The sequence below is a fragment of the Cryptomeria japonica genome, chromosome 1 (genome assembly GCF_030272615.1).
Source record: "Cryptomeria japonica chromosome 1, Sugi_1.0, whole genome shotgun sequence".
In the NCBI taxonomy this organism is placed as follows: Eukaryota; Viridiplantae; Streptophyta; class Pinopsida; order Cupressales; family Cupressaceae; genus Cryptomeria; species Cryptomeria japonica.
In genome coordinates, this window is record NC_081405.1 from 276,153,271 (window position 1) to 276,225,359 (window position 72,089).

The 72,089-nt window shown below is 34.6% G+C and overlaps 3 protein-coding genes across 3 annotated transcripts; 1 reads left to right on the top strand and 2 right to left on the bottom strand.

The window, feature by feature from the left end:
• Positions 1 to 38,409: 38,409 nt before the first annotated feature.
• On the bottom strand, positions 38,410 to 39,683 carry LOC131065368 (disease resistance protein TAO1-like). Its single transcript, XM_057999862.2, has 2 exons — positions 39,405 to 39,683; positions 38,410 to 38,664 (listed from the first exon to the last, which is right to left on the bottom strand). Exons 1-2 carry the CDS (start codon positions 39,681 to 39,683, stop codon positions 38,410 to 38,412), a joined length of 534 nt encoding a protein of 177 aa, XP_057855845.2.
• Positions 39,684 to 43,774: 4,091 nt separating this feature from the next.
• On the top strand, positions 43,775 to 48,994 carry LOC131065383 (disease resistance protein RPV1). The gene is made up of 2 exons (XM_057999880.2): positions 43,775 to 44,367; positions 46,274 to 48,994. The coding sequence occupies exons 1-2, from the start codon at positions 43,865 to 43,867 to the stop codon at positions 48,486 to 48,488; spliced, it is 2,718 nt and encodes a 905-aa protein (XP_057855863.2). The 5' UTR covers positions 43,775 to 43,864; the 3' UTR covers positions 48,489 to 48,994.
• A 6,622-nt stretch (positions 48,995 to 55,616) lies between these two features.
• LOC131065369 (uncharacterized) lies at positions 55,617 to 57,849 on the bottom strand. Its single transcript, XM_059209654.1, has 2 exons — positions 57,549 to 57,849; positions 55,617 to 56,518 (listed from the first exon to the last, which is right to left on the bottom strand). The coding sequence occupies exons 1-2, from the start codon at positions 57,847 to 57,849 to the stop codon at positions 55,617 to 55,619; spliced, it is 1,203 nt and encodes a 400-aa protein (XP_059065637.1).
• Positions 57,850 to 72,089: the final 14,240 nt, after the last annotated feature.

The window sequence follows — 72,089 nt, forward strand, 5'->3', positions numbered from 1 at the left end:
ACCCAAAACTTTGCATGAAGCTTTTAACACGGCTAGGGACATTGAAAATAATTTAAAATTTGGGATCTCAAAGAAATTTTTGTCTGTTGCTGCTTCTTGTCAAAACATCTTCAATGGTGAAAGTAAATGTGAAGCCAAGCAAAATATTATTTGTCAAAGTGTGTCAAGATTTGCTTTTCTAAATGGTTTTGCTGATATATGTGATTCAAAGTTAAATGAGGGTCAAGAATCTCTGTTGTCAATGTCGTTTATCTCTCACAGTAATGATGGAATGTTCAATGGGAAGTTTTGTGATAGTGTTGTTACAAAGATCGACATATATAAAGGATATGCACCATTTGATTTGTATGTCAGTTATGTTGATTATGTGGTTAGAAATGATGAAGTTAATCATGCATCTCCCAAGGATAATGATGATGAAAATAATGATGGTGATGACCATCGGTCTTTGCAGGTTGCTAATGTATTTGATGTTGAAATATCAAATACTGAAGGATCACCAAGCGTTGTTGATTATGTAAGCAAGGATTATAATGATACAATGTGTTCAAATAAAGAAGTTACTAATCAGCCCATGATTTTTTCACACAAGGATGTGCAATATGATGTAAATCAGGATTTGATTAAGTCTGATAAAACTGAAAATGAAATTGTGAATGATGTTAATGGTGTTTTCAATACAAGTATATCCAGTGATGAATGTGTTTCAGAATGGAGTGGTGTTGTTGATTATAAGGACACTGAGTTTTATTTTCAACACCTTGAAGGTATACGAATGAACAATGAAGATCAATTTCAGAACAAGAGTGATTTTGACACAAGTTATTTATTTTCTTATGATCAGCAAATGAATGCCAGTCATGCAGCTGAGGATGCCTATGAGAGTTCTTATTATTCATCTTGCGAAGATGATATAAGAGGAGACCAAGTTATATATCTCAGTCATGAATCTGAAAATGAAAGTATTTTTAAAGATAAAAACATATGTGATAGTGTGGATAATGTTTTATTTTTAGATTTAAATGAACCTATATTTGAATGCTTTCAAAGTTTAACATACCATGAAGAGGATGTGAATGTTGATGGTATGCTGGAAATGGATATGGAGTTCTTTTCCTTTGATACAAATGCTCATAGTGTTGACCTCATTGATGAAATGTTGAAGTTTCCCCTCGTATTGAACAAGTTTCTGATGCTGATGAAGTTCCAAACAACAGTAGCATGTGTTGTAAAAAATTACTTCGTGATGAAGATAAGAGGCACGGGTTATGTGATGATTATTTCAAGCCATAAATGTAAGTTTTTTCAGGTGGATGTAAGTTTGAATGAGAAAGGCTTAGATAAGGATTTTCTTCAGCCAGAGGTATGCATTCTTTTTCGTGATTGGGATATTGAGAATGCTGATGTATTGAGTTTGATGAATAAGGATAATATAAAGTGTGATCAGCATAATGAAGTATCACATCTGGACCAAAATGTTTATGTTCCTTGTTTGTATCAATCGGTTATTAATGTCCCTCATTCTATGAATTTAAATGATAACAAGGCATGTGTTGATAAGAATTACAATGGTGAAAATGATTTTTTTATTTTTGAAATTCAGCATGACGATGCCCTTGCAAAGGATAGAGTTGATTGGGATAGTGAAATGTATGGCAGCTTGTGGGAAGGCCTTTATAGTGATTTGTCTCATGATTTTACTTTTGTTGTAGTGTGTGGCTATAAAGTTCAAAATCAGGCAAAAGGTGTGCACACCAGTTGTTGTAGTAATGAGATGAAAGGGGTTGATTATAAGGATTATGCTCAGTTGTTGTTGAAAGGTGCCTTTGTTTGGATCATGACATCAGGTGATGAGAATTAGATTTTTGACAGAGGTAAATGCTAAGATTGTTCGAGGCAGTTTATAATCAGTTGTAAGTATGTTTGTACATCTTGTATAGTCACTTTGCTTTTAGTTGTGTGGTTTTCAATAAAGTGCCTTACTGCTTGGGTAGAATAAGGAACCCCTTGTTTTTGAGAAGAAGAGAAGTATTCTATTTTTAGGTGGTTTGCTCTACCATAGATTCTAAATTCTTGTGTTGATCTTGAAATCAACCATCCCCAGTTAGAGCCACTATTGGGACTCATAAAATTTGAGTATTTTGAGAGGCCCATTTTGAAATTTTGTTATTGCACTTTCAAATGACCACGTAATCTTATTCAGATGGCCTAGTTTGAAGAAAGGTAAAATGGAGCTAGTTGATTATCAAAGGGTAAGGCTTGGGAAATGTGTCCAGTAACTTTCATTTTTCCTATGAAGTGTTTTGCAACTTTCAGATTTCAGTTTGGATCAGTTTATCAGGTACAAATTTCAAGGGGTGAGCTGAAAGTCCATCATAGGTACAAATTTAGATTTTATTAAGTGCCCTACTTTAAGCACCTATAACTTTTGACTAGTAGATCGTCATGTTAAAATTAAAAATGCATTGATTTCTATGCATATAGGTGAATCCACATGCCAAGTTTCATGTCCTTATGAATCTGTTTGATCAGTTTTCCAAGATGATTTCTTGAGCCACTTTATTCAGTTTTTTGTGCTTTCATTGCTACATTTGTAAAAGTGGCTATTTTCATGAGCTCACCATTCGCACCCTATCATCTTCCTGGTTGAACAGAGCATTCCATAGTCTTCGTTATACTTCGAGGTACCTATGCCCTATATTCGGGGGTCTACGGAGATCATTTGATATTTTTAATAAGTGCACTTTGAGGTCCCTGCACATTGGTTTTATCAAGTTCATAGTGCTGACAGAGCCATTTGGTCATCTCTAACCATTAATTTTTCTTCACCTGAGATTCCTCTTGAGAAATGATTTGACAAGGTGAATGCCAGTATATCAGACAGTACGCCTATCAGTTTGTGAATTCCAGAAAGGTGTTCTAACTAGTTTTAAAATTGCATCTTTGGGTTTAAATGCAAAAATGCGACACAGTTGCCAATGAGTTGCAAAACTCAGTTCAGTGATCAGAAAATTGTGCCGATCATCTTCAAAGGCATGTTCAAGGTGCCTGAGGTATTTCAAAGGTCAGTTGCATGAAAACAAATTTTTTTTTAGCCGGACCCACTTTGGGGCCCGACTTGGCTCATGCCCATGCATTAATTTTATGGTAAAGTGTTCTTCATGCATGCTAATGCATATCACCACCAGCTCGGTCCACATTATGATACTTTATGTCTTGTTACGACATGTTAATAGATGACTATGTAGGGATTGAAGAAGGGCAGAGAGATGAAATTTGTTCCAAGGTCGATATAGTTGTCAACCTTGCAGCCACCACCAAGTTCTATGAGAGGTTAAGGGGTTGGAAATCCTCAAGCAATTGCCTTAAGCTGTGGTTTGTGGAGCATTAACAATGCAAGTAGCAGGTGTAAATCTTAATTCCACAACCTTTGAAGCTAATCCTCCCTGTTGTGGAGTGAAATGGTGAAGAAGCCTCAAAAAACTCTAAACAAATGCAAATTGGCAATTTTAATGCCAACATCCCTATGTGTGAAGTCTGGTGGTGAATAACATGGGTTTGAAAGGCATTTGAAACTCCAAGCAAATGCAATTTGTAGTTGCAGACCCAAATCCATGGCCTCTGCTAGCATCTCTCCCTGCGTGGTGTGGTAAGGGGCAAGGTTTTATAGACTTTCAACAAATGCAATGTGGCAATTTTAATGCCCATGTTCTCCCTATGTGGTCAAAGGCGTTGTTGGCAAATGCACACTCCAATGAGAAATTGTAGGTGATTGAAGGTATTATCATTGATGGCAACCTTACTGATGCTCTGCAAAAAGGATTAGAAAATCTGTTTGATGGCAACACACACAAGAGCACAAGAAACAAACGTTAGTGTTAGCAACAAAAGATTATCCTTAACAGGCATATCAAGAGAGATATTAAGCATGAAATAGAAAGCATATAAACATAGAATGAAATAGCTAATCAAGATGCTCATAGTTGCTCCTCCCTTGTTCCTCTCCTCTCCAAGTCCCAAATGAGTGTAGCTCTCAGCAGCTTTTTGCACTATGGATGCTTATGGAGGATTGAGATTTAATACTAAGCTTCAAATATGAAATGAAAAGCTAAATACTATGCTAGAGTAGATAGTGATGCTATGAAAAAGCTCTATGCTAATGCCAGTATAACAACAATACTCTAAAATGCTTCTCCTTTTGCTTGAGGAGAAGGGTTCTATTTATAGAAGAAATAGGGAAATGAAGGGTTAAGATTGAGCAATCTTAACAAGGGTTAGGATTGAAAGTTGGGGATCCATGTGCACAATTGGCACCAATAAAATGGTGACAAGTTTCAACATAGGATTGGGTTGAGAGAAGAGGTTGGAGGCATTAAAGGCCTGAGAAGACCTCATGGTTATCTAGAAGGTAAGGGTCAAGTCTAAATTAAGATTACCCACTGGATTAAGAGTTAATCCAAGGATAAACCTTTGTGCAAATGTTTAAGAGATAATCATGGTCAAAGCATTAAAGGCTTGATGAGACCTTTGGGTTGGGTAGAGGTTGAGTCAAAACAAATGTTTTAACCATGTGGGAGGGTTTGAGGTAACCATTAATGGTTATTGGAGACTTTGGGGATTAAGTGGTTGAGGGTTGAAAGCCTTCAAAGGTTATCCAAGACTTTGAGCCATTTAGTGGTTGAAGGTTGGAAGCTTTCAAAGGTTATCCAAGACTTTGAGGGTTAATTTGTTGAACACACAAAGCATTAATTGCTTTTCAAAGACTTTGGAGTCTTTGAGAAGTGACTCCAATTTGCTTAGGAATGTGACAATATTTAGGGGATGGATTAGGCTAATTAGGAAGGGTTTAGAAGAATTTAGAAGGGGTTTAGGCATGCAAGTGGATTTTGTAGGAAAATGCAAGTGGGAGAAATTTTGGTATTTTCAATTAAAATAAAATCATTTATTTCAATTAAATGGTGTAAGTTGAATTTGGATAAATATTTAAATAAATATTAATTTATTTAAATGAGAAAAAGAAGATAAAGCATTTAAAATGCTTGAAGACTTTGAGGGAAACCATTAAAGGCTTGAAGACTTTAAGGAAAACCATTAAAGTCTTAAGAAGACTATAGAAGGAAGCCATCAAGTTTGAAGACTTTAAAGCCATCAAGTTTGACTACTTTAAGGGAAACCATTAAAGGTTTCAAGTGGGTGAGGATAAATAGGATTTTAAATAAATAATTTATTTAAAATAGTTGTGCAACTTGCTTTTGTAGGAAAATACAAGTGGGTGGAGGATAAAGGTGATTTAAATAAATTATTTATTTAAAATAATTGTGCAACTTGCATTTGTAGGAAAATGCAAGTGGGTAGAGGATAAAGGTGATTTTAAATAAATGTTAATTTATTTAAATGTGAGAGGTGGGATTTTGGGGGATTTAAATAAATATTAATTTATTTAAATGTGAGAGAAGATTTAATTAAATAAATATGATTTATTTATTTAATTAATGGTCTGAATTTGGTTAAGTGAATTAAATCAAATAAATTGAATAATTTATTTAATTAATAGGAGAATAGGGTTAAGATGAATTAATTAAATATTAATTTAATTAATTATTAATTGATGGTTAAATAATCAAATAAATATTAAATATTCATTTAATTAAGTGGACAGATTTATGTGACTACATTTGCCCCTCTTTGAGACGGTGCAGTTTATCGCGTCGTTTCAAAGAAAGAAAAATAGGTGTGAAGAAATGCCCCATAAAATGTAAATTTAATGGGTGGTATGCCCCCTCGAGAGATGGGCCAAATTTTGTTTTGAAAAATCGGGCGATCTCTCGAAAAAGAATGCAAAGTGGAGGGGAGGTAGAATAGAAGAAATTAGAACTAATGATGAAAGAATGGGAGAAAATGGAGTGAATATGAAGAAACAACAAGCCAGCGAGTACCCTGAGGTCATGCAAGAGATACATAGCAGATGTAGTGTGGGGTTTTGATTGATGCTATACAATTGATCAAAATTGGTTGGACAATCTGGTGCAATCGGTTTAATTGCCCCGGTCAAGTCAAAGCGTGACAGTTGATGTCAGTTGGTCACTTGGACATGATAAAGTCTGAGTAAGTGAATCAAAGTGACCTGATGTGACTTAGACAATTGATGTAATTGCCCGATGAAGTCAAGGTATATGAAGCAAAATACTCGTTGAGACGTAGACAATTGATGTAATTGTCCGTTGGATTGTGTTTGATTGACTAATCAATTGATAGTATGTGCGTGTGATGGATGGTTGTGGGGAATCATGGTAGCCCCGTTGAGACTAGGTCATTATGATAAATGCCTGATGTAGTCTAGGATTACCATAATCGATTACCTATTGAGACCCGAAGATACTTGATCAGAGTATCTGTTGATAGTCTAGGTGTGTGGGAGTCGATGTATCTGTGTAGATAGAGTAACTGGCTTAATTTTGTGGATGAGTGAGGATGGGAAGTGATGAAGGGATTAGGATGATGTTGATGATCAAGATAGGGAGGGTGAGGGGGGATTTGATGTTAGATAGAAGATATGGAGGACTTATGACTCATTCCTATGGAAGAAGATGAGTAAAATAGAGTATGCATTATTATGACTAAGTATGCATGATATGCAGCTATTATGAATGTATGGATGGGTGGAATGCAACGAAATGCAATATATACAAATGAGATGGAATGACGATCCATGGTGCTTTATTTTTCATCATTGAGCTTTAAAATGTTGTAAGAAAATACAAGCAACTTGACATAAAGATTCAAGATGACCAGAGTATTTCTTACATGGATTTGATATAGCAAGTTAATACAAGCAACTTGATATAATGGATCAAGTTGACCTGAGTATTGCTTGCGGAACAGACAAGGATTATCTCCGTTCATGCATGACTTGGATCGTCCTCCTTGATCTTAGGCTGATCATATCCTGAGACAAGTGCATACCGTAATAAGAGATAAAACCTTTATCCAGTTTGGACGAGGTAGGAGGAACCAAAGGAAGAGCATTGTACCTGCAAACAAACAATATATACATAAAGAATAAAGAATATGGATCCTTGGTAATGGTTCATGCTCATATGGTCGAGATATACGCTGTAGTCAGCAAGCCGTAATGATCTATGACTGCATTTTGCATAAGATCATGTAGCTTGGTGAACTTCCCACGTAGACACCATTAGTACATGCCCCAGAACTTCATCGGAAATAATGCGCAAATGATACAAAACAATGCTGAAAGATCTCGATACAGATAAACAAACGATTGTACTCACAAATCAACCAAGTATTTGATAGCTTAACATAATTTTCTTGTCAAAGAAAACGTCATCTTGTCTTTGTTTTGGTAAGGAAGGATGCATCCTTGTTTTTAAAGACAGTTTCTGATTTGTTGGATGTGGATTGTGTGGTCGATTGATAAATGGTCATTGTGTGAGTACTGTGTTAATGTTGGTTTTGCATCTACTTGAATGAATATGTACAAGGTGTTGCCATGTTTTGGTGTGATTTTCGATGGGTTTTTCGATGTTTTTGGATTTTGTGTAATAGTTTTTGAATGTTTTTGGATTTTGTGAGTCATTTTTGAATGTTTTTGGATTTTTGATGATTGTTTGAATGAAGAACTTAATGAATCATAAGACAATGTAGAATCCACTTCCATCAATAGGTTAAAGGCATTGCCCCCAGTTTTAGACATGACTATGAAAAAGCGGGATGCAAGATGTATGGAGTACTATCATAATTGCAGATGAATAACAAGCCATGGCTTTGGATGGATGGATGTATGTATGAAGTAAATGTGATCGCAACAAGTCTGAAAAGATAATGGAGCCATAGCCCTTACGAGTGGCGCCTGTTTGCCAGGTTTTTACCATCGCACTTACCCAAGGTGCCACCGGAGTGGTTGTTCACCGTTTGGATGCATGATTTTTCTTTACTTTTGTTGAATGTTTTTGTATTTTCTTTAGGACATTTTCTGAATGTTTTTGATATTTTCTGATATGTAGGGGAGCCTGATGCTATGTATACCTTAGGTATAAAACCGTTTGAGGTGCATGCTATTGATTGGATCTGCGAGCGGTTCTCCGTCTGATGTAGCCAACTGATATGCCCCGGACCCGAATACAGTAGTGACAACATATGGGCCCAACCAGTTTGATTCAAACTTGCCTTGATGTTCTCTGTTTGGTTGGTTGCGAGGATTTTCTCGAAGAACAAGATCACCTACCTCAAATGTATGAGATCTAACTCGGTGATTGTAGCTTCTACTCATGCGCTGCTGATAGGCTTTGAGGTGATTGTATGCAGCTTGTCGCTTCTCATCTAGTAACTCTAAGTCCTGAAGACGAGATACTCTGTATGCTTCATCATCGATGAGATTGTGCAATGAAACTCGTAATGATGGTATCTCAACCTCAATAGGTAAGATAGCTTCAGCACCATAGACCAATGAATAAGGAGTTGCACCTGTAGGGGTCCGAATGCTAGTGCGATATGCCCATAATGCTAGATTCAATTGAACATGCCAATCACGACCGGCATCATTGACTGTCTTCTTTAGGATTCTCAATATGTTTTTATTGGATGCTTCGGCCTGACCATTGCCTTGTGGGTAATAGGGAGTGGAAAAGCGGTGTTGGATATGAAATTTCTCACAAAGCTCACGGACATCCTGATTTTTGAAAGGAAGACCATTATCTGTGACAATGGACATGGGTACACCATATCGGCAGATGATGTAATTGAGGATGAATGAGGCGATCTGCTTGCCGGTGACTTGGGTAAGTGGAACAGCTTCGATCCACTTGGTGAAATATTCGGTGGCGGTAATAATGAATTTATGGCCGTTGGATGAAGATGGACGAATCTTACCCACAAGGTCAAGGCCCCATTGACAGAAAGGCCACGGTGTTGTGATTGGTTGCAGTTCCTGTGCTGGTGCATGTATTAGGTCACCGTGAACTTGACATTTCTTGCATTTCCTGACAAAGTAGTAGGAATCCTTTTCCATAGATGGCCAATAGTATCCAGCTCGCATGATCTTCTTGGCTAGTGATGGACCACTTGAGTGAGTCCCGCAAATTCCTTCATGTACCTCTTCCAAAGCCTTTGTTATCTCATCTTGTTCCAGACATCGAAGGAGAGTACCATCAAGACTACGTCGGTATAGGGTTTCGGCAATAATGGTATATCGAGCAGTTTGGCGAATGAAGGTTTTTCGTTGGTTATTTGATTGGTTGGGAGGAAGGGTGTGATCGCGGAGATAGGTGTAGAACTCACCGTACCATGGGGATTCAGAACCAACAAGGCAACATATCATTTCAGATTCGGGGATATCATAAGCGGGGATCCAAAGTTGTTCTACCAAGAACTCGTAGCGTGTTGAATTCTGTGGAAGATCTAGTAGAGATGCGATGGTAGCCATGGCGTCAGCAGCTCGATTCTGATCTCTTGGTATCTGCTCAAAAGTGATAGTAGTAAATGATGTCTTTAGAGTGTCCACCATTTGCTTATATGGCATGAGTTTATCATCTTTGGTCTGATACTCATCTGTTGCTTGTCGAATGACTAGTTGGGAATCGCCATATACTTGCAGTTCTTGTAATTTCCATTGTACGGCTAACCTGAGTCCCGTGATCAAGGCCTCATACTCGGCTATGTTGTTTGTGCATGGAAATGTGAGCCTGTAAGACTTCGGGATGCTATCACCTTGAGGTGTGATAAATAGAATGCCTGCCCCCGAGCCGTGCCTAGTGTATGAACCATCAAAATATAGTTTCCATGGCTGTGCTATTGTGATCATGAATATCTCTTCATCTGGAAAATTGGAAATGAGAGGATGATCGCCTATGAGTGGTGCATCGGCCAACTGATCTGCAATAACTTGACCTTTGATAGCCTTACGGTCCACATACTCAATGTCAAATTCACTTAGAATCATCACCCATTTGGCCAAACGACCTGTCAATGCTGCTTTGCTGAGTAAATACTTGAGTGGATCAATTTTTGCAATGAGTTGTACCTTGTGTGTTAATAGATAGTGCCGCAATTTAGTGGCTGCCAAGATTACTGCTAGGCAAGCTCGCTCAATAGGTGTGTAATTGAGTTCATAGCCCACAAGTGTGCGAGAGATGTAGTAAATAGCACACTCTTTTCCTTCTGCATTATGTTGTGCCAGTAGTACACCCAATGCTGTACTTGTTGCTGAGATATAGAGCAATAATGGTCTACTTGGATCTGGTGGCATCAGCAATGGTGGATTCATGAGATAGTCTTTAAGCGCCTGAAATGCTTGCTGGCATCTGTCATCCCACTGAAAGCGGATGTTCTTGTGTAGCAAATGTGTAAATGGGTGACACTTATCAGCCAATTGTGCAATGAATCTTCGGATGGATTGAAGCCGTCCTTGTAGTGCCCTTAGCTGACTGATATTCTTTGGAGGTGGCATGTCCATGATTGCCTTAACCTTTGCTGGATCGACCTCAATACCTTTGCTTGAGACAATGTATCCTAGAAGCTTCCCGGAGGTCACTCCAAAGACACATTTCTTTGGGTTGAGTCGAACATGGTATTGTTCCAGTCTATCAAAGATTTGATCTAAGATGTGAAGATGTCCTTCTCTAGTAAGTGATTTTGCTAGTAAATCATCCACATAATCTTCCATTATAGTATGCATCATGTCATGGAAGATGGTGGTCATTGCTCTTTGATAGGTTGCTCCTGCATTCTTTAGACCGAAAGGCATTACATTCCAGCAGTATGTGCCCCAAGGACATGTGAAGGTTGTCTTATGTTGGTCCTCTGGTGCGATCTTTATTTGATTGTATCCTGAAAAGCCATCCATGAGTGAAAGCATGGCATGTCCCGCTGTCAAATCCACTATGATGTCGATATTTGGTAGAGGGAAGTCATCCTTAGGACATGCCTTATTCAGATCTCTGAAGTCTGTACAAATGCGGATGCCCCCTTTTGGTTTGCCAACTGGTACAATGTTGGAGATCCATTCTGCATAATCAATTGGTCTAATGAAACCAACATCCAGGAGTTTCTTGAGTTCTGTTTTGACTAGCACGGCAATCTGAGGATGCATCTTACGAAGCTTCTGCTTGACAGGTTTGGCTCCTTTTGCTACTGTGAGATGATGCATGACTAAATCTGGATCAAGCCCAGGCATGTCTGCATATGACCATGCAAAGTTGATCTGACGCTGTTGGAAGAACTCTATAAATTGAGGCTGTTCCTCTGGAGTGAGAAGAGATGCCAGATGTATGATATGAGGATTTTCAGGAGTCCCCACATTGTATTCTTTGGTTTCCTCGATAAGAATCGTTGATCGTTCCTGTTGTGTACTAGCAGGGAGGATGTCAAACCCTTCATCCTCAGGCGCCTCAGAGAGGTTTTCACCATTGGATACACTCTTTCTTTTTACTTTTGTCGGATCAAATAGTGCCACAGTGTGGTTTTCACTGGAAGATCCATGTTTTATTGTTATATTTTTGCAGCTGAAGGATTTGGCATCCGCCCCGAAGTATGCTTCGCTATTAAGTTCAATGGCGAATCCAGCTTTGTGATCCCCGCTTGGTAGATTATCCCTTAATTCCAAAAAGTCAATGATAGCCTCATCGTTCTGGAAGAGGTCAAGACATGGGGGATTTGGTTGGTTCCATTCAATGAGTTCAGGGTGGATAATGGGCATTACTTCATCGATTAAGTTAAGTGCGGGAGATGTATCAGTGAGGGTTAAGACGGTGTGGTGAAGCTCGTTGATGGTACTCTCCCTGTCAGAATCAGGTGTAGGATGAGACGTAGGGTCTGTGGAAGATGTTTCCAGCTCAGGTACCCAAGTGGTCTTTATCTGTGCTTCTCCGTAAACAGGGATGTCTTTGCGGGGTGGAGGTGGTGATGTGTCTTCCTCATCTGAAGTGTTAAGTTGCACTGAATCGAATTCCCACTCATGTGAGTCGGTCTTTGAATCACTCTCCAGCATCCGATTGCTATACCATACTGGGATGTCTTTGGAGTTAAACACGGCAGGTGTGATTGGTTTATGTATCCTTGTAGTGATCGGTGTTGCAGGAATTGTGATGGGGTTTAATGGATTTGTCACTGGAAGTATCGGTAATGGTGACTTAGTGGCTTCTGCTGGAATTACTGGTGCCATAGATGTTGCTGCGGGTTCCAATATAGTTGCTGCTACAAATGGTGTTGCTGATAGGATTACTGGTTCGTTTGATGGGATGAGTGACATTGGTGATGGTGGAGTTGTGAGCCTTGAGGGGGCAGTGGGGATAGTGCTTGATGGTGCTTTGATTATGAAAGGTATCCTCTTTGCAGTAGGTGGGCAAAATGGTTTGCTAGGTTTTCCTTTGAATCTGAGTTTAGGAAGAATCTCTTTTTCAAAACCTAGGCCTGTATTACCTTTGGGCTTGAATTCTGGTAGAAGCGGTTCGTGTCGTCCTTGTTTGCAGTATCCCAAAGCACTCTGACCATCATATCCCATTCTTTGCATAATAAGGAGGCCTTTGCCATATTTTTCCGTAGGAAGTGTAACTTGCGGTTTGTCAGTGGTGATGGGATCTTTATAGATCCAGTCCGCCAGGTCCTCATCTTGTGTCTCTTCCTCTTGACTCTTTCCAAGAATGAAAGGCGTTAAGGCACATGGAGGCGTGATTAGTGGTTGCTGGAGCAACTGCTGTGGTTTACCATGTGTTCTAGGAGAAGTGGGCATTTGTCCCACACAAAAGAGCTGACTCAAGTTGTATTCTCCAGGACCTTCCTCTGCGATTTTCATCTTAAGCTTTTCTTGCTTGGGTATAGGGGTGTTTGAACTAGCAAGAGAGGCGGGATTTACATATGATGTGGAGGAAATGGCTTCCCTATTATTAGGAACAGTAATTTCTGGTTGATGGCTGATATTATGGCAAAATGCAAAGGGATTTGCATCACCCAGGATTCTGATCTCTGCACCATTATGTGGGAACTTGATACATTGATGGTAGGTAGATGGAACGGCTTGCATGGCATGTATCCAAGGTCTCCCTAATAATAGATTATATGGCAGAGGAAGGTCCAGAACCTGGCAAATGATGTGTTTTACCACAGGGCCAACCCGGATTGGTAGTACTACAGCTCCTTTGGATGAACGCTCTGCATCATCATAGGCCTTGATGGTGATCTTCTTGCGAGGATCCACTGATTCTATTGCATATCCCAATGCTGTGACCAACTGTAGTGTACAGATATTTAGGCCTGCTCCATTATCAATCAAGACTCGCTTGATCCTGTGTTGGTTGACAAAGCCTTCAATGTGGAGTGAGGCGTTATGAGGTTGTTGGAATGAAGAGTTGTCACTTTCGGAAAAAGTGAGACAAGGTGATGACTTTAGATTTCCAACCATGGCTTGAAATTGGTCTATATTCAAGTTTGCAGGGACTGACGCCTCCTGGAGTGCTTGATCCAAGATTGTTTTATGAGATGGTGACAGACGCAAAAGCTCCAAAATGGATATAAGTGCAGGGGTTTTGTCTAATTGTTCCACAAGATTGTATTGCTTCGGGACAGAGGTGGTGCCCTGTGGAGCTGCCTTTATGGTAACTTTGCCGCGACGTGTAACAACATTGCAATTTGAGGTGGGATTTTTGAAGGTTATAGTTGCAATTTGTTCACTGGCATCATATAGGTGATTTACAGTGTAGTTATACGCAGCCTGCGTATAGTCAGTGGTATCGGTGCCTCGCCTGGAAGTGGAAGGACCCCTTTGATCTTGTGATGGAAGTGGATTCTTGAACATCAGGTGATCATTATTGGTTGTTTTTGGGTCATGCCCTTCAATTTCAATTTCTCCTCGGTCAATAAGATCCTGAATGAGATCTTTCAATCGGTGACAATTACTTGTCTTGTGTCCTCTTCCTTGATGGAACTCACAATGTTCAGTATCTCTCCACCATGCCGGTTTGACCTGAGGCTCATAATTTGATAACTTAGGTAGAGTGATCAAATTCTGAGAAATGAGTTGTCGCATCACTGTTTCAATGGGTTCCCCTAAGGGAGTGTATGTGCGTTTTTGTTTTTGTGGACGAGGTCTTGGTTCATCCTGAGATGTGATGCGACCTTGATTAGGAGGAACATTTGTGTTATTTTGAGGTGGAGGATTTTGTCCTGCAAACCGAACCACAGGTTGTGCATTTTGGACAGTCCGAGCATCCACAACTCCATCGTTAACGATATTCTTATTCTTGTTCCAGAAGTTCGGTTTATCGCTATTGAAGCGCGGGCGAGGACCATCTTTGGGTTCATTAAAGATTTTGATGAGTCCTTTTTTGATGAGTGCCCTTTCACATTTTATACCCTTGGTGATCATATCGTTAAAAGAGTCTGTGTCTTTGACATCTAGGTGAAATTCCATTTCTTCGTTTAAGTTGGAAATGAAAATTTCCACTAGTTCTTGTTCAGGTAACTGAAGAGAACGTCTGCTAGACATTTGGCGCCATCGTTGCAGGAATACTGAGAATAATTCACCTGGTTTTTGTTTGGTGTTGCATAGATCAGCCATGGTGATGTCGCGTTCAATATTATAAGAGTAATGAGATAGGAACTTCTGGATGAGTTCCTCAAATGTTCTAATGCCACCTGGAAGTCGGGAAAACCATGATGTGGTTGTTCCTCCCAAGCTTTGGGGAAAAAGGCGCATTAGGTATGTGTCCTCATAAGCTACTTCAAGACAAGCAGAATGAAATTCTCGGACATGATCACGGGGATCCCCCTTTCCTCTATATTTTTCAAATTTGGGTGTTTCAAACCCGCGTGGAAAGGGTGGCATATAAAGATTCCTATCAAACGGATAGGGACAGATGTCGTTAAGTGAAAATTGATTGGTCTTAACACCACTATGAAGTTGTTGGGCGAGATTCTCGACTTGTTGCCGCAACATCTCTATTTCATTTGGAGGAGGAGGTGGTGGGTTACCTCGAGGAATGTTATATCTGATGGGATCTCTACGCCTTTCCTCCTCATGGTGACTTTGTCTTTTTGATGCTTGTCTTAATTGGGCAAGATCAAAGTCTGAGGGGAGTTTGGCTCCTTCTTGAGCAAGTCTTAAGAAGTGAGCATCCGCATTGCTCCTTAGTATTTCATCAAATAATCTGTTAAAATGAGGGTTATGCTGAACCCTTTCGATTGTTGAAGGAGTGGGAGTACTTGGGTTTTCATCATTCCCATTTCCTCCAAGTGCCTCTTGAAATTCATTAAGGTTGTCCTCTTCTTCCTCAATTTCTATTTCTCGCTGCCTTGATCGCGATCGGGTTTGAGCCATTTTGTTTACAAGTTTGTTTTTGAAGTTGATTGAAGATGATGATGAGTTATTGATGAAAGATTGATGATTGGTGATTTGTATTGTATGGGGATCTCTAGCACTTTAAGGTAGATGTAACCAGAATTCTTTCTTTGAATTGCTTGTTTGTTTTGATGAGTTTGGATGTGATAAGGTGTAGAGAAATCTGAGATGTGTTACAGATTTTGACTACCTAGCAATGAGAGGATTCACTCATGAACTAGTTTTAACCTGCGTAGATGTGTCTCTTAGGATGAGCTTATCCTAGATGTAGAAACAATCTAAAAGTGATGTGATGTGTTTGATTTCAAGCAATATCTAAAAAAGGAATCTTGGGACAAGAACCTCTTAATGTTTTGAGAGTTGGGATGGATTGATGATGAAGTGATGATGTATGAGTGAGATGATGGATGTTTTTGTTTTGCAACTTCAATAAAAACTTTGGGTTATAAATGGGACAAACTCTACCTCTTCCCTTTCAGGTGTTGTAGGTATTTCTCGAGCTATGTTGTAGGTGATGTAGATGTTGGGGAAAAAGTGGGATTAATCTTTCCTCGATTTTTGTGATAACTCAGAGCTCTATATTGCATAAAAGCTCTACGATTCAATGATTCTGAATCAAACTCGTTTGTTTTACCTTGAAGGTATAGACGCATGCGATGTAGAAAGACTTTATGTGAGACAAAGATTTGTCTATTGAGATAGAAGAAGTTCCTCCTTTTGATCAAAGCCTTTGAGCTTAATGGCCTCCTTTTCAAGTTGATATTCTGATGACACTTCTTCTTTCGCAAGATGTGAAGAATGGTCATAAATTTTTGATTCTTTGTTTGTTTGTACCTTGTTTTTGATGTTTTTGGTTGTGTTGACAGATGTTGGATGAATACTTTGTTTTTGGGATTGATTTTCTGATTTTTCTTTGACAAGAAAACAAAGCAAGCACACAAACACAAGAATGTTGCCTCAAAAGGCACAAATGAGTATGGGTCTAGATCAACCCAATCCTTGGACTTGTTTTTGACCCTTCCTTTAGATTTATTTTAAGGTATAATTCCAAAGCCTGAAGTCGGCTCAATTTGCACTAGGTCTGTAAAATGAACACACTTCAAACACTCTTTATCCCTAAGGTCAAATGGCCAGTTGTGATAAATTTAGCCCACATCTTGATATTTCTTCGACTTTGGTACTACATACCTTATGAATCCCGCCGTGGCAGGTAAGGATGTGATATACTAAGTCTTGCACGAGCATAACAAATAGATGATCCCTATGATGGGGGAGTCACCACTTTTATCAAGCCACAAGTGACCTTTCAAAAAGCTATGTTTCTACTCAAGGAAATATGTATGGTGAGTATCTTGGGAGCAAAACCATCTATGCTCTTGCACTAAATTATACCTCAAATATCCTCAATCAATAGAACGGGTGGGCTACTACTTAAAGGTGTTTAGTCATGTTCGATGTTTTTGGACATAAGTTCATTCTGCAGTGACTCACTTAAGAGCCTTGTAACTGGTGGTGGGGCCCATTTGTCCTTTCGGCCAGTTACACTGTAGGAACAGCTATACCCAAGGCTACAGCTTTCGCTCACACCTGATTTCTATAGCGGCTCGAAGGATTTACCGCTCAAGGTCGTTCCCAAGAGTGATGTGTCTCTTGGCAGGCCTCTCTTAAAAAGATAAAATTTTGAGTGTTACTAACACTTTTCTCTTGCACCTAGGACCACGAAAGCCAAGGGAGAGGATAGTGTGTGTTAGAAGTAGGACCACTCGACCAACTCTTTGCACAAGTGTGCCAAGCACGAAAAACACTTGTTCTTTTTAATCTGTCATTGCAATGTGATCTAACTATTTGGAGATGTTGCTCCAACAATCATGGTGTTCTTTTTAATTTTCAAAGGCAATTGTTTGAGTAAACTAGAATTTGAAAATCCTGGTCAACTTAATGAAAAACACGTTTGCATGAAGTAAAATTGCTTTGAAAATGAGACAAGTTGATTGTGAATTTTATTTGCACCAAAAATGGAAGTGTGGATTGTGAGTTTTATCTTGATGCAAGAAATAAAATTTGCCTTGTTGATTTTAAGCACCAAAACGAAGTTTGTTTTCTAACTTGCAAAAAAAATAAAGTTGTTTTTGTATAAGTTTGTGGTTCTTTTTACCTTTGAACAATGAAATTCTTTTTAAGAGCCCCAAACAAATGTGTGATTCTTTTTTAAAAGCCCAAACTTGAAATGTGAAGTTAATTTTAAACCGAAATAAAAAGTGAATTCATTTTTAAAACCAACTTCAAAAACAAGTTAGTAAAAAATATAAATCTACTCTTTAATCTAATTTAAATCTGCACAAAAGAGAAAAATAGTTAGTAAAATCCGCCTATTTGGTGGGCTTCTACAAGCCTAAATTTTTTATTTTTTTTTTGGTTTTTTATTTTTTTTGGTTACAAAGTGATTTGTACAACGTTTTGTTACAATAGCGCTAGTCTGCGTTTGAACAGAGGCACTATTTAACACAAACGTATTAAAAGAAAGGGAAAGACAGAGAAGGGAAAAGCACTGAAACAGGGGGAATAGCGCCAAAATAATGCCAAACGCACCAAAACAGTGTCAAAATCGCAACCTGTGTGACATTTTCAACATTCAAACATGTTATTGGTTAAAAAAAAAAAAATTGATCTTTTTGGTGTTTAGATTCACGTCGGGTTCACCAAATGATGCTCTGCAAAAAGGATTAGAAAATCTGTTTGATGGCAACACACACAAGAGCACAAGAAACAAACGTTAGTGTTAGCAACAAAAGATTATCCTTAACAGGCATATCAAGAGAGATATTAAGCATGAAATAGAAAGCATATAAACATAGAATGAAATAGCTAATCAAGATGCTCATAGTTGCTCCTCCCTTGTTCCTCTCCTCTCCAAGTCCCAAATGAGTGTAGCTCTCAGCAGCTTTTTGCACTATGGATGCTTATGGAGGATTGAGATTTAATACTAAGCTTCAAATATGAAATGAAAAGCTAAATACTATGCTAGAGTAGATAGTGATGCTATGAAAAAGCTCTATGCTAATGCCAGTATAACAACAATACTCTAAAATGCTTCTCCTTTTGCTTGAGGAGAAGGGTTCTATTTATAGAAGAAATAGGGAAATGAAGGGTTAAGATTGAGCAATCTTAACAAGGGTTAGGATTCAAAGTTGGGGATCCATGTGCACAATTGGCACCAATAAAATGGTGACAAGTTTCAACATAGGATTGGGTTGAGAGAAGAGGTTGGAGGCATTAAAGGCCTGAGAAGACCTCATGGTTATCTAGAAGGTAAGGGTCAAGTCTAAATTAAGATTACCCACTGGATTAAGAGTTAATCCAAGGATAAACCTTTGTGCAAATGTTTAAGAGATAATCATGGTCAAAGCATTAAAGGCTTGATGAGACCTTTGGGTTGGGTAGAGGTTGAGTCAAAACAAATGTTTTAACCATGTGGGAGGGTTTGAGGTAACCATTAATGGTTATTGGAGACTTTGGGGATTAAGTGGTTGAGGGTTGAAAGCCTTCAAAGGTTATCCAAGACTTTGAGCCATTTAGTGGTTGAAGGTTGGAAGCTTTCAAAGGTTATCCAAGACTTTGAGGGTTAATTTGTTGAACACACAAAGCATTAATTGCTTTTCAAAGACTTTGGAGTCTTTGAGAAGTGACTCCAATTTGCTTAGGAATGTGACAATATTTAGGGGATGGATTAGGCTAATTAGGAAGGGTTTAGAAGAATTTAGAAGGGGTTTAGGCATGCAAGTGGATTTTGTAGGAAAATGCAAGTGGGAGAAATTTTGGTATTTTCAATTAAAATAAAATCATTTATTTCAATTAAATGGTGTAAGTTGAATTTGGATAAATATTTAAATAAATATTAATTTATTTAAATGAGAAAAAGAAGATAAAGCATTTAAAATGCTTGAAGACTTTGAGGGAAACCATTAAAGGCTTGAAGACTTTAAGGAAAACCATTAAAGTCTTAAGAAGACTATAGAAGGAAGCCATCAAGTTTGAAGACTTTAAAGCCATCAAGTTTGACTACTTTAAGGGAAACCATTAAAGGTTTCAAGTGGGTGAGGATAAATAGGATTTTAAATAAATAATTTATTTAAAATAGTTGTGCAACTTGCTTTTGTAGGAAAATACAAGTGGGTGGAGGATAAAGGTGATTTAAATAAATTATTTATTTAAAATAATTGTGCAACTTGCATTTGTAGGAAAATGCAAGTGGGTAGAGGATAAAGGTGATTTTAAATAAATGTTAATTTATTTAAATGTGAGAGGTGGGATTTTGGGGGATTTAAATAAATATTAATTTATTTAAATGTGAGAGAAGATTTAATTAAATAAATATGATTTATTTATTTAATTAATGGTCTGAATTTGGTTAAGTGAATTAAATCAAATAAATTGAATAATTTATTTAATTAATAGGAGAATAGGGTTAAGATGAATTAATTAAATATTAATTTAATTAATTATTAATTGATGGTTAAATAATCAAATAAATATTAAATATTCATTTAATTAAGTGGACAGATTTATGTGACTACACTTACAATCCTATGACATCGGCAAACACCAACACCGACAGACTCTGCACCGGCATACAGTTCACCGACAGCGAAAAGATTGTTTCCTGGCACCCTAAGCCAACAAGATTTTGTTTATTACTTAATGCATTTAATTGTAATATCTTTTCTAAGCTAACATGTCATTTTGTAAATAAGACTCATATAAGTATGAGATCTTGTAGGATCTTTTTGTAAGATGTAAGTAAGGAGATGGTAGATGGATATGATGAGCGAATTTTGATGTAAGGTTTATGATTATTGCAAGAGCTTAAACTGGTACTGAATCTGGCATGGCAAATGCTTCTTGTAGTAGTACATTACTTTGGATTTCTATAATCCACTTTTGTTTACCGGTACACTGTTTTGAAATGCATTTTGTTTAATAAGTCAAGAAAATCCATTAATAGGCAAGATACTGATTTACACCCCCCCCCCCCCCCCCCTCTTAGTATCTTTGGGAATCCTAACAATTGGTATCAAAGCCTGGTCCTCTATTTTCAAAAGCCTAACATCTTGAGGAAGATTCTGACATCGGTAGAGATGGAAAACTTGAGAAAGCAATTGGAAACAACTCTTTCAGATTATGATGCAGAAAAGTTGAAGAATATCAAACTTGAAGATGATCTGAAGGTTGCACAGGAAATCATTCAAGGACTTCAAGAAAATCTCACTATTGCTAGGAATAAAAGAAGAGAACTTTCTGAGAAGATGTAGAATAATGATGATGAGAAAGAAACTCTTAATGAACTTGTGAACAAATTGAGACAAGAAAACAGTAGAATGAGGAATGAGATGCAAGATATGACTATGAGGTTTTGTAAAGACATTGAAGACAAAAAGAAGAATGAAGATGACTTGGTTAGAAGACTAAATGATGCTGGAAATGAAAACACAAGACTCAGTCATGAAAATGATATGTTGAAGATAGATTTGATGCATACACAAAATGACAGAACTGAACTCATGAGACAGAAAGGAATCTTGGAAAATGAATTGGCTGCTACAAATCAACACAAAGAGAAATTCAAGAAAAGCTCAGAGGAACTTGATAACATGCTAAAAAATCAGAAACCCAATGGAGATACAAATGGCCTTGGCTTTGAAGTTGGTGAAAGCTCCGGTACTGCAAACAATCATGATCACAGTAAACCGGTAAGACAGCCTAATGCTTACAAATTCAATGGGAAATGCTTTAACTATAACAAGTATGGTCATAGAGCAAATCAGTGTAGATCTAGAAACTATCAGAACACTAATGTACCCACCGGTCAATGTTCTAAATGCAACAAAATTGGTCATAACTCATAAAATTGTAGAATGAATGTAAGATGCTATGTTTGTGGAATATTTGGACACTTATCTAATCAATGCAGAACACATACCGGCATAGGTTATGGAAAAGCTATTCATAAAAAAACAATGTGACTTGTTATGCTTGTAACAAGATTCGACATATTGCAAAATTTTGTAGAAGTAAGGAATCAGCGGCAAATAACAAAGGACCCAACTTAAAAGGTAAAGAGAAGGTTGAAGAGGTAAAATAAGAATTCTCAAAACAATGGATTAGAAAGTCAGATCAGAATGTTAGTGAAGCTATTCCTTCACCGGTAGAATAGAGTATCACTCCACTGACAGGATATTCTTCATCTAATTGAAAGAAAACCTTTTTGGGGATATGGAAACAAATTAAAAAATATGCTAATTTACCCTCGGTTGATGGTAAGAAGTTGAAATACTTCTTTACTGGCAGATATGTTAAGTTTCACTTAACTGGCAGTAGATAGTATAGAGGTAAACATAGAGAAACTGGTAGAAAATACAGAGTCACAATCAGAGAAACTGGTAGTGGAAAGCTCTGAGAAGCAGACAGAGGTACACACAATGAAATCAGAAGAGAAGAAGGATGAGGTAATGGTTCAGACAAAAACTGTACCACCAACATCCAGTGAGAAACCAAAACCATTGCTCGTGGAAATGCAGACTCAAACTGACCTACCAGAGGTCACCATAAGAAAAGAGGTTCCTCACGCTAGCAGACTTCAAATTGTTAAGGAAGTTGGTCAATCCTCTAGTTCTTCACTGACAAAATTCCGACCATCCAATGTAACAGAGGTATTGCTTGATTCAATTAAGAAAATAACTGATTGCAATGCACTTGCATACAAGGCAATAGATGACACCATACCAATCTTGAAGATGATTGCACCCAAGTGTAATATAGGGAATAAGGAATATTTAAGCCAATTAGACACATTGTCTAAGTATATAATCGACAACCTACTAATAATTGATTAGATCAATGAGGAAACTTTCAGAGAGAAAATGAATAAAGAGAAGGAAAAATTCTTTGAGGAGATAGTAAAGAAGAGTAAGGAACATATTGGTATATTATTACCGGTACTAGGGAAGACAATTTTGGACTTCAAGAAATTGTACAGAGATACATGCAAGACAAACATTTTAACAAAGGATATAGACACAGAGATCAACAAAGCACAAAAGGAAATCAATAATATTGCTCATAATTTAATAGGTTCATCAGACACCATATTGGTAGTAGAACAGGAAATTGTAGGATTTGAAGAGAAAATTGAAAAACTTGAAAAAGATAAGGAAAGAATAAAGTTTAAGGCAAAGGAACTAAAATGTAGACTAGGTCCTAAACTAGATATCCTCATCTCTTTGAGAAAAGAGATTTCAGAGGCTCTTTCTCTAGGACTTAAGACATCGGAAGAGAAAATGAACATACTCACCGGTACCATCCAAAGGACTGAAGTAGCATTGAAGGATAGTGAGAGATTCTATAACAGTCTAAATTTTGCATTAGTGGATCTTTATCAGATTGTAACTCACTAGTTACAGGGATCCAGACCACAACTACACTCAATTGACATTGAATGACAACCTTTGTCATTGATGCCAAAGGGGGAGTAGTAGAGGATGAGAAAAAGGAATAAGGATGAGAAAAATGTATGACAAAAGAGATCATCTGCTCAGGGGGAGCACACATTTTTGGAGCAGACAATTTTGGTAACACAATTTTGACAGCTTTGGTAAGACAGTTTTTGGACAACACTTTTGGATATACTTTTTGGCTTTTTCTCATGAGTGTTGCCATCAATGCCAAAGGGGGAGATTGTTGGCAAATGCACACTCCAATGAGAAATTGTAGGTGATTGAAGTATTGTCATTGATGGTAACCTTACAATCCTATGACATCGGCAGGCACCGACACCGACAGACTCTACATCGGCAGCAAAAAGATTGTTTACCGGCACCCTAAGCTGACATGAATTTGTTTATTACTTAATGCATTTAATTGTAATATCTTTTGTAAGCCGACATGGCATTTTGTAAATAAGACTCATATAAGTATGAGATCTTGTAGGATCTTTTTGTAAGATGTAAGTAAGGAGATGGTAGATGGATATGATGAGCGAATTTTGATGTAAGGTTTATGATTATTGCAAGAGCTTAAACTGGTACTGAATCTGGCATGGCAAATGCTTCTTGTAGTAGTACATTACTTTGGATTTCTATAATCCACTTTTGTTTACCGGTACACTGTTTTGAAATGCATTTTGTTTAATAAGTCAAGAAAATCCATTAATAGGCAAGATACTGATTTACACCCCCCCCCCCCCCCCCCCCCCCTCTTAGTATCTTTGGGAATCCTAACAATTGGTATCAAAGCCTGGTCCTCTATTTTCAAAAGCCTAACATCTTGAGGAAGATTCTGACATCGGTAGAGATGGAAAACTTGAGAAAGCAATTGGAAACAACTCTTTCAGATTATGATGCAGAAAAGTTGAAGAATATCAAACTTGAAGATGATCTGAAGGTTGCACAGGAAATCATTCAAGGACTTCAAGAAAATCTCACTATTGCTAGGAATAAAAGAAGAGAACTTTCTGAGAAGATGTAGAATAATGATGATGAGAAAGAAACTCTTAATGAACTTGTGAACAAATTGAGACAAGAAAACAGTAGAATGAGGAATGAGATGCAAGATATGACTATGAGGTTTTGTAAAGACATTGAAGACAAAAAGAAGAATGAAGATGACTTGGTTAGAAGACTAAATGATGCTGGAAATGAAAACACAAGACTCAGTCATGAAAATGATATGTTGAAGATAGATTTGATGCATACACAAAATGACAGAACTGAACTCATGAGACAGAAAGGAATCTTGGAAAATGAATTGGCTGCTACAAATCAACACAAAGAGAAATTCAAGAAAAGCTCAGAGGAACTTGATAACATGCTAAAAAATCAGAAACCCAATGGAGATACAAATGGCCTTGGCTTTGAAGTTGGTGAAAGCTTCGGTACTGCAAACAATCATGATCACAGTAAACCGGTAAGACAGCCTAATGCTTACAAATTCAATGGGAAATGCTTTAACTATAACAAGTATGGTCATAGAGCAAATCAGTGTAGATCTAGAAACTATCAGAACACTAATGTACCCACCGGTCAATGTTCTAAATGCAACAAAATTGGTCATAACTCATAAAATTGTAGAATGAATGTAAGATGCTATGTTTGTGGAATATTTGGACACTTATCTAATCAATGTAGAACACATACCGGCATAGGTTATGGAAAAGCTATTCATAAAAAAACAATGTGACTTGTTATGCTTGTAACAAGATTCGACATATTGCAAAATTTTGTAGAAGTAAGGAATCAGTGGCAAATAACAAAGGACCCAACTTAAAAGGTAAAGAGAAGGTTGAAGAGGTAAAACAAGAATTCTCAAAACAATGGATTAGAAAGTCAGATCAGAATGTTAGTGAAGCTATTCCTTCACTGGTAGAATAGAGTATCACTCCACTGACAGGATATTCTTCATCTAATTGAAAGAAAACCTTTTTGGGGATATGGAAACAAATTAAAAAATATGCTAATTTACCCTCGGTTGATGGTAAGAAGTTGAAATACTTCTTTACTGGCAGATATGTTAAGTTTCACTTAACTGGCAGTAGACAGTATAGAGGTAAACATAGAGAAACTGGTAGAAAATACAGAGTCACAATCAGAGAAACTGGTAGTGGAAAGCTCTGAGAAGCAGACAGAGGTACACACAATGAAATCAGAAGAGAAGAAGGATGAGGTAATGGTTCAAACAAAAACTGTACCACCAACATCCAGTGAGAAACCAAAACCATTGCTCGTGGAAATGCAGACTCAAACTGACCTACCAGAGGTCACCATAAGAAAAGAGGTTCCTCACGCTAGCAGACTTCAAATTGTTAAGGAAGTTGGTCAATCCTCTAGTTCTTCACTGACAAAATTCCGACCATCCAATGTAACAGAGGTATTGCTTGATTCAATTAAGAAAATAACTGATTGCAATGCACTTGCATACAAGGCAATAGATGACACCATACCAATCTTGAAGATGATTGCACCCAAGTGTAATATAGGGAATAAGGAATATTTAAGCCAATTAGACACATTGTCTAAGTATATAATCGACAACCTACTAATAATTGATTAGATCAATGAGGAAACTTTCAGAGAGAAAATGAATAAAGAGAAGGAAAAATTCTTTGAGGAGATAGTAAAGAAGAGTAAGGAACATATTGGTATATTATTACCGGTACTAGGGAAGACAATTTTGGACTTCAAGAAATTGTACAGAGATACATGCAAGACAAACATTTTAACAAAGGATATAGACACAGAGATCAACAAAGCACAAAAGGAAATCAATAATATTGCTCATAATTTAATAGGTTCATCAGACACCATATTGGTAGTAGAACAGGAAATTGTAGGATTTGAAGAGAAAATTGAAAAACTTGAAAAAGATAAGGAAAGAATAAAGTTTAAGGCAAAGGAACTAAAATGCAGACTAGGTCCTAAACTAGATATCCTCATCTCTTTGAGAAAAGAGATTTCAGAGGCTCTTTCTCTAGGACTTAAGACATCGGAAGAGAAAATGCACATACTCACCGGTACCATCCAAAGGACTGAAGTAGCATTGAAGGATAGTGAGAGATTCTATAACAGTCTAAATTTTGCATTAGTGGATCTTTATCAGATTGTAACTCACTAGTTACAGGGATCCAGACCACAACTACACTCAATTGACATTGAATGACAACCTTTGTCATTGATGCCAAAGGGGGAGTAGTAGAGGATGAGAAAAAGGAATAAGGATGAGAAAAATGTATGACAAAAGAGATCATCTGCTCAGGGGGAGCACACATTTTTGGAGCAGACAATTTTGGTAACACAATTTTGACAGCTTTGGTAAGACAGTTTTTGGACAACACTTTTGGATATACTTTTTGGCTTTTTCTCATGAGTGTTGCCATCAATGCCAAAGGGGGAGATTGTTGGCAAATGCACACTCCAATGAGAAATTGTAGGTGATTGAAGTATTGTCATTGATGGTAACCTTACAATCCTATGACATCGGCAGGCACCGACACCGACAGACTCTACATCGGCAGCAAAAAGATTGTTTACCGACACCCTAAGCCGACATGAATTTGTTTATTACTTAATGCATTTAATTGTAATATCTTTTGTAAGCCGACATGGCATTTTGTAAATAAGACTCATATAAGTATGAGATCTTGTAGGATCTTTTTGTAAGATGTAAGTAAGGAGATGGTAGATAGATATGATGAGAAAATTTTGATGTAAGGTTTATGATTACTGCAAGAGCTTAAACCAGTACTAAATCTGGCATAACAAATGCTCCTTGTAGCTGTACATTACTTTAGATTTCTATAATCCACTTTTGTAAGTCAGTGAGACTTCCTTTGTATTTGAGCAGTGATCTCTAGGTAGTGAGCCTTCCTGCATGTGTAGGCACCACTTTTGTAAGTAATATTCACTTATTGGCCAGTGAGCAAATATTGTGGGTCACAAATCCCACCGAGGTTTTTCCCACACCAGGTTTTCTCGTCAAAAATATTGTGTTATGGTGTGCTTTCTATGTTGTGTTTATTGTTCTTATTTGCTGCATTAATTCTAGTTTACCAGTAGACTGTTTTGGAATGCATCTTGTTTAATAAGTCAAGAAAATCCATTAACTGGCAAGATACTGATTCACCCCCCCTCTCAGTATCTTTAGGAATCCTAACAGGCACTGCTAAAGAGTTTTTTAAGTTTCAACAAAATGCAATGGTAGGTGGAGTGTGGCATGGGAATGGCTCAAAAGGAAGCTTCCAATACAAAATGAAGTGCGCAGGTGTAAAGCAATTCCTCCCTCCTCCCACGCATGGTTGAAAAGACTGATGTTAAAATTCTAGGCAAATGCTATTAGCAGGTGTAGTGCCAAAACTCCCTCGCATGCCTCTTCCTATCCCCTGCGTGGTGTGGAGTTTGGGCATGGGTTTGAAAAGATTTTAACAAAATGCAATGTCAGTTGTAATAGCATCCTCCCCTGCGTGGAAATGGGAAAGGAGTTAGTAGCTTGCTATGACTAAGGCGTTGGAAATTTCAAGCAAATGCACAGTGCTAGGCAGAAGCATATATCCCACATTGGCTGTGCATAGGAAATATTTGGTTTCTAAATACCATAACACATGCTTCTATAGTGTCAAAGCTTTAAGGCTTTTGACAAGAGGCTAGCTTGGCAGCTACGTGGACCCCACGTGGGTGTGCATGAATCTTGAGGTGTTTAAGAGATAGCTGATGACGAGGCGTATCCCACGTGTGCATGATTCCTGAGGTGTCTAGTGACCAGGTGGACCCCACACATGTGTGCATGAATCCTGAGGCATTTAAGAGATAGCTGACGATGAGGCATATCCCACGCGTGCATGATTCCCAAGGCACCTGGGTTTTGCAGTAAAAGGGAAAGTTAACTATCAAGCAGTTTGAGGTGATCAGGCGGCTGTCTCTGTGTCACTATATGCGAAGGTGCTCAACTCTCTATGTCACTATATGCAAAGGTTCTCGACCGTTACCCTTTGCGAACTAGCGACAAGTGAGCTGGAAGGTCCGGGTGGCAGGTTAGCTAGCGGGTCCCGATGAGGTGGCAGTTTGGTGGCAGTCATGTGCCAAATTAAATGTAAAAGTTTGTAAAGTCCTAACTATAGGTAAAACTAAAAAATTTAAATGATGGGTCCACATTGAGAGATTAATTTGCCTCAGGGGTATTTTTTACCCAAACATAGACATATTATATATCGTTGGAAAGATCTCGAGATGAGGAATCTAGTCATGTAGTTAGTTTGAACAAAAAATCAGATGTTGAGAGAAGTTTCCATGGGAAGGAGAAAGGAAATATTTTTCATTTTGGGAAAAAGGACACATGGCGATGTCTAATGCATTCTGGTCTTTTCCCCCTCCTTCATATTCTCACTTCTTCTTTTTTGTAAGGGTTCCAGAATTTTGGAGAAATGCTCCAGATTTTCATGGTTTTCAATTCTAAGTTTTCTTCAAGATTGTATAGGGCAATGTCCTTTTCCAAAGAATAGAGTATGATTCATGCTATAGGTGTTTCTAATTGTAGGTTTTTATGTATGTAAGGCATGCATAAATTCACACAGGATTTGTCTCTAAAGTGTACTTTCATTTTATTCAAATCAGATCCTTAAGGAGGATCAAGTTTATCATGAGCAGTTGTGTCTATGAGTGTAATGTTTTCTTGTAGGTAATCTTTCAAGGAAGATTTTAAACTCTATGAACAAATATTAATAAAATAGGGTTCATGTTCTGGATTTGACATTTTCTGTGAATGAGCTGAGTAATGCATTTATGTAAGGCATTAATGCAGGAATATTTAATGATGAAGATGGATTTGCAGTAGAAGTTTTCATCTATAGTTTGATGTATGACTCCGTTGCCCTTGGATAAGGCATTGATCTTGCAATTAAGGGGATTCTCAAAGAATATAAAATCAAATCAAAATATCTTTATTTTATGTCTTGATGAAATATTCCACTTATCTCATGCTCAAACATAGTTGAGTTGTATGTGTAGATCTAGCCCATTTGCAATAACTTACTTGTTGTTGAGCCATAGTGAGATCTATCTGCTTTCTGTTGATGCTGTCATAAGTGTGTAATGGGTTAATTCTATGCATCAAAAGGGTGTCCCCCCCTAGGTCTAGCAGAACCTGAAGTGCAAGAGGATCAATTAGGGTCATATGTTATGTTTTCCAAGTCCTGAAGTATTCCATTGTTTGAAACTGGCTATTTCATAGAATCAACTGTAGGTGAACTTGGGTTAACCAGTTTTGGTGAACAACAAGATTAATTAATTAGATGAATAGGATTGGGAGATTAATTAACTAGGAATTAATTAATTAGAAGAAAGGGATAGGGAAATTAATTAATTAGATTAATTAATTGGAAGAATAGGATTTAAATTTGATTCAATTAATTAACCAAATTTAGGTGTCTACAATATCCATCCATGAATCCCATTTCTTTTGGAAGAAATTTGGATGTCAAGAATAAATTCCATGAGCCTAAATATCCACATGCATCCAAAGATATACATGTTCAATCTAAAAGACATGTCAAATGAAAGAAAAATCTGAACCATAAGAAAAAATAAATATCCAAAAGACTACAAAAACCCTTTAAGAAAGAAGAAAAATCATAATCAATGTGGATGCCCATAAAAGCATTACAATCCAAAGAAAAATCAAAATTGGCATCCATACTTGCTATTCCAAAAGCTTCCTTTAATCATCTACCTACACATCTCCCACTTTCCAAATCTATCCTTCCATCATTTCCTTTATTTATTTTGGGTCCTTATGTCCCAAAATTCATTTTTTCTCCAGCCCTTCATCACCTTTTAAGGTGTGTGCCAACACTCATCTTGAAGATATTTCCATCTATCCTTACGCAAATCTTCAAACATCCTATCTATTATTCGACACCTATTTTCCATCCTTCCATCTCTCCCATTCAATCTTTTTCATAAATATTTCATCTGTGAGATAGGCCTTTGTGTCATTATGTCACACACTCACCCACGCTCAATCTTATGTTTAGTCTATTTCCTAGATATCTATTTATGAAAAGCTTCAGAATCTGAGGTTGTTATTCCTCTTTAGCATTATCTTTTGGTTGGGATGCATACTCAATCCAAAAAAAGAATCACTTATTGTATCATGATGCCAAAATTTTCTGATTACTATATTTCAATACTTAATCAATTTCTCTAAATCATTGTGATCTCTTAGTTGAAGACATGGCTAGTGAAAAATCTAAAATCCTACTTTAGTGCCATGATAACTCTCAAACCCACATAAGCTTCATTGATTACAATCCAATGCACAAAAGAATCAATGACAAGAGAAAAAGGCAATATTAAAATATCAAAACAAAAGCATGAGCAAGAAAAGAAATATCAAGAAAAAAAATGCAATATCAAAATGCTTGGCTTTGGGAACATGCGAGTAACTCCATCAGGGATATGGACGCTTGGCTGGCAATGGAGAAATACTTGTGAGATTACAATGATAACCTCATCTAGGCTATGGATGCTTGCTGGCAACGAAGCCCTATCCAGGATGTTTTTGAAGTCAAGGTAACTCACATAGCTAGTCATGCCGGATTCTAAAAATTACAATGATCATATGAGCTGGAATAAACCCACTTGCACACACATGGGTAATAAAATACTAAGTACCTTTGTCCATTTTGGAATTCTTCTTCTCTTTTGAGTATGCTTCCTAATCACTAGACATGTTCGGTTGATTTTTCTAGAAGGTTCTAAGTGTGGGTTGGGTATCTATCTTTGAAATATTCATGAACACTTTTACGAGTGGTGTTGGATGCTATGAAAATTGCACATATCATCCTTTTTTAAATGGACACCTCTATACTTGGGGATGAGTTTCATCCACTCGATTCTTCCTAACACATCTCCCATTACCCTTCCTCCAATGTCCATTACCTTATCTAAATCTATCACTATCTATGATCTTTCTTCATCTTATTTATACCCTCTATCCATATCCCTTATCATATCTATGCATTTATTCCATCATCCACTACTATCTATGATCTTGCTTCTCCTATCCATATCCTATCTTTATCTATATCCCCTTTTCCAACAGGAAAACTCTCAAAGTCTACAATCAAATTGATTGCGTATCTTGTTAAATCAATCCATCGATTGAAATCTATCAACATCAACATGTCTTATATAGGGAAGGGTACACTTGAAACTAGATAGATTGGTCTTACACAGGGTACTCACTCTTTGAAACCAGACATCATTATCAACCATCACATTGAGAAATCAAAATCAAAGACACAGATCAGTATCCATCTAACTAATCTACCATCTCTTCTATCTATTAGTATATACGATAAATCCATTATCCATTATCATGAATCCATTATTCATCTGGAAGCAAGGCCTTATCTATACCTCGCGCATCACAGTGACATCTCACCATGGCTTGGTAATCATTGTATATATCCATAATAAAGGTTGTGTCAAAACTGGGGGCAAAATCTTGATCTCGGTATGGGCAATCCATTTTAGGCTTCATCAAATAGGCAACCCGCGATAGGACAAACACATCAAAGAAGATTAAAACACACCTCAAATGACAAACACAAGGTCAATCATCAAACTCAACATTAGGTTTGGGATCAAGATCGTTAGCATCAACATCATAATTAGTGTAAAACAAATACATAATGGATGATCTACTTTGAATCATGATTTGATTACTTTAGCATGAGGTTTGATTGTTTGTATCTTAATTTTTGAGTTATTAGGTCTCCTAAGCTACTCAAGGATGTATTGAACTAGAGAAGCAGGAAAGGAGTCTGATATTTTCTTTGTCTGTTATTGGTGATTTGATCGTTACTGTGCAAATTTTTCTTGAGACATGATTTGACACATATCATTGAAGACATTTCGCATTTGCATATACTAATGGTTAACTCTTGTCCTTTTTATGCAAATAATGCTCAGGTTGTCTTGGTTCAATTATACCTCGACACTTGTGTCAATTTTCAATATCAAAATCCATGTAAGTTGTACTCGAGTCATCATGGTTCAATTATACCATTGATGTTTGTATTAACTTCCAACATTTCAAAATCTCAATGATGACAAAAAGGGTGCAAACAATTGGCTGACAGAATGACAACGTGGCACAATTATACTTACATTCATTATCAATATGGCATTTAGTTGCATATCATCATCATCATCATTTAGTCATATTCATCATTACATCCATCATATACATATCTATCGCATCATAATAGGATCATTCTTCACTTTCACTTATTCATCATTCATCCAACTATCATCTATCATGTCTTATATAGGATGTATCTTTTCTAAAACTAGACATTTTGATCATGTCTTATATAGGATATATTGTTCTTGAAACCAGACATTTTGATCATATTTGTCGTATACAAGAGATGTCATTCCTACAACCAAACTTGATCTCATTCCAATCAATCCAGTCAATTTTATCAATCCCATTCATCTGACCAATCGGTCAATCTACAATCTATCCACTTGTCTATATTTCATATAATATTCTTCTTCTTTCAAGCGATCATTCATGCCTTTAATACACAAATGATCTCCCAAGGGGGCATCATCATCATATTGACATCCAAATCAATATCTGGGGCACCATATCAAAAAATTTGGCAACATCCTTAGGTAATTTTTCTTTGAACTAACATGTGCACACACATCACTTCAAAGAGGGGAAAATGTAGACGTATAAATTTGACCATCTAGTTAAATAAATATTTAATATTTATTTAATCTTTTAAATCAAATTCCTCTATTAATTAAATTATATTTAATTAATTTCCCCACTTTCATCTATTTGATTAAATAAACTATTCAATTTATTTAATTAAATTCATATAAATAATTTCTAGCTTTTAATTAAATAAATCACTTTATTTAATTAAATCCCCTTCCCCTTTTAATTAAATTCACATTTGATTAAAAAACTTCTTGTAATTTAGATAAATCAAAATTTTATTTAAATTAGGCAAGTTGTCATCCACTCTTTGGAATAAATCACTTTATTTCAAAATTAAAATCCAAAATTATCTCCCACTTGCATTCTCCTAACAAATCCATTTGCATGAATAATCCTCTTCTAGAGCCTTCTATATTCTTCTAACCATTCTAATTATCCTAATCCACCCCTTAATCATTTGCACATTCCTTAAGAGAAGTCACTTCTAAAAAATCCCTCAAAGTCTTCAAAACGCATTAAAAGCATTATGTCTTCAACAAGTTAACCTTCAAAGTTTTCCTAACCATTAATGGTTAATCCAACCTCAGCTCATGGTTAGAGTCTTTCTCTCTAACTTAACCCTCATTTAACCCATGGGTCTCATCAAGCACTCATTGCTTTGATCCTAGTTATCTTATTAACCCTTGCACAAGAGTTTACCCTTTGGGCAAAAACTTTATCCATTGGTTAATCCTAATTAACCCTAACCACACCCTCCTAGGGTGATGCCCATGTCTTCTCAATCATTTAATGCCTCTTACATCTCCTCTCAAGCCACCTTTTGTTGACAATTGTCACCATTTTATTGGTGAAAATTGTAAACATGGATTAAGTAACTTTCAATCCTAGCCCTTGTTAAGATTATCCAGTCTTAACAATCTATTTCCCTATTTCCTCTATAAATAGGACTCATTTGACATTTCCTTCATAATCCATATCCAAGTTTTCATGCATCTACACTATAGTCTAATTATATCAAGCAAATTGCCTTTCTTTGGTAGAATGTCATTTTAAGCATTTAGAAGTATTTCATATCATTAATATAGCATATCCATGTTAGTATATCATGTTAGCATAGTTTGTTAATATATTTACTATAACTTCATCTTTATCATAGCTTAGTATCATATCTTAAACGTATTATATAGATCTTAGATGCATTCATACACATAGATCATTTTTATCACTCATTCTTGGAGTCGTCATTCCTAAGTCATTTCCTCAATGATCTAAGAGCAACCATTGACTTGAGGGGTCCCGTGAGATAGAGAACAATGAGACACATCTTGGGAAGTTAACTTGTTTAAATTATTTTAATTTTAATTAATCTTTGCACTCAAAAGTTTCATTGGTATGTTATCTTTTGATCTTGATTTTTATATTTTGGTCACACGAAATCTTACATACAAAATGTTTCCATATAAGAGGATAAAATGGAAGAATAAAAAAATTAAGAAAAGCAGGAAATATCTTCACATGAGAGGCTAAATAGAGATAATTAATAAACAACATTTATTAATTATCTCCTCTCAAAAAGCAAATAAAGATGAATTAATAAATAGTTATCTTTATTTTGGAGGAAGATAAATATGATAAAATAATAAAAGTGATTTATTAATTTAATGCTCATATTTATGAATTAGTTAATTAAATAAAATGAATTTGTCTAATTAATATGAAAAGTAGACAAATAAATAAAAAGAATTGTTAGTAAAAGGGGGTTTAATTAATTAATTAAGCATAAGAGGCCAAATTAATCAAATTAGGTCAAATTGGGTGAAATTGGACAAAAATGGGAAGAATTGGAAGAATTAGGTTAGTAAAGAATGTGTGCATGACATGTTAACAAATAGGAGACATAGATGTTGACCATTTTTAAGTGTCTACAAAAATATGAAAGAAGATTGCTTCAAGTTATGTAGTCCAACAAGTAAAATGTAATGGTTATTTTAATGAAATGATTTAAATGTCCTTTTTCTTTTGAACTACATTTTTGGCATTTCAATAGGAATGTTTTTGGGTAGCTATATGTTTCTACTCAAAATAAAATATCTCATAATTGACCCACTCTGGTTAATACACTACTTTCTTGATATTCCATAAGTATGAAGGAGATATTCCAGTACTGGTTGCCCTTTCACAAACCTTGAAACAAACATAAACTAGCTAGTTCAAAATGTCGTTGTAAGGGCGAATGGAGAATGAGAGAGCATAATGATTGTATGCTTGTGTTTATTAAAAATAATATTTGTCATTTGTTATTCTAGCTTCCTCTTGATTTTGATTTTATTGACTCAATCTGCTTAAAACAATTAGAAAGATCTTATGTGAGAATTGAGTCTTCAATCACTTTAAATAGGTTGGTGTATGTTATTTTTTAATTAGTCTTGCATTAATTTAGACATAATAAGTTTTGGATAAGTGATATATGTTTGTATTAGTATTGAGTTTTTAGTATTTTTTTAATTATCTATTATTTATTTTGTATTGTTATATTTATAATTGTATCTAATTCAAAATTTTAATTTTCTAATTCAAATTTCATATTATCCACTTTCTCATGTTAATCATTTATGAGTTAATTTAGCATATGTTTGGCAACATATTATTATGTCTTGGTAAAAGATATTCATTGTGTTATTAAATTCAAAACAAATAATAAGACAAGAACACCACAGAGAATCATCACATAATGCTTCAATTTTCTAAAGGGACAAAGAACCAACATTACATAGGTCATCTACATTTCTATGTATGTTGTCTTTAATATTATTCATTGTTGCTAACTTCATTCAAAAAGAGGTTGACCTAAGAGAAGACTCTCCCTACCAAGTTGAAAATCTCCTAAAGGTGTTTGTAAATACCACTTTGGCTAGATCCAACTAACAATAAGGCAAATGTGGACTATTGAAAATCTCCTAAAGGTGTTTGTATTAGATCATTCACACATTAAATTATTTATATTTGAACACGAATTCAAGGCTATGCCACCCAAGATCAAACCCATAACACCTGAAAGTGAACCATAGCATTTTTAGGTTTTGTATAGACCCTAATATAGTTAGAAAACCAAATACATTTAAATTTCTAAATAACAATAAATTAATTTTATACATCCTCTATCATTTTCACATCATCAATTCTAAATCTAGGTACCTTATCTTCTCATTTAATTATCATATTTATTACTAATCAATTATCTATCCATCTAATTTAATCTAGCTTACTTGGTGTTTTTTATTGTATTTATTTAATTAGCTTAAGTTTATAGATGCAAATGATTTATTTCCTTACATTTATTGGTTGACCCAACTTTATTTACACAACCTAAGGTTTTTTCTATTTTTATGAGTGTTTAAATGACCCAAGTTCCCTCCTTAAAATTGACATTTCCGTGTATTTCAATCTAATTATTGACTAGTTTTTTTATTGTTATCGTTTCTTTGATTATTTTTATATATTTTCTCTTTTAGAATTTTGAAAATTATGTTTATTCTAATGTCTTTTTCCTTTTCATTAGGTAAAATTTTTAAGTTGTTTTTTCTTTCTATAATACAAATGACCAACACAAATATGACCTTTTTACTTGAATGTAAGATATATATTTTGAAATTTGAAATGATGCAAATTAGTTATGTGTAATTTAATATATTTTTTTTTTAAATTAAGAAATTATTTAGATGTGACTTTTTCATAAAAAAGTGGTTAATGTAGCCACTTTTATTATGCTAAATTTTTTCTTCAATATTTTTTCATATAGGTTGTTCTTGAAACTTTGGTGTATGAAATAATTTTTTATTTCAATAAATAAATATTTTGATAAATATTAAATTATTTTTATACATTAAAAATATAATTATTATGAACGACATTAAAGTTTTATTGCAAGTATTTAATGAAGATAAAAAATTATTATATCATTTCAAAATAATTTTTTTTTATCTAATGTATCATTTCTTTCGTCTTTTTATAGAATATTTCATGCATCTTCTTGAGACAACAATAAATCTTATATTTATGTGTTGATGAACTACTTTTAGTGAGAATAAAAAATACATAACTGTACTTTTCAAAACTACAATTTCATATCTTAAAAATGGTATTTCTAAACTTTTCTAAATAGATTTTAACATGATTAGAAGTGGCAAAAACAATAATATTTTTGAATATTTTTACTTCATTAGTTTTACTCATCTCTTCCTCCATGGCCATGCCTTCTTCTATTGTTGGACTACTCCTCATGAATTTATAATCAATATGTTGTACCTCTTAGTTGTACTTTCCCACGATCTATATCTCAAATACAATTTATCACATCTACTTATCCTTCTTCCCATCACATTACCATTCCCATTACCATTTCCATAACTCCTAGGCCCATTTCTCTTATCTCTACTTTGATTAGTATTATTTCTTCTCCTTATAGTACTTCCTACACCATAGCTACATCTTACTTAGTAACTCATTCTATATTTCTATAAATACACCTTGTTACATAGCCTCATCTATCACATGACCCATTTTATTCCTAATTTCATTTCTTTTTACATAATTTATACTCAACCTCTTTCCATGGTTTATTTCATAGCTTCTACATATACCCATACTAGCACCCAATCGTCTCTTGATACCTTCCCCTCCACTATCCTAGATGTGCTACGTCAAAAGAGAGTTGATCTCATCTCTAGGGAGCAAGATAATGGAAAATTTATTAAGACAAGAAATACAAAGTTGGCATTCAAAAATTTGATATGCATTACAACTTTTGGTTTTATGGCACTTCATGCTCTAATGTATGACGAAAAAGCTGAACTTGAAACACATTTGCAATATAAAGTGATCTTGTTTTAATAAAAAAAACATAACATAACATCCAATGTGACCCCCGTAAAATGTTACTTTTTTTAGTATTTCAAACATTTCCTTGGTAAAAAATTAACTAACACCATGTCCTCTTTCTCCTTATCTTGACTCTCACTGTGCTTTTGTTGGCTCTTGTACCACCTAATAGTCCTACATCATTAGATGATTATTATTGGGATTAGGTTGACTTGGTGAATGAGTACAATGAATAATAATGTTCTATCCATCTCATTTGTATATATGCATGAGTACTTTTTATTTGAATAATGTGTGTGTCTTGTTTTCTTTCTTGTGTACTTTTATGTACATATGTTTGTTTCTATAAGTTAGCTCTCGCGAGACCCACATTTCTTTTGTAAATAAATGGGTGCAAGAGGAACACAATGTTTTTTAATTCCTTTATTTGTAATTCAATTATTCATATATGTTATATTTTTTATTTTTAATAATATTGTTGAGATCATGTAGAGTGTTGAGATATTAAGGTCTCTTTCATGTTGATCCAAGTTAGAGAAATTTTGGTGAATGATCATAGTTATGACCTTTTCCTCTAATTATTTATTTCTCAAACATATATTGACCCTAGGGATATAACATGATTTTTCTTGTGATGTTGTTGTTATATATATGGCATTACCTTTACTTTTACCTATGCCATTTCTCGCATACAATCTATAATGTGCCACATTTTAATTTTATAGAAAAATCATATCATTTAGCCACCCTTATTAATATTATCTATTGATAAAGCATGCTAATATATGTAATTAATCTCAACTACTTTAATACTCTTTATGGATTACCTAGCAACAAGGTAAATTAGTACATGTGATTTATAGAGTTATTATATGGTTCCTAGCAAGGAAAAATAGATAACTTCAGCAAACATAACAACTCTCGCAAAAAGACAAGACCACCGAATCTCCATCAGGAAAGAAGGGAATAATAAGACCCTTTGAGCTGTCTATAGCTTCAATATCTCTCAGCCATCTATTCATCGTCTCAAAACGTTTTGAAAACACAGGAACAAGAATATCACTGCTATCACTTGCCCTGCGAATGTATCCACTTTGGTCATCCTCTCTGCTCCTCCATATACGAAGTGACCCAGTGCACAGATTTTGGGCGTTCTCCTTTCATATACGAAAGGGTTTGTTAAGATGGCCAATCAATGTTTTCTCTACTTGTGGTGCGCAGAAACCAAGGTAGATAATGAACTCCTTTTGCACCAAGCTTCCTAATCCAGTGCTTCTGCAAAATCTAAGATCCTTATTACTTTACCATGAGACAACATTTGAAGCAAATTTAAAGGAAGATATCTTACTTTCAAAGTTCTTAATATATTGAGTCCCTCTATACCAAATTAAATTCACTTACAAATGATCTCTTTACCTGTTTTACCTGTTTGACTCTTTCAGTGTTTTGACTCTTTCAGCCATGGGGCTTCACTTTGTGAACCTAAGTTATAGCATGTGCGTTCATGGCATATTAAAGAATTTCCCTATTTTCAAAAAATATTTTCCTAAACTCCTTTTTTGTCACCTCTTCTCAATACACGGCCTGAATTAAATGCCCCCTATTTTCGCCAGATATTGTATTTTTTCACAACCTGAATTAAACCCCTACTTTCACTGATAGACAATATATTGTACCCTCATTTTTGGGATATTAAACCCCCCAATATGAATGTGCATGATATACTGTTCCCTGTCTAGTGAAGCCCCCATGCCTTCAGCTGGGCTAACTTGGCAACGATACGATGAAAGCTTCCTAGCCCTGAACACCATTGAAGGTTTAATACCTTGAGCTTTGGTAACTTTCCCATCATATAAGGAAATCTCTATAAACATGAACAATGATGCAAGTTCAACACCTGGAGTTGTGCCAAGCCACCAATTGTGTTGGGAAGAATCCTTAGACCTTTACATTCGTACAAGTTCAACTCTTCTATTTTAGCCAGATTACCTAAAGTGTCTGGAAGGCTTTTAAGATCTATACAATTGCCTAAACCCAACTCTTTAAGCCGCACCAAATTGTCCACAGTATCGGGAAGGCTTGTTAAACTTCTATAGCTACAGAGTTTGAGCTTCTTGAGTTGTGATAACTTACCAAGTGAGTTTGGAATTGTTTTGAGAGCTTTATTATACCCCATATACAAGCATTTAAGGTTCACCAAGTTGTTGAGCATCTTTGGGATTTTTGTGAGACTTGCACACTCTTGTAAACTTAGCATCCTCACTTGTGATCCCCTGCCATCCAATTGGGCTATATTACTTGACATTATCCATGTATGTGTATCACTTACAATCTCACAATTTCTAATTTTTATCCATACCAAATCAGGAGCTAGCTTTGCAATGTTGGCTACTTTTGTATTTTGGACGGCATGGAGATGGTCAATGATGCACATTTGACAAAATAATGACTTTGTATTAACCACGTATCAAGTGTTGTTTTGTTAATATTTTAATCATGTCTAGTTTTTAGATGCCATTTATGGTATTCATCCACTTGTGGTTGATTCACATGATATACTTAGGAAATCTAATTGTGAGTTTACTAATGGGAAATGAATAGTCTCTTAATCAAGATATTATGAATTGGTAGTGACGTGTAGCTTAATTTAAGGAAACCTTGAAGTTTCTTCCTATAATGTATCTATCTATGCTAATTATGGCACAAAGATCCAAAATGACAAGGAGTTCCCGTGTGGTTGATTCACATGTTATACTTAGGAAATATGATTGTGATTTTACTAATGGGAAATAAATTGCCTCTTAATCAAGATGCCATCAATTGGTAGCAGGGTGTAGCTTAATTTAAGGAAATTTGAAAGTTTCTTCCTATAATGTATCTACCTATGCTAATTATGACACAGAGATCCAAAGTGACAAGGAGTTCCAGAATTAAATCGTATTTATGTGTCTCATAATTTATTATTATATCTTTAATTTATTATTATTATTTACTTGTTTAATTTAATTATTCTTTTTGTTAATTAATAATCAAATTTTTACAGCAATATGACAAATTAGTATTGATGGGGTTGTGACATCCTTCCCTCCTGATATTGTGCATCATCTCGATGTACTTAGTATTCATTACTTCAAATGGGTCACCTTGGGGTGTTTATTGGTTACTATTTTTATGTCTATGTTGTATATAACCCCTATATTCATGCTATTGATATGTCATGAGGGTACTACATATCTATTAGATGATTATGTTCTACATTTGTCCTTTTGCACTAAAACAACTATGAGTAAATTACACTAATATCATTTTCCATCTAAAATACAAGTTTTGAAGTCTATGCAAATCTTGCTCACACATTGATGTGATAGATAAAATTTATTAAGAGCATTTATCAAACCCTACTCTATCAACTTTCCAATATTAGGATAATTATTCTATGAGTGTGCCTAAGTAGTTTATTATCATCAAGAGTACACCCTTCCACCTTAAGCTTATTTGGGTCATCTTCTAAGATTGATTTGACCTATTTGCATCATGGGTCATAATTATGTTCCTCTAGCACTTGCTCATTGGAATTGTTTTTTGAATGTTTCTATGGTTATCAATTGTCTTCTCTTAAAGGCATTTTCCATCCTATTTTCCTTATCCTTGATGTATCCAATTTCAAAGTCACACTAGCTTATAGATTATGATCATCTCCGTTCTCTAACATTCTAGTAAGGTTGTGCATAGATATATTTAAGCCTTGATGATATTCTTTAATTCATATAGCTTCTCAAATAAAAAGTGTCTCTACTTTTATTAACAATGGTTGCTAGTTCCAAATTATATCATGCATAGTTTACTTCATCCATTTTTTATCACCTAGAGTCATAAGCTACCTTATCTTCATCTCATATAAGTACCTCTTCTAGGCATTCAATAGAGGTGATAGTTATAACTATGAATTTCTCATGGATAATATTTAGTGTTCCTATTGTTCATTGAATTGATATCATCCTTCTTATTTACTACAATATGATAACATTTTGATATTTCACTCATTGTCACCCTAATTATCTTTTGCTTCCCTTATAGTTTCATCTATTTGTTGTGTCGAATAGTCCTTCATACACTCTCAAGCCCTTACTCTTATGCTATTATTGTTGAATCATCTTTGGTGGTTGGTTTTAGTATCTAACACTTTTCATGTTCATGAATAATGTTAGCTCATATCCCAATCTTTTTATAGCTAAGATTTTGATATATGTGCTTTAGATAGAGTATAGAATGTATTACTTTATTCCATTATAATGAAGTTCTTTTCGTGAGGTATTTTTTGAACTAAGGCCCCCTTATAACTAAATATTAGTAAATTAAAAGTCTCTAAGATTTATTCACGATAAATCCCCATATTGATAATGTTTGTATTAAAAACCACGACTAAGGTCTCACCTCATTTGATATTTCCTTCTTGTTGTATAGGTTAATGATTAGCATATTTTAACCAAAAAAATTATTAATGTTTTTTGTTCCTCAAACACCCTTAATCATGAACATTTGTGACTCACATGTTTAAGATATTTGAGAGAGAGAATCATTTTAGCTCATAATAAATGTTCCTCAACATCATCAATATAGAATATTATACTTCGAAAAGTATGAACATGAATACTCAAAATGTATTCCCTAGTGTGACGTATCAAAGGCTTTTAATGGCCATGATATTAAAAAACCATTATGTGGTACATGGTGCAATTTGAAACATTCAAATAGCCATCTCAAAAATGAAGTTAACAGTAAGTAGAATTAAATAATCATTCCAACAATAAGGTTTAAAATATACTCGTCTCAACAATATGATATAAAATGTATCATTTCCAAAATAAAGTACAATTTTATTTTTCCATTTAAACAATAAAATGTATCAATCTCAATAATAAAGTATAAAAAACATCAATTCCAACAATAAGGTGTAAAAGGTATCCATGATGACAATAAAATGTAAAAAAATTGATTCAATCTCAACAATAAATCATAAAATTGAGCTCATTTTAAACAATAAATCAACTATAAGATAAATGAATATCCAAAATTGTTCAAAATTGATGTGCACAAATGTATCAAAAAAATAAAAATAAAAATACACTTCAATAAGAGAGTAAACCATTGTACCACACCTTTGTTTTCAAGACTCAACCTTCAATCATATATATGTATCACATGTTGCCAAACTTCTATAAAAGTCATCTTCCAATTGTGTGAGTTGTGGTAGGTACAAAGCCTAGCTTTAAAACCTCATTTTGATACCACACGTAATAACCTTTCCATAATACCCCAAAATATGAACTAATTTTTCATTTTATTTTAGTTTAATTTTCTAAAGTTATTAAGTGTTCATTCATATGTATAGTTAGGTAATCCTATCCATACATAATAGGTGTTAGCTCAATCACCTAACCATACAAGTTAGACATCTGTTCATTTGGAATATGCATCCACTCAACCGAGGTAGAAATCTATCTCCATTTAGACATGGGATACGTATGTGCTCTAACTAGTCTTATGACTCATTGGGATCATCCTGGTCCTGAGTCATATATTTGAAGACTACGGTTACCATTAAAATTTCATTGAAGTCGTCATCCTCATAGATATTATTTTGAATTTAATCTTGAAACTTACCTCAGAAATCAACCTACGACCTTGAAGAATCAAGCGATCCTTTCGAAATCTTCAGAATTCTTAACCTAAACCTCTCACTCAGTGACTTATCTTTAATTATTAATCTTTAAAATGTTTAATCTTCCTAAAACCCCATCCTTCATTGTGTGTACACTAGGGACACACTCCATCCCTAGACTTGTTGGATATAGATAATCTTAAGCCATTTGACGATGCCTGTCTGCCGTAAATTTTCAGAAAATGTGACGTGAGAACATCATCAACATGAAACAACTAAGTGGGGTATTCCCCACCTCAAAAAAAAAAGGAGTATACAATTATAAAACATCCATACAAAATGTAATAATGCCTTTTCCCCAATTCATTTAATTTTTTAACGCTAGAATCAATGTGAATGGAATATTGAGTACCAATGGTCGTGGAATATGGGGACCATTGTACGACTTTATTTTTATCCGACCGCGTTGATCCGATGCTTTTCGAACAAGTGTCCACGAAAAGTACGAGACGCAAAGGAGTGGAAAGAGTTGATTACTTTCCAAGAAGTTTCTAATAAATTATTATTATAAAGTAGACAACAAAATTCCACACGCATTCCATACTGGCCGTGTTTGACCGCGTTCGACTTTATTTACATACTTCCCTTGCACACCCGAGATCATTAAGCTTTTCGAAATTTTACAGAACAAAGTGATGGAGATTAATCAGCCTTCTACCTCCACTATCTACTTCGATGTCAACAACAAGTTTCATGTGTTTCTCAGCTTTCGCGGACAAGATGTCAGATATACTATCATCGACCATGTTTACGAAGCTCTCTCTTCAGCCGGACTCAGGGTTTTCCTTGACAGCGAAGAACTGGAGAAGGGCAAAGACATCGATTCCAGCTTGCAAACAGCCATTGAAACAAGTGATATTCTTATCCCTGTATTTTCCAAAGGCTATGCGGAATCAACTTGGTGTCTGAAGGAGGCGACGCGAATGTGCAGATCCAATGGCTGCATCATTCCCCTGTTTTATGATGTGAAGCCCTGCGATGTTCGCTACCCTCAAAGAAATGGAGGTGCATTCGCCGGGGCATTCAAAAATCATTACAGCCATTTAGATCGACAGGATGAAAATACAATTGAGGATTGGAAGAGAGCTCTTCATCAAATCTCTTGTGTCTCTGGTTGGTCCCTCGAAGCAGAATTCGGGTAAGTAGTTTGGATCCTCTTTTAGTTGTTAGACCAACACTAAAAATATATGGCGGGATGGAATTGGTTTATTATTAATGTAAAAGATTTAAAATGTCTAATCTGGGTCACACACAATGCTCTGATATCAAGTTAACAGAAACTAAAATCCCTAAAACAGGGCAGAGACAAAGTTCTGAAACAAATTTTAAGATTGCAATTCAGTTGTCAACCACTCGTAATTTATATGGCGGAAAACAAATACAACTCAAACATACATTCAGCTGGAGACTAACAATGTTCTTTGTTGCTTTCTATTAAAACTGATATAAACGTTTACAAAATAAAACTACAAACTCGGAGATTAAAATAAACTACTGATTACAATATTGATTACAGATTTATTTGTAGCATTCTAGAGCTGCTTCCAACAAAGGTCTGGAGCTTCTTAGATCCCCTTACTACTTGCCTGCAGCTTCTCTGAGTGGAGCAATCACTGCCGTCACATACGCAACTTTTATTGCAGGAAAACTCTTTCCCAGAACTGTTCTCACAAAAAAACATTCATTTTCAATTGACAATCTGAAAAAACATTCTTCTTTTTTGTCTTGTGACTGTCCACACAAATTCTCCCTCAATTTCAAAATTCAAACTTTAGTACCCAAAATTAATTTACTGGCAAAACACTGCTGCATGTCAGAAACAAATCGAAGATGGAAATACCAAAGTCTGCAAACAATCTTCTAACCGCTGCAACAATAACTTCTCTGGAGCAATCTTCTAACCACTGCAACAATAGCTTCTCTGGCTGCTCCTGACAGGTGGGTGTGCCAATTGAAGTGCTGGGAGGTGTATTGAGGCTCGGGAAAATTTAAATTTCCAACAATTAAATGTAATTGTATTTATAAAGGAGATTTAAATTTGTATTTACAGGTGTTTAAATGCGTTATATAGAGAAAAATATATAAATTGAAAACTAATCTAATTAACCGTTTTAAGATTAAAAATTAATTGAGTCTGGAGCAAAGTTGAAGATATTTTATTTTAAATTATAGAAATTTGGCAGAGTAATTCTTTATATATATTCACATCGTAAAAACTACGAAGCTGAGCGATATAAATTTTTGCATTTAAAATCTCTGGCATGATATCCTCAATTTGTTTAGGGGACAAACTTTTTGTTTAATTTAAATCCTCATCTAGTGTTCTTTACCTATTCACTTGGATAAATGTGCATATCAATTATAACCAAACTATTTTCGCTAGCAATCTATTTTATTGAAACTATCTGTGACAAATTAAACCAGTCAGTTGTTTAGTGAGTAAACTGTTTAATTATTAATTTTTTCAAACCAATCTAATCACCATAGACACATTGTTCTTTTCATGTGAAAATGTAAGATTTCTTTTTTCAAGTAATGTGAAAATAATATGTGATCTATAAATTACCTAGCCATTTATATTGTGGGTAAATTATTCTGAAGCAACTCATCAGTTAATTTTCTCTACCGATTAGGATAGCAGGGGTATTTAATGTATGACTTATAAGAACAATAAACGGTCTCATAGAGCTAATAATCACCAGCATTTTATTACTCAGTAGCAGCATCCACCTGCATTAGGGATTTGGATATTCTAATTACTCCCAGTGACATGAGCCTTATCCAGTCTTCAGCAGTTTTAATGGCTGTACTTAATCTATGCCATTCTCCTAATAACAACCTTTGATTGTCTTTGAAACGTTTCTCATTTTACAAATTTATTAGGTACTTGTCTAAGCTGTTCGGAATGCTACAAGCTGGCTGTATTCGTGGAATTGAATATGCTTGATATCTTTCTATATATGATCATAATAATAATTTGATAATTAATTTTTACAGCTTTAAATTTACATCACGCGTTCTAATAGATAGGTGGTGATTTTCAGTCATGAAGCGAGACTCGTCAAAGCAGTTGTGAAAGGCGTGTTGGATATCTTGAAGAGCAGGGTTCCTCTAGATGTTCCTGCGCATCTTGTGGGACTCGAAATGGCTATGCGTCAAGTAACAAACAGTTTACATCTGAATTTGACGGACATACGTTTGGTGAGAGCGGGAATCAGCGGCATAGGTGGTGTTGGGAAAACGACCTTGGCCAAGACCATTTACAACGAAATATATCGTAGATTTGATGCTTGTTGCTTTCTCTTCAACATAGGAGCTAGTGCACGGAACAACATGACACTAATGGATCTGCAGGGAATAATTTTAAGGAGGTTGGTAAATTACCAAGGAGAAGTGTCAAGTGTTGATGAAGGAAGATCTCTGATGAAAGATCGGTTGCGGGGAGTTCGGGCTCTTGTGATTTTGGATGATGTAAATGATAGAGAGCAGCTGCATGCGGTGTATGGGGATTGGTTTGGGCATGGTAGCAGACTCATCATTACTTCCCGAGATCAACACATACTCAATCTTGCGAAGGTCGACTCAGTTTTTGAAATGAGTGGACTAGATCAGGATGAAGCTCTCGAGTTATTCAGTTGGCATGCTTTCTCAAGCGCACTCCCGGAGGTCCCTTACAAAGAGCTTTCTGCAATAGTTGCGAGAGCCTGCCGAGGGCTTCCTCTTGCATTAGAAATCATTGGATCACATTTGTTTGATAAGAAGGAGCCCAAAGACATCCGATGTTGGGAGAAAGCTGTCTGTAACATTGGGGAAAAGCCAGACGTATATAGAATCCTTCAAACCAGTTATGATGGACATAGCCATGTCGAAAGGGAAATATTTCTAAATATAGCTTGCTGCTTTATTGGTGAAAGGAAAAGTGACGCTGATCTTTCCTGGGAAGTTTTATGCCCAAATAAAGCTCAAACGTCCATCAAGAAAATAAAAAATGAAAAGAAAAGAAAGAAATTTTCGTTGAAAATGCCTATACAAATAAGTGGCCGGTTGTTTGCATTTGCTAAGTCAGAGCACGGTCCCCCTGCCTGGCTGCCTCTACCCAGAAAAGTTTCCAATGCACCTTCAAGCCTGGTCCTGTTCTTTACATTTGCTAAGATACGAAAGGCTACGAATAATTTTGACGAACGTTTGCTCATCGGTGTGGGTGGTTTTGGTAAGGTTTACAAGGGTGAACTTGAAGATGGTACCAAAGTTGCAGTTAAACGAGGCAACTACAAATCAGGGCAAGGCCTTACAGAGTTCCAAACAGAAATTGAGATTTTGTCCAAGCTTCGACATCGTCATCTTGTATCTCTGATTGGGTATTGTGAGGAGCGTTGTGAAATGATTCTGGTCTATGAGTTCATGGCCAATGGGCCCCTGAGGAGTCATCTGTATGGGATGGTTCTTCCACATCTATCTTGGAAGCAGAGGCTTGAAATATGCATAGGGGTTGCAAAAGTGCTCCATTACCTTCACACAGGAGCACCACAGGCAATTATTCACCGTGATGTGAAGACTACAAATATATTGCTCGATGAGAATCTTGTGCCTAAACTGGCAGATTTGGGTTTGGCAAAAACTGGACCTGCATTGGATCAGACTCATGTCAGCACTGCAGTGAAAGGAACTTTTGGTTATCTGGATCCCGAGTACTCTCTACGGCAGCAACTCACTGAGAAGTCCGATGTGTATTCATTTGGAGTAGTACTAATGGAGGTATTGTGTGCAAGACCTGCAATTAACCTTGGTCTTCCAAGAGAGCAGATTAGCATTGCAGCGTGGGCAATGCATTGGCAAAAAAGAGGAATGCTTGATCAGATTATTGATCCCCATCTTGTTGGCACCATCAATCCCGAGTCTTTAAGGAAGTTTGGAGAAACAGCAGAAAAGAGTTTGGCAGATCAGGGTATTGATAGGCCTGCGATGGGAGATGTGCTACGTAATTTAGAGTACGCCCTGCAGCTCCAAGAGACTTCAATGCAAAATGATCCAGATGAAATTAGTACCAATCGCATTGGACATGTTCCCTTCTCTTTTCTGACCCAGAGGCTTGCGATATGCATCCTCAAAAAAGAGGAATGCTTGACCAGATTATTGATCCCCATCTTGTTGGCACAATCAATCCTGAATCTTTACGGAAGTTCGAAGAATCAGCAGAAAAGTGTTTGGAAGGGCAGGCTATTGATAGGCCTGCGATGGGGGATGTGCTATGTAACTTAGAGTATACCCTGCAGCTACAAGAGGCTTCAATGCAAAATGATCAAGAAGAAAACAGTACTAATCACTTTGGACATGTTCCCCTTAACTTTTCTCATCCAGAGCCTTGCGATAATATTATCGTTGACAGGGACAGTGAGAGGGAAACTCTGTTGCCAGAAACGGGAGGTGAGTTTCCCACCATGTCGCATTTTAACGACCAAAACGTGTTTCCTGTCGCGGACGTCCGTTTCCAGCAGTCCAAAACGTTTCGAACACGTTTTCAGTCACAGAAGCCCGTGAACTGCTGGTTCTTGGGTCTGCTGTTATTGTTTGTGACGGGGCCTTTTATCCTTCTGTCTAAGAGTCTCCCAGCCATCATGGGTCTGCTGTTATTGTTTGTGACGGGTCTTTTTATCCTTCTTTCTAAGAGGCTTCCAGCAATCACGATGCATTATGATATCGATGGTTGGACATTACAATTGAGGTTTTGATTTGTCATCAATGAAAAAACTGTTGTTATGTTGTTATATTTGATTGCAAAGAAAGCAGAGTGAGGAGACCCTAAAATGACTTTCATTAATATTGAACACTTAGAACTATCCAACCATTGATACATCTTCAGTTTCCTCCACTGCATGCAAAACTGACTTCTATTTTTGAATATTGAACACTTACAATAAATTTGATATTTCATTAGATTGACAGAGTAAAGTACTTTTTTGTTTACTGCAAATGCAATTTGATAAAATTAACTAACCCATATTGACAAAATAAAGTAATTGTTTTTTATTGATTAAGATTGACAATGACAATTTGTTATTTTTGGGGCATGTGAAATCTTTGATGGAATAACCTTGCATTATGCATCCTCCAACTTACCATGTCATTACTTGTAGCCTCCATAGCTTATAATTTGCATGCAATAGCTCAATATAAATACTAAGCTTATATATATTTAATAATATATATAGAATAAGCCGAGAGGTATCCTTCTAGAGGCACCTATTTTTTTAGTGGTTTATCAACATTAAAGTGCAATAGGCGCCTCGAGAAGGATACCTCTTGGCTTATCCTATATATATTATTAAATATATATAAGCTGGTAGCAATCGCGGCGTGAATTGGAAGACATGACATAAATTAATTTGAAAATATATATTGTCGTATAATTTCAATTTTAGATTTAATAATAATACTTAGGATTTGGATTAAAATATAATTAAAATAATTATCTTGTAATAATATACTTAGGATTGGGATTAAAATAGTAGCCCTATTTCAACAAGGATTAGGTTCATTTTGATTTACTATTAGGGTTAGTGTTTTTTGGTTTATTGTTACAATTTAATTAGGTTTATTGTAAGAGTATGCGTATTGATTTAATTTAGGGTTAGGCTTTGCTTTGGGCTAGTTTAATTTTGTTTCAAGATAAATTTTATTAGGTTTCTTGTAAGAGTTAGTAGATGATTTATTTGTGGGTTAGGGTATGATTTAGTTTAGTTAGAGATAGGGTTCATTTTAGTTTAGTGTTTAACTTTGCATCAAGTTAGAGTTCAATATGGTGTTAATGTTACTCTTTGATTTTCTTTTGTGATTGGGTTTGATTCGTTTATTGTTAGGGCCGGGGTTTGATTTGGTTTATTATTTAATTAGATTTAGATTTCAAGTTCAATTTTGTTTAAAATTTGTTATTTTTAAAAGTTATTTAAATATCAAATATTAATATTTGTATTTTATTTATATTAATATTTAATTATAATGGTTTAAGGTTAGGGTTCAATTAAGTATATAATTCACTTACGAGTTTGGATTTGATTTGTAGTTTAGTATTTAAATTTGTTTCAAGTTAGGGTTGAATATGGCATCAATGATATTTTTTCATTTGGTTTAGTGGCAGGGTTTGATTTGATTTTGAGCTAGATGATTAAAATATATCATTTCAAATTATATATTGTAGTAATTTTATAGGTGAATGGGAAGACATGACATAATTTAATTTTAAATTATATAGTTGTATAGTTATTGTGTCGTAGTTTTGTACAGTGTTATATTTTGGATTCCATTTGGTTCTGGATTACCTTTTGAAGATTATCATCCGAGTACAATTCCAGTAACACCTATTCAGAAAGGCAGAATGCTTCAACTACTATTGAAATTGGCATGGGCATTAACCATACATAAATCTCAAGGATTAACTCTTCCAAAGGCAACAATTGATATAGGACCTAGAGAAAGAACAAGGTTGACATTTGTGGCAATTTCTCATGTGAAATCTCTAGAGAATCTAAGAGTAAGCTTAAGAGCTTGGATATTTATTTTTTTGTAATATTTTTTTGTGGAATGATCTAGAAAGTACTTAATTTTAGTTTGTGAGATTGATAATAGGATAGTTTGATGTTGAATTCTCTTACATTATTTGTTATATTTTTTATGCATTAGCTACATTAATGATCTCATCGTACACATATTGAGAATAAGATAATAATCTGAATTCTAATTAATATTAATATTTTCAATACATATTGTTCTTAAGATAATAAGTCGTAATGATCTCATCGTACATATATTGAGATTAGGATTAGGGTAAGATTTGGTCTAGAATAGGAGGCCTAATTCAACAACAAATAGGGTTCAATTTGGTTTTCTATTGATCATAGAATTAAATTGGTTTATGATTTTGGAGAAGATTTGTAGTTTATTTTAGAATTTTGCTTGAAGCTAGGTTATTATATGATGGTATGTGATGTTTTTTTTTAAATTACAGAGAATGTACATTTTTTTAGTTTGTGAGATTGATATCAGGGTAGTTTGATTTTGAGTTTTCTTAAAGTAATTGTTACCTTGTTTATGCATAAACTATACTAATGATCTCGTCGAACACATATTGACATGAAGAAATATATCTAAATTGTAATTAATATTAATGATATCAAATGCATATTGTTCTTAAGACAATAACACGAGAATTCAAAGACTCGACATAAATCAATTCCACTCAATAATAATTATTTTTGTTTAAATCGAGGGTCCAATGTGATTTATTGTAGGATTTGATTTTTATTTTGATTTATTGTTTTGAGATGTGTTTACCAAATCTTCAGTGTTAATAAATTATAACCATTAGAGTTACCACCATTACCTCATTATGCCATGTGTTATAGTTTTATTTTTGTGTTAGAGATATCCTTTCTACCTAAATAGAGATATTCTTTCTACTTAGAATATGAATGAAATATTCATGAGAATCTGTAAAAAAATGTTTGAAATTTAGTTGTGAATTACTTTATATATTTAAACCGACACATTATTGAAAACGATATTTTCACAATCAATATTGTTGTCCTTTTAAATTTACATAAATTAGGAAACTTATATGTCATAAATTATGTCAATTTTAAAACAATCAGTATAATTTAAGTCAAGTAGTAATTTTTAACATTTCAAAAAAGGAATAAGAACTCAAAATTAATTTACATAAATTAAGGAAACTTATTTATTATAAATTATGTCAATTTATTCTAGTTTGATTGACAATCATTTTGAGGTTGAATGGTAGTTCTTGGAATCAAATCCCCTGTAGGATTGATGATATCAAACCAATACAGGTGCTTGAACGTACGTCGATGCAGATACTAGGTACCCGTATCTTCATTTTTTTTTCAAATAGAATTCACAAATAGTTTGTGTCCACGTTGGAATTTGTTCCCTAACAATTTTAGGAATGCGTTCATAAAATGGAATGGTCAAGTAAACTCCTTGTGGCCCCCATCTATCTATTATTTTTTGGTTCCATATAGTGTTTGACTGAGATGAAAATTGTAGACGAAAGAACTGTCCATGGTAGTGGAGATCTGGAATGCCAATAGTACTCGTCTGCAGTCCTCTAAGCAATTTTGTTAACCAGAGTTAACCATTTTGCTCCGCTATAGTTCGGTAATCAATTTTAGGCCTCATTGGTGGTGAATGAAACCAGACTTCTCCTGGAACAAACTGAACTTCTGTTTGATCTCATTGTTCACAATTTACCAATTCTATGACATAAGGGTCTCTGTAGAAATGATTAAAATTTCTAAGAGTTGGTGGTCGACAAGTGATTAACCCTATCTCCTGTAGTGATCTTTTGGATGATAAATAGGCGGTTCTTTCTTCATTATGTATTCTCAGAAGATTAGTATGTTCGAACTTGTGATCAACTGTAATTGTCCTATGTCTCAACATATTGTTTTTTGTTCAATTTTGTGGACACAACATCAATACAAATGATTAAAGAAGATTTGGATGTTAAATATTTTATGATTTCCTTAAGTAAAAATTATTGAAAAAGTATGGCTATGAATAGATATGCAAACACTCATACAATTTTGTTTAGAATAATATTCATATATGAGACATTAACACCAAAATACTTTTAATCGTAAACCTTAACATAATCGAATACCAAACCACATTTACTTTGAAATAATAGTTGATAGTACATCTATAAATAATTGAGAACCATATACATGTAATCAATAGAGTCATAACATTATACATGATATTTTTTAATATAAGTTTTAAATTTAATGGTTTCTTAAATACAAAAATTCATCAATTGACATTTAAGAAATATTTATTTTTTAATATTTAATGTCACTAATGAGTAAAAGATAGATATAAAAAGTTTTAAAATAGTATACTGAAATTAAGTATAAGAGATATATAGATAATTTAACATTAAGATATTCTAGAATTGTATATTGAATTTTTTAATTAAATAGAAAAATTGAACTATCCACTCAATAATAATTGTTAATTGATCTTAAGAGCATATATAATGTAATATATTAAGTAAAGATTATGATCTTAAAACAATAATAAATTTTTGTTTTTATTCATGATAGCATAATTCTTAGTCAAAATACATCAATTTAACATCTAACCATAATTATTATAAAAAATAGATTTTTATTCATGATAGCATAATTCTAATTCAAAATACATTAATATAACATCTAACCATAATTATGAAGTATTTTTATAATTGGTCAAATGTTTATTAAATCATTTCTTGTAATTCAGTTTGATGGGACACTTTTTTGTAATCTGCATATCTTAACAAATCTACTTCAAAATTCAATTTGAAAATTTGTAATTTCTTTTATATATGTCCAACATAGTCGATAAACATTTCATAATATATGTTAAAATTTTGTAAAATCAAGATTTACTAAAAGTCAAATAACTTGTATCTATGGTGTATACAAGTTGTTGATACGATGTAAAGATGTAACAAATTCTTCAAGTATGAGCAGAGTATTGCAACCTTTCTTTGTATAATGATCTTAATATACTTCTTTGAGCATATCCAGGAGTCCAGCTACTACTGCTGATGCCTCTCACGCTTTCCTCGCAACATCTTCCACTTTCATTATATCTAATTCATCGACTTGGTCAATCATCAAGCTCATGTTCTCAATCTCATTCATGATTCTAGTGCAACTCTCTAAGACAATTCTTGCACATTTGTCTAGAGGAGATTCAAAAACATTACTTGAGTTCACCGAGGTGTTTGGACTCTCCAGAATGATCTCTGATTCACTTTGTGAAGCATCCATATTTTGCAATATTTTCTAAAAGTTAAAAATATTAAATTAATGATACACACATGAAATTCCTTTGAAACAAATTTAATTATTAGAATAACACTTAGTTGGGTCAATATTTTCAAATGTCACCAAATTATTATAATTACAAAAAAAATTAGAGACAAGGTTTGCAAAATTATTTCATAAAGATATTTTTTATATTTTATATTTGATCAGGATACAAAGTAAATACAAAAAATATTTAAAATACATTGAACATTAGAAACAAACACAATGCTAATAAATTAATCCACATAAAAATTCATGATGGTAGTAAATGTCAAACAAGATTTATGAAATATTATAAAAATTAAACATAGTCACATTTACATTGCTCAATAGCTTAACAACTTTGTCAATTAATTTTTACACAGTAATTTCAGCTAGCTCTCAACCATGGATGCACTAGTATCAAATCTCTACCCTCAGCATCACTAAGAATGGTACAAACTCTAATGGTTACATTGGACTTCACAGTGTACAAGGTAGGTACTCCATAATTTGCATGTAACAATCGGAATGATGGCATAACTTGATGCACAACGAATCTTATGGAGTATCCTAGCTTAAGAGTAGTAAGAAACCATTCTTCAGGTGGGCCTGTGTGATAACTAATCCATGATGAACCTTTCAACAATCTCATGAATCTCATACTGAGTTGATCAGTTAATGTGTGTTTATCAATTTTTGCAGTCTGTCTAATGGTGATCTTCCATATACATCCTGCTAGGTACAAATCTCGTATCTCATGGTATAAATCTATCGACCAACCACGGAAGTCTATAATCTCAATCCTTAGATTATGAAACTCTACATCTAAACCTATTTTGACATAAGATCCATATTGAAAGTTAAGAAATAGTGCATAATTGTCAAACTTTATTCCTTTGATCCTCATTCCACATTGGGTAACTTTTTTGACCATTTTATCTCCGACCCAATAGCACGTGCTTAATTCTTCTATACGAAGGACATTGACTGGAAGGCGTGGATGATATTTTGATAACCATTTGGACACCCATGATGCACACACATAATCAGACATATTCCTAACATGCATAAACATCTTTATTAGCTTCACAGTATGTTAAAATTGGAAGTTTTAAACTTCCTTGTAAAAATAATTAGAAAAATACATGCAAACAATAGTAAACATTCAAAAAATGCACATTATCAAAGTAACTCAAAAGGGAGCATTTCAACATATTTTTAGACATTCATTTTATCTTAACTATAAAAAATTATTATAATTCTTAGTTACATAAACTTTATTAGTTTTCACAATACCATTAATCATGAAATATTATTTATTTTCTACATCAAATATAATATCCCATAAATGATAGTAAACATTTTGAAAGGTGAAAGTTAACAGAGCAACTCAAAATGAAGCATAACAACAATTATCTAGGAATTCGATTATGTTCAAAGAAACTAAAAAATGATATAAGGATACATAGTTATGTTTGGCAATTAATATAAATTTGAAAGGGTTACATCAAGTTTCCTCTAAAAATTTGAGACTTTATTCTTCAACTTTGCACTTAGCAAGTTGTCTACCATTTTTCATTTTCTCGTAACGGTCATATGTGAATGGGGGCATTATTCTTAGACTCTCTAAAGATTTCACACAAGAAATTGCCACAAATGTCAACCATGTTCTTTCTCTAGGTCCTGTATCAATTGTTTCCTTTGGAAGAGTTAATCCTTGAGATTTATGTATGGTTAATGCCCATGCCAATCTCAATGGTAGTTGAAGCGTTCTGCCTTTCTGAATAGGTGTTACTGGAATTGTACTCGGATGATGATCTTCAAAAGGTAATCCAGAATAGTTATCAAACTCAACCATCACATAAGTGGGCGGTTCAAGTGGAGCACTTCTTGGTTTGTAGACAATCTTTTGAATATATCCCAGTGCTCCATTTACAAGACCAACTTGAATCCAAAGATTTGAAGTGAGCATGACCCTTGAATTCTTGCTGATCAATAATTCTAGTTCAAGTTCACCACTTGAACAATCTTCTACTATATTAACACTCCCCGCTTTTGTGGCAACACTACGTGCAATAGGTTGCTTCAACAAATGTAACATTTTCTTATTATGGTTATGAACGTTGTCATTTGTAGAGAACAAATGGACCGTATTATCGAAGTCAACATTATTTGCAGCATCCATGTTTGCAGGGATCCTTGTCATCAACAATTTCCAATCTTCTATTTGTGGGTTTGCATCTCGTAGATTCGTCAGCAACTGACAAAATCTCCGTTGTTCGAAATTTTCCCCATTTTGTCTAAATATCTTATCTAAAGTTACTACAGTCTTGAATTCCCCCCATAGTAACTTTTCTCGTCTGTTGCTATCATATGCTGGTCTATCATTGACTGGAGGCAATTGACCCAAATCTCCTACCAAAATAATAGATATACCTAAAAAATAATTAGCAACAATTATTTTAATAAACTTATAGTAATAATCTTATAATTTAGTATAAATGATTCATATAATTGAAACCATTTTTTTGTCATGGATTCTAACAATTAAAATAAATACTTGCAAAACTTATTTGTGCATTTTGTGGGAATGCTTGTCGGAGTCGTGAATCTATATTTTCCAACATGTTTTGTCCAATGAAACTCATTTCATCAATCAAAATCTATTTGATATGTGCCATCTCCTCCTGAAAGCTTGAGAGTCTTGTTCCTTCTAGTTGAGAAAAATCTCGTATCGGAATTCTCAATTTTGAATGTACCATAGAGGCTCCTATATTGAATGCAGCTACCCCTGTTGGCACAAGCAATAGAAGGGGAGAAGGGGACGACATTGCTGCATTCTCAAGAGCCTGACTAATGGCACCAATCAAATATGACTTTCCCGTCCCTGCTGTCCCTTGAATTATCATGAATAATGGCACTTCAATTTAATTCCTTTGGTAGTGTGCCATAATTATGTCAATTGCTTTTTGTTGGTTATTACTAAGGGTTGTGTAATTGATACATTGGGGTATATCATCATATATTAGGCAGCCATGATTTTTCATGTTAATTATGAAATTGGTTGCCCCTGTCGTGTACTCTTCACCTTGGTAATCGACAGACCAATCTGTATGCCTATCAATGTCTCTTCTACCCAACATATCTATTTCTGAAAATTGTATATTCTATCCTCGATGCAATCTAGATATAATTTTCCATTCATGCTCTGTGGTATTTCCACGGATAGTCTCATCATCATAAATTTCAAAATCAATTATACTTTCAACATTTTCTTCAGTTGTTATTCATTCCACATGCCAGGGATTATAAGTGAATGACTCCCACTTTGCAATTATAGCTCCATCATCATTATCGATATCTCTTTCTATTTCACGGAATGGTTTGTATAGCATCAAATTTAATAAAAAAAAGTCAATCCGTTTGCTTGATCCACATTTAGGGATGTAAACAAACCTAGGAAAACCTCTCACAATTGCTGCTCTTTGTCTGGGCTCCCATTTGTTGTCTCTTCTTCTTTTAGGATTATATATCCATGATCTAGCTGCATCAATCAAGGATACACCTTCCATACAAAATGGCCTTGTTCTGTATCCGGCTATAAAAGAATTTGCTTGTTCTTTATTGCTTTCTTCATCAGTTATAGTCACCGGTTTGAACACTTCATGTGAGACATTTAGGTTAACAGATTTTCTATTGCTTTCTACCAATGGAAGTTCTAATAGCATGTGACATGTTTCTTGTGCTCCGATGTCCCTTTCTATCATTGTCTAAGTTAGAAACCTTCTATATGCGTGGGTAGCTAAATTGTCAGGATCTTCCATGTTGGAGAGACACATCAACATTTGATGGTATGTTTCTGAGCTTTTCTCTGCTTTTGCAACACACTTTGCAATATATTTGATCACTGCCTATTTTGAAAGAACAGGTTCCCAATCTATGTTTACTCTCCATAACTACAATATGTGACGATTATGTGTATTCACTCTGTCATCATTCCTAGCTGGTTCAAATTTTCTTTCACCTATTTCTATGTCTTCATATACTTTGGATCCTCTCAGATTTAATGGCCAGGGAGCATTATACCTATATTTAACATGAATAAGATATATAATTAGTTTACTTATTTTTATACAAAAAAATGATTTTAGTGTAAAAAACATTTCACGTTAAAATGATCACCTGCAAACCATCGTTCCTCCTTTCTTTCGTAGACAAGCACCTTCCTTGCAGATAGTGTGTCGTTCTACACAGTTCAAGATTTCCTCATAGTCTTGGTCAATATCCATCTTTGCAAGTTGTCTCATGTTTTTGAGACATGGATGTTGTTGAAAAGTTATGAATGGCTACAATTGAAAAATGAGAAAATTGAGTATTCTAGCTATATAATGATCTTTTAGTAGTTTCGAACATATAATATTTTGATACATATGTACAACACATTGTAAACATGCCTATATATTTCGTTGATGTGGATCTTGTCTAGGATTCCATGCATGAACAATTGAATGAAAAAAGCGTTCAACACTTTTTCGTTCCTCTTCATTTGACCAGTCAATGGTGTCCATATTGGGCACTCCATTTATCCATATGAACCTGTGCGCATGTGGGGACCCCCTATGTTGCCACTCATATCTGGACCAGTAGTCTTTGATATTCACTCCTTTTTCTAAAATTTCTTTTCTGAATATAGAATGCCTTAAATACATGTAATGTGCCACTATATGAGGGTAGTTAATAACATTTTGTTTTCGCCAACTCTATGCTTCTCATGGAGTAGTTGGCATCATTCCTGGCATCAGTGCATGTAAATTAGGCCAATACATATCTGTTGTACTCAATGTGAAAAATATTGTAGGAGAACCAATCTGATGAAGCATATCTGTCAATTCTGCGCGACATTTAGCCCAATATGACCTTGTACCCCTTAATGATGTTCTGAATCGCATTAATTTATCAGCTAAATTTGAGCAAGGCATGTTTTCCATATGTTGACCTAACTCGTTGATGGTTATTGGCATGTCTCTGAAGCTTCTTCTTACAAATACTAAAGATGAATGTTGTACATGGTGTCTCATTATCATGTTCATCATAAAATATCTGAGAATTGGATGCTGACCAAAATGATGATCCCTATAGCGTAACAAATGCTTCACAAACTCATGGAGGTGGACACGCCTCATTCTTGGTTCTGACCAATTGCATCGGCCATCTGGAAACAATGTGGGAAATGCCATATCAAGTAATCCTGACGTGATGTATTCATTTATTGGAGATGCACCAATGCTTGACCAATCAATCAGTGCAGTAGGATTTGAATTAGGGTTATTAATCCATGCATGGATTAATTCCATTTCTCTCTGGGCATTAGGTGGTCTCGAAGCCATTGATGTTGTGTGCTCTATTATATTACCATCATTTGTCTCCATGATTGGACCCACAAATATGATCTCATTTGCATCTGAATCAAATTCCATATGCATGGTCTTCAATTTATTAAAAATATTCTCATCAGAATCTGTTGATAGACAATTGAGAGCATTTTCATCAATTGTAACATCAAAGTAAAATTTGTCATGCTCTATTTTGTATTTGAGTGCCCTGTACACATGATCCCTATTAATTGTAAAGTTGTAGTTTGTTCCATGTTGATCCCTCCTTCGAACAATGATGATTGGTAAGTTTTCTATCAAATGTGGCAATTTTTTCAACAAATGCTCTACATTTTGGGGGAAACTTATCATGTGCCCTTTATATTTATGTTGACCGCCTGTTGCGTGTGTAACTTGTAATATGGGGCTGACACATGCAATCAACATTTCTTCTACTATAGTCAAATTTGCAAGCTCTTTTGGTTGTGGTCTAGGGTCAATATTATTTGAAGCCAAGAATCTATGATTTCCTCTTTCTTGTCGACATCTGTTACATACTGGACCTTCCGAGCTGCGTGATACTTTCATTCCTAGATAACATTCTTGACAAATGTAGCACATATTCGACACTCTAAAGCTATCTAATTGATTTTGAAACTGCAACTGGAATCTTCTAAAATCATTGTGAAGAACACAATTTATGTTTTGTATATTTTTTGTGTTGGCTTGTGCAGTTAAATGTTCATTAATTTGACTTGCATGATAAGTTGTTTCGGGCACACATTCTACTATCCTTGAATTTTCATTTAGAAGATTCAATTCCATATTTGTTGTTATTGGTTGATTATACCTCCCACTTGATTCAAAATCAATTTGATTCCTTCCTCCTATTTTAGAATGAGAGACTTCCTCAGATGTTCTTCGACGGATATTTCTACTCATATTTCATTGTTCTCCTTCTGCTGATTCTGATTCTCGTACTGTCAATTCTAACCTTCGTCTTGCATATCTTTGTCTTTGAGCTTCATTGTGTCTTCTTCTCTCATCCTCTCTTTGAGCATCTGTCATTTGTTCTCGTTGTCGTCTTCGATATTCCCTTTGATATGCTCTTCGATATTGCCTTCTTTCCTCTTTTGTATCAAATTTTATTCTTGTTGGATTCATAGCTACAAAAAAAATTATTTTTAAAATCATGTTCTCTATATCATTCACTAAAAAAAATTATTGTTTTAAAAATTATTATAACCTCATCTACGTGTATATATAGCCATATACTTCTTATAGTACATAGATCGAATATACATTTTTCCTCTTTTTTCTTCAACTTCATGTTCTAAAAGAACATGGAGATGAAGATGAAAGCCTAATTTTAAACCAAATAACCTTTTAAGAATTACTAACACTAACCCTATTGAAACCTTATTGATGTTAGAGGGTTCCTATCCTCCATGCTCAAATGGTTCCATTTCTTAGGCTAAAATCTATATTTTGAATCTCATCACATCTACGGTTTACGGATAAACACCCTAATTACATTTGTTCTTGTTGGCACTTCAGAATATTCTAAGAGATGACAACTATCTCAAATATCTTTTAAGTATCTAAAAAAATATTTGTATGGTCACCCACCATGTATTTTATCGAGGCACCTAATTGAAAGAGACCCTAAGTCAAGTAAAACCGAACCTAATTGAAAAAGAATATAACTATACAAAAATAATCAATATATAATAAATTTTGAAATAATTCAAAACCAGTTGATTATAATGGACTCGATGGACTTGTTGGCCCGTTTAGAGAATTATGGCTATTTTTTTTGGAGTTCTAAATATGGTTGAATGTAAATTTGTTTAGATTTATGAATAATACAAAATGTTTGTACAATGCAAGATATGAATCATTATATTCATGGAGTTGATTACATTAAGTACATTTGTTTCTGGATGCCAAAATCTCACTATGTTCATGCATTATTTTTGTTGATCCAGACTTATATATATATATAAGTCTAGATCCTCATATATATATATATATATAATATTTAAGAGATCCAAGTGGATAATATGTGACATCATATATATATATATATACCATTAATTATTTTTATTTTATTATATATATTTATATTAAGAATTTAAATTATCTAATTGTAGAAAGCCACAACATCATCACATGCAACAAATAGATTTCCAACCATTTAGCTTCCATTTGCCAGCGTATACATTGATGGGTATCCAGATAGACATTGCCCCTTGTTGGTGTTACTTTTCAAGTTTTCAAGATAATTTTCTGTGGTGAATTCTTTTGTTTGCATTTCTGACACTTTTGCTCTTGCTTATTCATTTGGGACCAAAAAAAAACCTAATTTTTTTAGTTGATTGTATTTTTAGAAATTCTTGAAGACTTACTTTTATGTGGAATGGCTCTTGCAAATTTGATAAAATAGTAGAATAAAGTGTCTGGTGTATGTATCATATCTGAGCAAGGAGATCTATTGATGATGTTAGTTTTTAAGTATGATAGGTAGACGAGGTGTTGACACTTTTATGTAAATTGTTTATTTATAGAAAGAAGATTTAAAGAGTGACACAATGGATAAACTATGGATTACATGAGAAGATCTTAAATGGATTTCATTTGGTACATTACTGTGATGAATATCTAAGTTTCAAAATTATTTCAAGTGGAATTATTTTGTAAAAAACAATTCATTAAGACACCTCATTTTCATTTTTTAAAATGTTTATTTTCCTTAGTATTTCACCTAATTCAAACTTATATTTAATAGATAATATGTTCATACAAATCAAAGCGTATATTTACATTGGATTTTTCTCATTCTCTAGGCTCACTAAAATAGGTACTCGCGTTCAACAAACAGACATTGGGTGGCAAGGAGTTAACCGAAACGACAAATAAAACTGTTCCAACAGGAATGACAAAGAAAACAGGAAAGGTATGTTATGGGCACCTGCAACCTAAGATGAAAAAAAAATTCATTATGTTATGGGCACTTGCAACCTAAGATGAAAAAAAAATTCATTAAGACACCTCATTTTCATTTTTAGAAATGTTTGTTTTCCTTAGTATTTCACCTAATTCAAACTTATATTTTATAGATAATATGTTCATACAAATCAAAGCATATATTTACATTGGATTTTTCTCGTTCTCTAGGCTCACTAAAATAAGTACTCACGTTCAACAAACAGACATTGGGTGGCAAGGAGTTAACCGAAATGACAAATAAAATTATTCCAATGGGAATGGCCAAGAAAACAGGAAAGGTATGTTGTGGGCACCTGCAACCTAAGATGAAAAAAAAAATCATTAAGACACCTTATTTTCATTTTTTAAAATGTTTATTTTCCTTAGTATTTCACCTAATTCAAACTTATATTTTATAGATAATACATTCATACAAATCAAAGCTTATATTTACATTGGATTTTTCTCGTTCTCCAGGCTCACTAAAATAGGTACTCATGTTCAACAAACAGACATTGGGTGGCAAGGAGTTAACCGAAATGACAAATAAAACTGTTCCAACGAGAATGGCAAAGAAAATAGGAAAGGTATGTTGTGGGCACCTGCAGCCTAAGATGTGTGTCGTTTAAGGTTGTCCGACCGATTTTCATAAGGTAAACAACAAACTGGTAAGAAATTAAAATATTTTGAACATTAAAAAAAAAACTGGTAAGAAATTAAAATAATTTGAACATTTAAAAAAAATAACCCCACTTTGTAAGCTACCTAGTAGCAGTAATGAAAGAAGCAAATCGAGTAGAATGGAAAAAACTGAAAGCAAATCGTATTGTGTACCTGCAATCTAGGTGACGTTCGAAAGGTTGAATAATAATTTGTCGATAGATTCTGCAAATCAATAAAATGAATATATTCATTAATTCATATTAAAAAATATACAATATGCAAACAATATGAAAAGCAAAATAATCGTATGAAAACATACAATATCCAATACCTCCAATTGATTGCTTCTATACCTGAATTTTTTTTACCAATTCGAAGAATGGTGCTTTACGGTTTCTGAATTTTTTAATAATCCAGTGTAACTGTATCGGTAACTACTTATTATTAGTTAAGCCTTAATTCAATCCTAACTATATTAATTAATATTATTAAGGCTTAAATCGATTGAAAACACAATTGAAAACCAAATGACCGTCAAATTTTTTTAAAACCCCTATATGTTGACGCTTAATTTTGCTGCCATTGTAGAAGCCTCTCGGCTTAATAAAGTATCTACAATTTTTTACATCTCCCACTCATTACGTCACTTTTTGATCATATTTAGTTTTCTTCATTAATTAAGTTGTATTTAGAATATTTTAAAATAGTTATGTTCTTTATTGAATATTAAATTATTTAAATATGTTATTTATAAAAATGATACTTATTTATAAATTTATTCAATGATTAGATTTTAATACTATATATTATATTTTGTAAATTAGTTTTTTCTATTCGAAGTAAATTTTTTAAAATAATTTTATTTTTCCTTAATTGTGTTTAAAAAAAGAAATAATATTTATGAAATAATTTATAATACAAATTATTTTATAAATAAGAATAATTTAAATAATTTTTTAGAATATTTAAATTTAATATTATTATTTTAGATTTTTTATTTTTATTACAAGTTAAATTGAAAATTAAATATAATTTTTTAATTTACTTTTCTAAATTAATTTGGATAACTATAAGTAAAATTTTTATTGTATATAAAGCTGAAGTTATTTTAAATATAACTATGTCTACATATAGTTTTTCAATTTTGTCATAAAAGGATTGAAATGAAGATTATAATTTACAAATTAACTGAAGATTTTCAATAAGAAAAGAGTTAAGAGTTGGCATTGCAAATCATGCATGTTTATTTCTTCCATCCATTTGTTTATCAATCATTTATTATTGCTATAAAGTAAATTTTAGAACACGAATTGACCGTTTATGCTTATAAACAATGTTTGAGGAAAATTTGATGGTGCTTCTTCAAATCATTCTATATTCGAATTATAGAGTCAATCCACAAACCCCACATAATATAACAAAGCAAAGAGGAAATTAGAGATTGTGGAATATTGTCATTATAATTGAAAATTATTCAATAGCAAATTATGGCAATTCTGGAAGTAGGCAATGGACTTACCCACATTGCAAGATAGATGAGGTTAGTTCAATTGAACGAGTTTGGTATCATTTGTTGGGGGTTCTAGAAAGAAAGAACAAATAGTTTTATACATGGTAGAATTCTAAAAGAATAAAGATCTAATTTGATCATAAAGTTTAATTTTATATAGTCTTTAAAATCTATTGAGGGACAATCAAAAGATTCTTAGCCAAGGATGCTAGCCTTTTCAGGTGCTTTTTCTACCTTTATTTATCAATCTCAAATTGGTAAAATGTTTGATTCCATTGATAAAAAGACCATAGATGTTGTTATTATGAGACTTTTCTTGAGTTATCGAATGTCATTCAACATAGCTAAGTCTCCTTTATAGAAAGAGTCTATAAGGATGGTCAATCATATGCCTAAAGGATACATGCCTCCAAGTTATGAAAGACTTCACACTATTTTTTTATATGATGTGAAGAAACACATTGAATAAATGCTAGGGTAAGTGCACCAATATGGTGTGCCAAAAGAGGGTATAAGTGGACACTTTTTTTTTCTTCTAAAAGAATCAGGTAAACCTGAACTTGGAGGAGAAAGTTGAGAGTCATCCACTCAAGATATGAAGATACCCAAAGAACAAAGATTTTAGTACTCTAAATCTAGTTTCCAAACTACTAATTTTTTTCAAAATTGGATAAGATTAAGGGGGTCAAATCCTCCGCGCACGAAAAATAGATCCTAATTTTTTTTGAAAAACATAACATAGTGTCTGACGTGCGCATAAAAAAAGTTATAGTTAGATTTAGTATTTTGACAAATCCTTTGGTAGAAATATAGTTGCGAGTGAGCACTAGAAGTTGTGTATTTTTTTGTAATTTTTTGTTGAGTATTTCTTTTTATGATTTTTCGAATCGAGCACATCTTGAAAATCAGGTACTTATTCGTGCGTGAAGCATAGCTTGGACCAAATAATCGAAAATGATTTTTTTTAAAATTGTAAAGAATCATGTGCACTACAATAATATATATTTTTTTAAAAATTTGGATAAGTAGATCAAAAGTTATTAAAAAAATGGTACACATATGTCTCTAAGAACTATGGAGACATTGGTAAAAGAAATTCAAGAATAATATGTTATTGTTGTTCAAATTTTAAAAAAATTATATGGTTAGAAAGCTCATAGATAGGTGAAAATATGGTGGCAATTTTAGAAATACCTAGTTGATGAAGTGTAAACTTGATGATGACAAAGTCGAGAAACCAAGTTGATAAAATAAAACACGTCAAAAAGGAGGGAAATGGAGGGAAATCAAACTTCCAACCCACATCTTTTTCATCCAAGCCTATTCACAAGCCTAAATAAAATAAAGTGCGTACGGGGTATTTTGAATATGAAGCACATATGCAGTTTTAATAAACAAAACCGCGTATGGGGTATTTTGAATATGAAGTGCGTACGAGGTTCAAATTAATAAAGTTAGATTAGTAATATGGACTTGTATGCAATTCATTTAGCATTCCATTAGGTTTTTTAGTAGGATATATACATAAAATAGAATATTTACGTACAAGTGGAATTTCTCTTTGCCTTTTATATTTCTTATACTTTAAGTTATATTTTATGTATATATTGTCAGGATATTTGAGAGTGGTTTCACATCTCTAGCAGTCATAATGAAGATTCTAGATTTTAGGAGATCCTATAATTTTTCATACTTAGTCAAATTTTAGTTATTAGTAGGCTTATATCATCATTCATTTGCTATCTCTCTATCTCACTCTATTTGTCTCCCCTAAGCTCTAGACCTATCTATTTTCCTATCTCTCTCATCCCCTCTTCACCTCTCTCTATCTCACTCTCCCCTCTCTCCCCAAGCTTTACATAATATAAATTTCTCAAACATAATCAAATTTTAGTAATTGCTAAGCTCTTATTATCTACATAATCTACCTACCTTTTTGCACTCCCCCCTTAAAATATTTATCTAAACACTGATATAGATAGAGAGAGAGAGAGAGGTGGAAAGAGAAGGAGAGAGATATATAGATAGGTTAGATAGGGGTATTTGCACAAAGATGGTGGTCAGAAAAGTGAACACCACCCTAAATAAAAATGAAAAAACAAGCAGTGCGTATGCAGTTATAAAATTTGAAATCACCGCATACGCGCTTAGGTCTGTTGTTCCTGAGCCTTAAAAAAGGTAGCGCATATGCACTGCTTTTAGGAAAGTGAGCGCGTACGTGCTACTTTTAGGAAAGTGAGCGCGTATGCGCTGATTTTAGGAAAGTGAGCACATATGCACTAATAAGCCCTAAAGGATAGTGTATGCGGTACTTGTCCAAAAACGTTTAAAAAAAAACTGGGTCTTATTTTCCCGCGATAGCCATGTTTTTTTCCCCATTTCCTCTATGAAACCACAAATGGGGTGCCTCATTTCTCCTCCAGACACTATGGATCAAGGTTAGTTTTTCTTAATTTTTGTCTTTCTTTCCCGTTTGTTCAATTTGTTTTACGTTTTGAATTTAATTTCGTTAATTTTGATTAGGTTTTTTCATTTTTTGTTTCAAAAACTAGATTCTGATAATCCACAACAAGAACAACAAAATGCACCTCCTGAAAACCCACAAGATACACCCCCAATTCCTCCTTTTGACCGCACACCTGAAACACAGGAGCAATTAATTAATCAGTTAGGGCAAAATACGTCTAAAATAAATAGACTGATTGATAAATTAAAAACATATGAACTTGAGCATCATAAATCCCTCACCACTAGCCTAGAAATATTAGCTAGTGGTGCCATAGCTATTTCCACATAAATTACAAAATGGGGAAACTTTAGGGATAGGTTTCGTCAATACTATGCTGATGGGTTATCATACGAGGGAGTGAAAAACAAAAATATTAGTAAACAAAAAATATGTGCCCTTTTTGTTGATCCTAAAACTGGTCATTCATTTCCTCTTAATGCAAATAAGTTTCCCATACATTGGTGTACCAATGTGCAGATGAAGAATCTTTTTTGGCAGAGGTGGTGGATAGTCTTTAATGATCCACCTTGCAATAATTATGAGGTGCCATTGTATTTTTTGATAAAAGTATATTGTGAGTTTGTGCTCAATGTGCGGCCAAACTATTTTGACATGAGAGAGTTCTATGGTAGAGGTGGCGAAACTGCCCAAGATAGACTTGGAGCCCGCAGGCGAGTAGCCCCAAAGAGTCGTCGCCCCCTCGCACCCAAACCCAAGGTGCATTAGGCTGTCCTAGTAGACCTGAAAGAGTCGATGGAGCTAAAGACTCTTTAGGCAGCCACAACATTGACTGATGCCATCATCCAACATGGGACATCATTAGCACACCCTATTGTATTGGATGATGAGCCATTAGTTGCTCTAGGTGGTGACAAAGAGCTCATTCAACATATGTGTGTCAGTTTCTCAGGGATATGCTCAGGGATAGATGATGTGGCCGGTGTAGATGGGTCCACATCTCATTTATGCACGATTTGTAGGAGTAGATGTCAGGTCGGCACGGTTAAGAATTTGGCACTGACAGATGAGTTGATGGACACGGTGTTTGCCCATTAGTGACATACACAGGTGTGTTGATTTGAATTCAGATCATTTTATTTATCAGTCACTTTAAATTTATAATTACATAAATGAATTTTCATTTATACATCAACTTAAATTGAGACAAATAATATCCCTTTCTTGATGCAACAATGATATCCCATACTCCTCTCGCAATTACTACAGCTGTAACTTCAATGCTTGAGGTATAAATTTTTTTGTTGGCAATTGACACTCATTGGATTTATTTTCTTGTCATTGATGGAAACAAGATTTGATGGGAGTCATATACTGACATTAGTAGGCATTTACTGACAGACACTGACATTGGAGTATCCACGGTTACATAGGTACCAGCACTGACATCGACATCCAACACTTCAGGGAAGCCAACATCAAGGAAGATTGATTTAGAACATTATTTTTTAATTATTGTATAAGGCCGACATTGTATATCTTTTGTAATATATTGTAAGCTGACATAAGGCATATTGTTTGTATGGGTATATAGGTCAGTGTGTTAGGTCATTATGACATATAGAGTTTTATGAGAGGATAGAACTTGTGGATGAGGATTGTGGAATGCGAAGATCATTTGTATGCAAATGTTGTGTCATGTAATGATTTGTAAATATTGTGTAAGACATTCTTGGAGGGAAGGTGATACTGGTAGCAGTGTTCAGGGTTTATGAACTGGTACAAAGTAGAGCTATAACCAGAACTCCTTTTGGCATTGAAGATGCATTTTGTGAGTTCATTTTCATTGTTTTCCTTCAACAAAAGCTTGTAGTCAGTGAGACTCTTTAGTGATGAGAAGTGTGCTCTAGGCAGTGTGACTTCCTGCATGTGCAGGCCCCCTCTTTATGTAATATCTTTTATATGGTTAGTAAATTGATATTGTGGGTCACAAATCCCACCGTGGTTTTTCCTCTTTGAGGTTTTCCACGTATAAATTTTGTGTGTTATGGTGTTCATTCATGTGGATGGTTTATTTGCTTCAAGTTATATGTTTATTTGTTTACCGGTTTATATGTGTATGGTATAAAAGCATAAAATCTTATCTTACTAGGAAAACACTGATTCATCCCCCCCTCTCAGTGTTCTTGGATCCCAACAATTGGTGTCAAAGATTGGTACCTCGGAGAAAGTTTAACAGCTTGAGGAAGATCCCGAAACTAGAATATTTAGGCATGGCTATGGAGAAGCAACTTGAGATGGCTCTTGAGGATTATGATGCTGAAAGGATGAAGAATTTGAAACTGCAAGATGAACTGAATTTTGAAAATGAATTCATTCTTGTCTTGTAAGAAAGGTTATCATTAGCTCAAGCTAGAAGGAAGGAACTTTTACAAAAACAAGATGATGATAATGCACTCAAGTAACAATGTCAGAAACTAAGTCAAGCAAACATGCTCATGCAAAATGAAATGCAAGACCTGACTATGAGGATATCTAAGGATATTGAGGACAAAAAGAAGAAAGAAGAAAATCTTTCTACATCTTTGAAGAATAAATTTGAGGAATGTGACAGATTGGCTCATGAGAATGATATGCTGAAAACTAGTCTAGTGCACTCTCGAAATAATGAACAAGAACTTGAAAGACAAGTAATATCTCTGAGAGATGGTCTGACTACTGCAAGTTATTACAAAGAAAATTTTAGGATCAGTGCTACACAATTGGATGACTTGTTGAAAGGATAAGGACAAAATGATGATTCTAGAGGACTTGGATTTGTACAAGGTGAAAGCTTTGGTACTACAGATCAGACAACCGATGTGCAAAACTCATCAGAACAAAGCAAACCGGTAAGGAAATCTAATTCTTATAAATTCAATGGTAGATGTTTTGTTTGCAATAAATTTGGGCTAAACAATGTAGAAATAGAAAAAATCAAAACTACAATTATGTTCCCGGTCAATGCACAAATTATAATAAGTATGGTCATAAGTTAGAAGATTGCAGAATGAATTTTAAATGTCATGCATGTGGAAAGTTTGGACATTTTTTTAATCATTGTAGGTCAAGGAATGATACTAGATATGTCAAAGCAATTTAGAGGAACAATGTTACATGTTATGCATGCAACAAAATAGGTCATATTGCTAAGTAATGCAGAAGCAAGAATCAACCAGTTAGCAATGATAAAGATAATGAGAAAGGAAATTAGAAGGCAAATGAAATACAACAAGATCACACCAAGAGATGGGTTAGAAAATCTAAAGGAACAAGTGGAGATGCAACAACACTGGTAACTCCATCGATGGAATAGGGCATTCCTTCACTAGTAGGAAATTCCATTGGTAACTAAGGCATAAGCCTTAGGGGTTGTAAAACTCATTGAAAATCTTGCATATTCCCCCGAAGGAGATCTAAGGAGATCTGGAGAGTTGTGTTCATCATTGATGAAGGCTCACCTAGCACAAGACTATGAAACCAACATTCGGTAGGGTATCTCATGAAGCATTTATGACAAAGAAAGATTAGGTTTTTTTCACTGATAAAAGGGGAAATTGATTCATTTTCACTCACGCAACATTCAAGCATCCAGAGTGAAGAAAAGGAGGATTTCAAGAAAATTAAGAGTGAGCAAAGGTATTCTGAAAGAATTTCAAGTAGTTGTCTGCGAAGCACTCAATCTTCCAACCGATGTTCACTTTCAAGTATTCTTCAAAATAGCATCTAGATCTTTAGCTCCTACTTTCATTGAAAATCCCACCATTGTCAAGGTTAAGGATAGGTTGAGGCCCGTATTTAAGGAGGTTCCCTTGATAGCTAAGAAAAAGGACTCTGCGGGAGCATTTTCTAAGGTTCCTGACGACGTGATGTATGTTGAAGATGTGAGGGCATACATTCACTGCACCTTGGAGGATCTAGGTACAAATGATATCAAAAGTATGTATCAATCCATGATACTCAGTAGCTCCATAACCATAAAGTCGGAATACAAAGCAATTGATGATCTAGGGTTAACTGGTATCCTATACATACTAGAATTCAAGGATGAGATCATCAGATACATTCTGAGCAGGATTCACAACGAGTTCATCTAGCTAGATCAGCCTTACATGATCACCAAGGAGGTTATTCAAGCAGTCACCGGCTTACCCAAGGACGGACAAGAACTTGGTAAGAAAATTTCCAACACAAAGGTTGAGAAACTCACCGGTGCAACTCATGACAACAAATCAATGAGGATCAACACAATCACCGAGACTGATGTGAAATTTGCAAGCATGATAATAGGTTATAAGGTAACTCAATCTAGCCAATTGAATTCTATTGATAGTTCTTGCATTCATGTTGCATATCAAATGTTGAGGAATGATGCAAAATATGATTTATATGTATCGTTGAGGAGTGAACTAATGTTAAAACTTGGAAAAAATAAGGGAGTTAAGAAATGAACTTTCAGATATGGAAATCTCATTGTTTGTCTGATGCTTTACTTCATGAATGAGCTACCTGGTCTTGGAAAGAAGCAATGGGATCATGACATACCGATAGGTATGCAGATCAAGGAAGAAATCACCGGTCTTAGTACTGACAGAGATGAGAAACTTTGGGGTTACTTTAAAACATTTCAGGAAAACATGAGGCAAAGGGAGAGATTATCCAAGAACATTGTGGAGAAATACTCCACTGATATCTGTTTCATGGTGAAGACCGATGAAACCCTCATGGAGGTAGTTGAACCAAGGACCATCTAGGTCATAGAGCTTGGCTACGAGCTGGATGATAACATTTTGGAACTCTATGAAAAAATGTTGCTAGATGCCCCATTAGATGACAAAACCAAACATTTTGGCACAATAGAAGAGAAGGCCCTTGAAATCAAAACTGGCTTCAACAAAAAGAGAAGGGATAAGAAAATAGAAAAGGGGTCTACTTTTGTGCAAAATGTCATTCACATAATAGATACTA

Coding starts and splice junctions, on each gene's coding strand:
- LOC131065383 (XM_057999880.2), top strand. CDS start 43,865: ATGGAGATTAATCAGCCTTCTACCTCCACTATCTACTTCGATGTCAAC. Junction 44,368..46,273: donor TCCCTCGAAGCAGAATTCGG/GTAAGTAGTTTG, acceptor GGTGATTTTCAG/TCATGAAGCGAGACTCGTCA.
- LOC131065369 (XM_059209654.1), bottom strand. CDS start 57,849: ATGATAGAAAGGGACATCGGAGCACAAGAAACATGTCACATGCTATTA. Junction 56,519..57,548: donor AAGAGCAGCAATTGTGAGAG/GTTTTCCTAGGT, acceptor ATTATTTTTTAG/GTATATCTATTATTTTGGTA.
- LOC131065368 (XM_057999862.2), bottom strand. CDS start 39,683: ATGGGGTATAATAAAGCTCTCAAAACAATTCCAAACTCACTTGGTAAG. Junction 38,665..39,404: donor GTGGCTTGGCACAACTCCAG/GTGTTGAACTTG, acceptor CGTATATGAAAG/GAGAACGCCCAAAATCTGTG.